This window comes from Oncorhynchus mykiss, chromosome 19 (assembly GCF_013265735.2).
Source record: "Oncorhynchus mykiss isolate Arlee chromosome 19, USDA_OmykA_1.1, whole genome shotgun sequence".
NCBI classification, from domain to species: Eukaryota; Metazoa; Chordata; class Actinopteri; order Salmoniformes; family Salmonidae; genus Oncorhynchus; species Oncorhynchus mykiss.
This window is the reverse complement of record NC_048583.1, coordinates 10,914,139-10,986,227: the sequence shown is the minus strand read 5'-3', so window position 1 is coordinate 10,986,227 and position 72,089 is coordinate 10,914,139. Positions and strand designations below refer to the sequence as shown.

The following is a 72,089-nucleotide window of genomic DNA, read 5'->3' as shown; positions in this document are numbered from 1 at the left end:
GTGTGTGTGTGTGTGTGTGTGTGTGTGTGTGTGTGTGTGTGTGTGTGTGTGTGTGTGTGTGTGTTTGTGTGTGTGTGTGTGTGTGGCGGCCCAATTATGCCGTACACCACTAAAACAGATCCTGTTTATAAGCACCACAACATCCTGTGCAATACCCAAGGAGCTCTGGGATTGGGGGGGGGGGGGGGGGCTACCCCCTTGTCGGCTGTGTGAACTGATGATACAGTGAGGTTGGGAGTGACAGCTTCCCGTCAACTAGGAAACCAGATAAAGACCATTACTCTGAATCCAAACTGTTGCCATCAGACACTGAACATAAGACAGCAACATCCATCAATTGTGGTGAATGTGACTCAACATCAGCACAAAAAGACATTAATAAGATAGGATGCTATGTACTTTACCACCCAAGAGCCAACACACAGTACCCATCACAACCAGCAGCCAATGACTCATGTGAAAGAACACAGCAGCGTATCAGCATCTGATCCTGTATTTAAACCTTGTTTCATTCCCTCCACTGCTCTGCAGCTTGACCACTTCCTCCCCCCCTTCCATCCACCCTCCCTGCCCAGTCCCTGTCCCCGTACTAAAGGTGGGGGTTGTCACGCATGTCACAGTGAGAAATGTAAGTGTCAACGGTACGGGAGAGAGCAGAGAGAGAGAGGGAGGTGGTAATTCTATCCTCACCTTTAGATGGAGGCCAGAGCACCTATTGACCCCGGGCCACACATTTTAGGGTGAACTCTGACCCCGTGACCACAGCGGTGGGTGTTAGGTGTGTGTGTGCGCCCCGACCCTTCCCACCTATTACACACAGTGTGGCCTGGCTGGGAGGGAGGGAGTAGAGGCATTACCTGGAGATTGTATCAGGGTCAACAGTAGGGGGGGTTCCTGATCCCCGGGGTGAAGCCACTCACCGAGGGCCAGGCGGCTGCCTCTCTCTGTGAAATGTTAACATGAAACAACTTGAGAGTCTGGATTCTGATAACGTCTAGGAGAGGAGAGCGCCTGCTGGTTGAAAAAATGTACCTCCACATAGAAATAGCCATAATAGGAAAATAAGAAAGGTGTTTGTAGGGACTAAAAATATGTGTCCTAATCACGTATGAAGGACACCATTTAAAGCTTTCTTTCCAATCAGAAAGTTGATCAGCTGTGGTATTCCATTAGCGGAGACAGTTCCCTCTGGTCAATTGGGGAAAGAATGTTCCCTTATCAAAGAACTGGTGATCTGGAAATGCCTTGCTGCTTTGTTGAGCGTTCGTCCACGTTATCTCTCCTATAATTGTGCATTGTAAAAGCCATATCTCGCTGGTCTCTGGGCGTACGTCCCAAATGGCGCCCTATTCCCTATCTAGTGCACTACTTTGGAACAGGGCTCTGTTCCAAAGTAGTGCACTATCTAGGGAATACGGCGCCATTTGGGATGCAGAATAGGTCTATTCCCAGTGGCCTGTCCACCATCTGGCCCTTACGAAGATCAGTCAAGAGGCCATGTGAACAAACCCCAGAGGATCAGCACAAGATAATGGATATTTAATGCGTTTTTGGCCAATTCTTTTAGCTAAATTCCCATCCCTCCCATCTCTGTCTCAAGCAACTGTCAAACTGACTGTCAGAGACGCTGCCAAATCTTCTGAAATGTGTTCCTTCCTCAAATTTGAAAAAAAAAGCAGTTAAAATACATGAAGGTAAAAAAGGATGAATTAAATTCTCGTAAGGATTACATGCTTTCATTTGTGGTGGAACGCTACAACATCTCTAAAATAGAATGAATGCAAACAGCCAAGGTAGTTCCCCAAGCTACCAAGTATAAACGGCTCATTGAATCAGAGGTTCTGGCATCTCTTTAGTCAAACACAGGTGTATGGAGGGCACAGCCAAGTCTTTGTGCAGACAAACAGAGCACCACTACAATTTCACTAGAAGCACCTGCTATAGGCTATTCTTCAATTTCAAAAAATTCTTAAATGAGTGTGTCAGTTGAATGACTGGATGCAGTATGTAGGTTTAGAGTATTTTATACTCCATAATATCAACCTAAATTCAACAAGACTCTTAATTGTGATACTGCTGTATTTGAATATAAAAACCCTGAAATATGACTTGGAACTATGAACAAAATTTTATTTGAGCATGACCACTACTACTACTACTACACAGGTCCTCTTCCTACCTCTTCCTACAGCTTTAACTCTCCAGCCTGTATCTCTAACAATCCATCCTTCTGTTACATTATGTGAACAGGTGGCTGGCAGCCTCCAATCCAGGAGCCAACACATCACCTGACATGACGCTCTCTGTCTCTTTGATTGCGCAACCCCAGGGAGCGTGTGTAACCCCGGCTCCTCCATCCCTGCATAGTTCAGACACAGACAGATAGACAAACACAGGTCTGACAGACAGACAGACAGACAGACAGACAGACAGACAGACAGACAGACAGACAGACAGAAAACAAACAGAGGCCTAACAGACAGAAAGACAGAGACCTAACAGACAGACAGACCCAGACAGACAGAACGACGGGCAGACATACAGAACCTGACAGACAGAACGACAGACAGAGATGCCTAACAGACAGAGAGACAGACAGAACCCAGACAGACAGAGAGAGACAGGCACACAGAGGTCTAACGGACAGACAGACAGACAGACAGACAGACAGGGGGCCGAGGGGTCACTCCTCTATTGGCTCCTGGTGGACAGATCTCTCTTTATGCTGCTGTTTATTATGCTCCCAAGTAATCCATGCCTTGTTCACTACAGCAGAGCCGTCATATGTCAACATCTTACTGGTGGTTCCCAGAGTTCCAAACAACAGATAGGGTGCAGTGAACCTACCGTGTAAACTTTATACAACACATTCAGCAGAACTGTAATTATTTACAAAAAAACGGCGCTTGGGGAAAAGAAATTGGATGCGGGGGGGCTCTTTTTTCCCCAAATGTTAGATGTAACAATATTTTGTTCACTTGGTTGTTGCACAGGGGTCCTTTTCGGATTATCTCATTAAAACGAATCATTTAAAATACACCATGTTAGGGTGCACTCCAAAGCCCTTTCGATGACAGAACTGAAAAGGAGCCCTTCTTTGTTGAGGTGGCAGACAATGGACTTATGGGATGTCCTCAAGGTTATATGTGTGTTTAGCTTTTCCCAGCGGGGCTAGCTATCTCACTGGTTTGTTTATGTCAATGTTCCACCTTCAGTGTTTAGTGTCTTAACGGTCTGATGGAAAGTTCTGGAAAATGTAGTTCACCGTTCCATAAGGAAAGGGGGGGGGTTGTTCGGGCGGAGGGGGTATTTTTGTGAGCACCCCTACAATGCCCCACCTGTGCCTCAGCCATGCCCCAGAGGACCACCCACTTAGGGAGAGAGAGGGCAGTGCAGAATCCCTATAACCTCTTTGGGTGGGCAATAAGGCCTTGAACTGCAGCAGAGTGTCACAGACAACTGAAAGACTCAGGGGGGAGCAGCACTCGTAGTACCATGAGAGAATGCTGCTGCTATTGCACCACAACAGCAGGACAAAAGCAAGACCTGCTGTGAACAAGGGAGTTCTATCAGAGAGAGAGAGAGAGAGAGAGAGAGAGAGAGAGAGAGAGTGTGTGTGTGTGTGTGTGTGTGTGTGTGTGTGTGTGTGTGTGTGTGTGATGGGATTCAATCTGTCTAAGACATTTTTTTATAGCTGTGTAGATAATTCCAATTTGTATATACAGCACGAGTCAAAAGTTTGGACAGACCTACTCATTCGAGGGCTTTTCTTTATTTTTACTATTTTCTACAAAAGTGTTAAACAAATCAAAATATATTTTATATTTGATATTCTTCAAAGTAGCCACCCTTTGCCTTGATGACAGCTTTGCACACTCTTGGCATTCTCTCAACCAGCTTCATGAGGTAGTCACCTGGAATGCATTTCAATTAACAGGTGTGCCTTGTTAAAAGTTTATATGTGGAATTTCTTTCCTTCTTAATGCATTTGAGCCAATCAGTTGTATTGTGACAAGGTAGGGGTGGTATACAGAAGATAGCCCTATTTGGTAAAAGATCTGGTCCATATTATGGCAAAAACTGCTCAAATAAGCAAAGACAAACGTTAGTCCATCACTACTTTAAGACATGATGGTCAGTCAATCCGGAAAATTTCAAAAACTTTGAAAGTTTCATCAAGTACAGTCGCAAAAACCATCAAGCGCTATGATGAAACTGGCTCTCATGAGGACCGCCACAGGAAAGGAAGACCCAGAGTTACCTCTGCTGCAGAGAATAAGTTCATTAGAGTTACCAGCCTCAGTTGCAGCCCAAATAAATCCTTCACAGAGTTCAAATAACTGACACATCTCAACCTCATCTGTTTAGAGGAGACTGCTTGAATCAGGCCTTCATGGTCAAACTGTTACAAAGAAACCACTACTTAAGGACACCAATAATAAAAAGAGACTTGCTTGGGCCAAGAAACAAGCAATGGACATTAGACCGGTGGAAATCTGTCCTTTGGTGATGATGAGTCCAGATTTGAGGCTTTTGGTTCCAACCGTCGTGTCTCTCTGAGACGCAGAGTAGTTGAATGGATGATCTCCACATGTGTGGTTCCACTGTGAAGCATGGAGGTGTGATGGTGCTTTGCTGTTGACACTGTCAGTGATTTATTTAGAATTCAAGGCACACTTAACCAAAATGGCTACTACAGCGCTCTGCAGCGATACGCCATCCCATCTGGTTTGCACTTCGTGGGACTATCATTTGTTTTTCAACAAGTCAATGACCCAACACACCTCCAGGCTGTGTAAGAGCTATTTGAAGAATAATGACAGAGTGCTGCATCAGATGACCTGGCCTCCACAATCACCTGACCTCAACCCAGTTGAGATGGTTTGGGATGAGTTGGACCGCAGAGTGAAGGAAAAACAGCCAACAAGTGCTCAGCATATGTGTGAACTGTTGGAAAAGCATTTCAGGTGAAGCTGGTTGAGAGAATGCCAAGAGCTGTCATCAAGGCAAAGGGTGGATACTTTGAAGAATCTGATATCTAAAATATATTTGGTTACTTTTAACTTTTATATTTGGTTACTTTTTTGGTTACTGCATGATTCCATATGTGTTATTTCATAGTTTTGATGTCTTCACTATTATTCTACAATGTAGAAAATAGTATAAATAAAGAAAAACCCTTGAATGAGTAGGTGTGTCCAAACTTTTGACTGGTACTATATATGCAGTAATAACTATTGAGACTGTGATTCATGTTGAAGTGAAGGGAGAGGGAGGAAATCCTGGTAAAGGCACATTTTGTATCCATTGCCAACTGTAGTTGTCACGTTCTGACCTTTATTTTCCTTTGTTTTGTCTTTATTTAGTATGGTCAGGGCGTGAGTTGGGGTGGGCAGTCTATGTTTTGTGTTTCTATGTTTAGGTTTCTGTTTCGGCCTAGTATGTTTCTCAATCAGAGGCAGGTGTCGTTAGTTGTTTCTGATTGAGAATCATACTTAGGTAGCCTGGGTTTCACTGTTGGTTTGTGGGTGTTTGTTTCCGTGTCTGCCGCCACACGGTACTGGTTTGGTTTGGTAAATTCACGTATTCGTTTATTGTTTTGTATTCTTAGTGTTCAGTTTATGTTTTTAAAATAAACGACATGAACAGTTACCACGCCGCATCTTGGTCCGATCCTTACTCCTCTTCGGACGAAGAGGAGGAAATCTGCCGTTACAGTAGTGGTAAACTGAAATACAACATGTAGCTTGCAAAACAATGCTGGGCCATAAAAACTCTGTTAGTGTTCCTTTCTAAGTTCAGTGGCTCATAGCTATGACCTCAGAGAAGTGATAAGAAGAGCTGACATAGGAAGGACAAGCACAGTCATCAGTGGGAGTTAAACTGGAGGTCAGCCGTCATTGGGGATCTGTGTTGTGTTTCTCTGGGGTTTTAGGGTTCGTTATGTGGACATGCAGGCGGGACTGAGTCTGTGTCCAAAATGGCACCCTATTCCCTACATAGTGCACTACTTCCAACCAGGGCCCATAGGGTGCCCTTTGGGACGTACAGCCTAAGACTGAAAGCCAGGCGTAGAAACACAATGGCCAGATCAGACTTCAGCTCCAGATTCCCTGTGATGTTCTACTGTCCACTCAATGCAGTGGCACAATAAACACTTGTCAGTGTTGCAATAACCAAACATTTCAAACAGTGCAACCTATGGCCATCAATCAACATATTTACTGCAATGTCCGTTGCTCCCCTAACTCTACCTCTAACTCTATGGGACAGGGCCCGGTCCTGCGTTGAGTGCATTCTGGGTCTGCGTGAAGAAGCCTTGCTTGGGGAAAAGGCTGCAGTTGTCTACGTGGAGAGGAGCAGGGACGTGTGTGTGTGCGTGATTAATGACCTGGGAGAGAGGTGAAGGCTTCCTCCCCGGTGGTCTCAGAGCCTGGAGCCACTGTGCAGCGACCATTACTACTACCAGTCCTATTGCTGCCTCTAGCTTTGACCCATGTCCCCGCGTCGTTGACACCAAACTGACCGCGTGGACGGTCCTCCCCGGCCCACCGCCAACGGCACCAGATAGACAGCTGCTCTTGTCAGCCATGACGATGGGAGGGTTCTTTGCACTCCTAGATAAAGTTTCTTTAGCATTTGTGTTAGCTGATATAAAAAACTAAAGCGACCATTTTATATTTTGGAATTGGATAGCGTTGTCACCTGATGCTGTTCGGCTCAGCCCCATCACTATGCTGGGATGCACGTGTTGGGAGGTGGAAAACACACAGAGGACGGAGGATAAAACAGGTTCAGGAAGACTAGCCATGTTCAAATAAACATAAGTGTGTGGGGCCTTGGAAAACAAACACGCATTCATTAGGGCTTCGTCTCTCCATCTCTCTCTCTCTCTGCCATGCAGGCATAGTGTGTGTTTGAGCAGCGATACACACACACACATATTGGACTAGCCGCCCCCCAATTAGACAATCAAACAGCTCCAGTGACCCTTGGCTCCCCCACCATGGGCTGCTCCCTTGTTTACCCCAGGACCTGAATAATGGATAGTATTGTTTGGCTGTGTTGTATAGGTTAAGGGATATATTCTGCAGATCCCAAACATGCCACACATGGCCCCTGGGTCAATAACACTCATATCAGTCCAAAGCCCCTAAATGGTAAAAGGGTCAGTGCAAGCAAGCCAGCGCCAATGTGTGTGTGTGTGTGTGTGTGTGTGTGTGTGTGTGTGTGTGTGTGTGTGTGTGTGTGTGTGTGTGTGTGTGTGTGTATGTACATGCAATAAAATGCAAATTATTTACTTAAAAATCATACAATGTGATTTTCTGGATTTTTGTTTTAGATTCCGTCTCTCACAGTTGAAGTGTAGCTATGATCAAAATGACATGCTTTGTAAGTAGGAAAACCTGCAAAATCGGCAGTGTATCAAATTCTCCCCACTGTATGTGTCTGCATATGCTGTGCCTGTATGAGTAAACCAACCATTGCCTGTACCAATAAGTCTATGGCCTGAACATAAGACTATGGCAGTGTTTGAACTTATGAAAACAGCCTTTTCCTGCAGTTCATATGCAGACAGAATGAACAGACACAACCAGTCAGACAGAGAGCGCAAAACAGACAATGTGTGATTCGGTTCACAGCGTCCCCTCATCAGTGACACCCCAGACACAGTGTCACGTTCTGACCTTTATTTCCTTTGTTTTCTCTTTATTTAGTATGGTCAGGGCGTGAGTTGGGGTGGGCAGTCTATGTTTGTTTTTCTATGTTTGGTTTCTGTTCTGGCCTAGTATGGTTCGCAATCAGAGGCAGGTGTCGTTAGTTGTCTCTGATTGAGAATCATACTTAGGTAGCCTGGGTTTCACTGTTGGTTTGTGGGTGTTTGTTTCCGTGTGGGTGTTTGTCGCCACACGGTACTGTTTCGGTTTTCATCACATCGTTTATTGTTTTGTATTTCAGTGTTCAGTTAGTTTTTAATAAATCGTCATGAACACTTACCACGCTGCATCTTGGTCCGATCCTTACTCCTCTTCAGACGAAGAGGAAATCTGCCGTTACACACAGGCAGAGAATGTGTCCCAAATGGCCCCCTATTCCCTATATGGTACACTACTTCTGACTAGGGTCCATAGTCCAAAGCTCTGGTCAAACGTAGTGCACTATATAGGGAATAGGGTGCCATTTGGCACGCTGTCAGACAGTCCCAGTGTTGATTACAGCACTCAGACATGGAAGACTTCACCTCTCCACACGACATGGCTCACAGAGCCTATAGAGGCAGCTGGAGAAGAGGACCACAGAGGCCATTTACCGAGCTCCTGATAAATCCAGATACATCTCAGTGACTAATTCACGTTGTCTCGTGGACTAAATTAACAGATCTTAAGATGATTTAGAAACAAGCACCTCTTTTTTGCTTTGCTTGTCCTTAGGGTGCTTTTTAGTCGTTCATTGTTATTCTTTAGTTTTTTATCCTTTTATGTTTGTTGTGTAGTAAATATTTGTGTTTTTATTTTCATTGTTTTATTAGTTTGTTTTCCTGTGAAGCACATTGCGTTGCATTCCATGTCTGAAATGTGCTGTATAAATAAAGCTTGATTTGATTTCGATTTGAAGTGTCAGTTTTTCAATGTAAGGCCCTCATGCATAACTATACAGTATTTATTTATTTTGTTTTTTATTTTTTTCACCTTTATTTAACCAGGTAGGCTAGTTGAGAACAAGTTCTCATTTGCAACTGCGACCTGGCCAAGATAAAGCATAGCAGTGTGAGCAGACAACACAGAGTTACACATGGAGTAAACAATTAACAAGTCAATAACACAGTAGAAAAAAAGAGTATGTAGACCAGGACTGCAGAACAAAGTGTAAACACAGTATATCCAGACACTTCAACTAGAGCTGATTTAAGGGTTAAATCTGCACACAGATCTCTAGTGTTTGGATGCTATTAGTGGGATTCAACTGCAACAGCACACTGTCCAATTCACCATACAAATATTTGGAATCTTTAAGTGGTGTTATTTGGCAGTCTCCTTCCGTCTCCCCCTCAAAACAGCATGGAAACTGCAGGTTGAGAAAGATAGTAAAGAATGAATGGAAAAAAATGTTTGAAATGCATCTGAGTGTTGCGCTATGGTTCGCAAATGATTTATGATCAATCGTTCTAGTTGTTGGCGGCTGGTGCCGGCGCATCTCACACGCATTGTTCAAGACGACCAGGTCAGCTTTCACTTGGATATCAAAATTCATAGACAGAGAGAACAGCAGAGAGATCACTCTGCTCCACGGGGGGCCAAGTCCACGTCCCCGTCCCAAATGGCACCGTATTCCCTACATAGTGCACTACTTTTGACCAGCGCCCTATGAGTAGTGCACTATGAAGGGAATAGGGTGCCATTTGGGATGCAGACCTCATGCACCACAGGAATATAAAGCCAAAAACCATACCACATGGCCCTGTGTCTTGGCTTGGAAAATCACAAGAACATCGAAAGATCAAAGACGTGTTTCAGAGGGATTATTGATTATTGATTCCTAGTGTACTATACATTGCACTACTTTTGAACAGAGCCCTAGCAAAAGTAGTGCACTATATAGGAAATAGGGTGCCTAGTCTATAGCACAGCTTTGTACAGCGGAATGGTTTTGGCAGCGGCTGTGGAGCTGCGTGACACTAAATGAACCACACTTCCCTATTGGCAGTGGCGCTCCCTCCTCTGCCAGTCGTGGAACAAGAACTTCAACCGTTTATAGATTACCACAGAGTTTTAGAAACATCCATGTCACACAAGATGTCGCCACAGCTTTTCATGCATTTTCATTCAACGATATTCAATTGCAGAGCATCGTATTTGTTCCTCATGATGTATGATGAGTTTAAGGAAATAATTCCAACACACTAAGTAACCATTGAGATTTCCCTTTAAAGAGCTGCTGTCTGTCTGTCTTTGTGCTTGCCTTGCAGCTAACCACCCTCTGTAGATCAAGCCCTGAACAGATAGAGTCTCGTCTTCTAACTCCACAACAAGAAGACAGTGTCCTGCTGACACTGCCGAGCCCAAGACGCTCTGTCAAAGACACAAGATGGATGACCAGTGGAAGGAAGCTCTTTATCAGAGTCTTTATACAGCTTAAGTCAATAAAGTATACTTAAAGTCTTTGGTGGTCCTCTGGTCTAGTGATATCAGCATCTGGAATGCAGCACAGTAGGGACCACAACCGAATACCCCACCACACTGTATCTTTGCAATTAGCTGAAGATAAACTTGGGTTGTGCACTGTCCTGGTTTATACTCTGTTCCCTAAAAATATTTACAAAGTGAGATTTCCCACACAAAGCAGAAAAAATGCAGCCTCTGTTTATAGTAATTGTCTCTGGCCCGAATTAATTTGTTGCCTGACTATGAATGGCCATGCTAGTAGTGAGGGGTTGATGGTGATGTGTGTGTGTGTGTGTGTGACATAGGATGGGACGGGGTGGAGGTCTGTGTGTCTGCTGCTCTGTGGAACAGTCTGTCTGTCCGTCCATCTCTCTGTCTGTGTGTGACGAGGGCTTGAGGAATGAGGGGGAGACGTGCGGTGACAGACAGGCAGGTGACCCCACTACTCTGGAGGAGATGGGACCCTGCTGAGAGAGGCCTGAGGCCTGCGACTCGACTGCTCAATCACCCTGACTCAACCCTTCAGTCAGTGGGGCTGACACAGAGGCCACAGCCCTGACACAACCATCACCCAGCGGTTAATGAGAACCTTACGGCCAGAGGAGAGACGGACGGACCTGACTAACACACAGATGTGTGTGACGTTGTAGCCATTAAGCAGTAGTTAGATGACATATGAAAAGTTAAAAGAACAGGTGAGGAAGAGCTAGCCTGATGACTCACAGTGAATTCTTCTGCTCTGTCATTCGCTACATACTTTAGTCTGAGACTACCATCATTGAAGTTGTTTGTGATGACGAGGGGCACGAGGGGTGTTGTACAAAATAAAGAAATCAGCGATTGGATCATCTCTAACCAATCAGAGTATCGAAGCCAATGATACATTTTCAAACTGCCGCTTTCCCCACGTGTGTTCTGGCTCTGGCCCAACCCATGGGGTTTCTGGACCAATCAGACGCATTCGGTAAAGTGTAGGGGATGTACTCAGATACAGACTCATTGCGGAGAAGAAACTAGCGTCCGTGGGTGTGGCGTAGCATCTTGCCGGAGCAAAACGTCTGGGAAGTCAGGCAAAGGAAAAGCTGCACCTGGACATAAATTACAAAGACATTTCAGATGTCACTATGTTTTGAATGATTGAACCAGCAAGATGAACCACAAGCAGTTGTGGCACACGCCCACACACACACACACACACACACACACACACACACACACACACACACACACACACACACACACACACACACACACACACACACACACACACACACACCACGCACACACACACACACGCCCACACGCGCACACACACACACTTGTATTAAACCATATGTTCAGACTCTTTGCTATCTGTTGCATCAAAGCTAAAGCCAGCCAAATACTTTCCATGGGTTGCAGTAGCCGCCAAAACACAAAATACTAGACTGCAGTTTGAATTACATTTAGGTAGGCAATATGAAAATGTATACCGTAACAACCGGGCCATGTTTCCTAGCAGACCTACCTGGGACTAACCGAAAGGGATTTGGAACAAAAACATCCTGACGTGAGAAGCTGGATGGCTGCATTATGATTATGACTCACTGCCGGTAATCAGATCCCAGACAAAAGGGGAGGTTTTCAATTTGGGTTTTGATATAAAAGAACAAGAGAGAGCCAGACTACGAGGAAATATTACTCTGAAATGAGACCTTGAAAACGATTCCCCGGGACAACACTCAGTTGGGTTCCCAAACCGTGACCTTTGTGTAACGGGGATGAAAAAGGAAACAATTCAAACCACCTAACTGTCTTCTTCTCTTCCTCCGGAGCGGCTGCTTCATTCCCTTTTCCGTTGTAAAACAACCCCGCACAAAGAGTCGACGTAAACCACGGTTTCACAATGGAACCTCAAGCTCCTGGGAAAACCACCACAGCACAGACGTCTGGCGAAAGGTTCAGGCTGAACTTCCACTGTACTATCAAACCAATCTCCCCTTGTACGGAGAGGACCACCTTGAGAGTAACAATTTCCATAATGGTGAATAAAAACGGTGTCCACTTCCCTTAATCTAAATAAGAGCTCCCATTTATTTATCTCTCCGAGGCTCATATCAACCTTTTTGTTTGAACTGTAAAAGTTTAATATAAGTGGAGATAAAGCAACACTTCAGACTAGTTGCCTCTGATGATAAGTCCGTGTTTATAGAGTATTAACAGAGAATTGACGCTGCCACATTTGCCGCCCCAACAAGAATTCAGAGCATAAACCAGACAGCGTAGTTAATAAGGAAAGGTACAAATTGCTTAGAGAAGGTACTGACATTGCTTAGATTTCTAACCTGTGTCAACAGAAATCTCACCCACCGTGTATATGAACAAGTATTTACACAAGTATTTGCTAACAATGCCATTTCAGAAGACCAGAACTGTTTGACTTTTCTCCTTTCCAGGAACAGCAACAAACCGGTCCAGGAACATTAAAACCATTAACGAATGTATGCCGTTTACTTTCAGGGCGTTCTCTTTGAAAATCTCCCAAGAGGTGTTCAGTCCAAAGCCAATGCTTTGTTAAGGACCAGTTAAAAAGTTACAAAACTCACCAAGAAAAAGCCAATACCTGAATAAGAGAGGAACACTCATTAGACTGAACCCTCTACCTGATAGAGAGAGGAACACTCATTAGACAGAACCCTCTACCTGATAGAGAGAGGAACACTCATTAGACTGAACCCTCTACCTGATAGAGAGAGGAACCCTCATTAGACTGAACCCTCTACCTGATAGAGAGAGGAACACTCATTAGACTGAACCCTCTACCTGATAGAGAGAGGAACACTCATTAGACTGAACCTTCTACCTGATAGAGAGAGGAACACTCATTAGACTGAACCCTCTACCTAATGAAGAGAGGAACTCTTGATAGACTCAACCCTCTACCTGATAGAGATAGGAACACTCATTAGACTGAACCCTCTACCTGATGGAGAAAGGAACACTCATTAGACTGAACCCTCTACCTGATAGAGAGAGGAACACTCATTAGACTGAACCGTCTACTTAATGAAGAGAGGAACTCTTGATCGACTGAACCCTCTACCTGATTGAGAGAGGAACTCTCATTAGACTGAACCATCTACCTAATGAAGAGAGGAACCCTTGATAGACTGAACCCTCTACCTGATAGAGAGAGGAACACTCATTAGACTGAACCCTCTACCTGATGGAGAGAGGAACACTCATTAGACTGAACCCTCTACCTGATAGAGAGAGGAACACTCATTCGACTGAACCCTCTACCTGATGGAGAGAGGAACACTCGATAGACTGAACCCTCTACCTGATAGAGAGAGGAACACTCATTAGACTGAACCGTCTACCTAATGAAGAGAGGAACTCTTGATCGACTGAACCCTCTACCTGATTGAGAGAGGAACTCTCATTAGACTGAACCATCTACCTAATGAAGAGAGGAACCCTTGATAGACTGAACCCTCTACCTGATAAAGAGAGGAACACTCATTAGACTGAACCCTCTACCTGATGGAGAGAGGAACACTCATTAGACTGAACCCTCTACCTGATAGAGAGAGGAACACTCATTAGACTGAACCCTCTACCTGATGGAGAGAGGAACACTCATTAGACTGAACCCTCTACCTGATAGAGAGAGGAACACTCATTAGACTGAACCCTCTACCTGATAGAGAGAGGAACCCTCGATAGACTGAACCCTCTACTTGATGGAGAGGAACACTCATTAGACTGAACACTACCTGATGGAAAGGCGAACACCCAATAGACTGAACCCTCTACCTGATATAAAGAGGAACACTCAATTGACTGAACCCTCTACCTGATGGAGAGAGGAACACTCATTAGACTGAACACTACCTGATGGAGATAGGAACACTCATTAGACTGAACACTACCTGATGGAGATAGGAACACTCAATAGACTGATACTTCTACCTGATGGAGAGCCTCAAAGGCCAAGCAGGAACAAATGGGCCGATTTAGAGCGGCGCGTGGGTACTGGAGAAGAGAAGAGAGGAGAGGAGAGGAGAGGAGAGGAGAGGAGAGGAGAGGAGAGGAGAGAGGGAGCATTGACACGAAGTCAAGGACCACCATCAACGCAGCTGCTAGCCTGCTGCCCACACCACACCACACTTACCACTCTTCCCCTCCCATTAATTTGCAGTGCACTGATGCTAAACTGTAATGAATCTGCAATTTGCACACATATGTGAAGGGGGGATGGGGAGAAGGAGGGAGGGATGGGGCATACATGGTTCTACTTTGAGGCTGTTGTTAACCTCTACTGGAAACATTTACAATTAATTGGACCAAGAAAAGACATCCATCTGTTGCATGAACCCTTCGCTAGCCTGTAGGGATGTGGCACTTCCTGGGATGGGGAGTTTGAACAAGAGAGACAAAAAGATACAAGGCATTATGCGAGGGACGTGTATTTCTTTCAAGTAACACTATGAAATCGGGAACTATTCTACCTGTGGTTACTCAGTTTCTCTAGAACTGTCGGGATCATAGTTAGAAGAGAAATGTAGGGCCTCCCGAGTGGCACAGTGGTCTAAGGTACTGCATCGACCGGCCCAGTCGGTTTGGCCCACCACGGGTCAGGTCAGACAACAGCCTATGGGGTCATTGTTTGTGAACTTCCCTGTTGGACAAAATCACTGATCAGCCCCTTCTACAGTAGGTTTGTTTTCCCGTAAGGAACACTGCAATTCAATGCTGCCACGGTTCATTTCCTTCTCTGAGGCCTCTCTGCTACAATATGTCCCTGACATAGTGGTGGTGGTGGGGGGCATCGAGTGTCATGTAAACAGTCTCAGGGCTACTTCATCTTCTCGACTTGCGCAACAACCTGGTGGTGTCTCGTGCCATGACCAGCGGGCTGCATGCGGAGCCCCTGGGTGGCTTCAGTTACTCACGGCCCTGTGTGTACTTTAGCTTAAGCATCCCCAGACTCATCAGGGCTAAGGACATTCTGCTGGGGTGGTACAGGACAGAGAGAGCAGGGTGGGAAGGACAGGGCAGGGGGGAGCTGGTGGGAAGGCAGTGTGGTCCCGGGTGTGATGGTTGAAGCACAGTGATTTAGAGGCTGTTGATTCCGGGCAGGCGGCCCAGGCTGCCGCCACTGACCCACGGTGGATGAGTCCCGCCGCCGCGTAAGTCACTCCACTTAAAACGTCCTCATGTGTTTAGATCCGTTCAAGTGGGAATCGTGAATCCCATCACACACACACACACGCACACACGCACACACACACACACACACACACACACACACACACACTGCTGTAAATGTTCTACGAGATCAGAGTTTTCTTTCTTTTTTCTCCCCCTCCAGCTAAAGCGTTCATAAACAGACGGGTGAAAGCCTCATTAATCTGTTGTCAGGAATATTAATGGCATTGTGAACACCTTCCACGCTCGGTGTGTCCCGAAGCTTAGCGCAGCCAAACACTGGGCCATTAGAGCAGGTGTGAGAGTCACACCGTGCTTCTGTGTGATGGAAGGTAGGTAACGGAGAGAGGAGATGAATGAAAGAGTTCCAAATGAGGCTTTCTCATTACCAGCCATACTGAGATGGAATGATAGAATAGGCAGTCAGCCTGGCATTTTAAAAGTCAACACTCACTTTTTTACTTCAAACTTACTTAACACTTACTTCACTAGACACCTCAACTTCAAAACACAAAGAACACAGCAAACCACCTGAGTTCACTCACTGGCACAAAAGACGTGTGGCACTATCCAACTACATATGTTTATGATAATGACGAACAGAGAGCAGCGAGATTCATCACAAGACGAATACAGCTGACACTCATACGTACAGCCACACAGAGAGAGGAGAAGGATTGTTCTAGTCATAGCATGTGTTGCTGCATCTGTTTCTCATTGTGCTTACAGTTCACACTGGGATTCAGTCTACGATGATGACTACAACACCCCTAACTGGTGGCCCCACACACACACACACACACACGCACGCACGCACGCACGCACGCACGCACACACACACACACACACACACACACACACGCACGCACGCACGCACGCACGCACACACACACACACACACACACACACACACACGCACGCACGCACGCACGCACGCACACACACACACACACACACACACAAGCACACGCACGCACACTTGCACGCACGCACGCACACACACACACACACTGCAGCCCCTGAGATGAACCCAGCTTGGGCTGGATGGGACCCACAGCTAAGAGTTAGCCACCAGAGAGGCTTTAGGAGTAGTAACGAGCTGTGAGGTGTGAGGCTAGCGGTGCCTGGAAGAGGGATGGGGAGTGAGTGAGGTGTGAGGCTAGCGGTGCCTGGAAGAGGGATGGGGAGTGAGTGAAAGCAGAGTCGTGTCTGTCATCAGGCCATGTTTCTCATTAGGGTGACCTACAGCAGGGCTGTGTTCAGTAGGGAAGTGGGTGGGGGGGTGGGGGGGGCAGTTTGAAGAGGAGGTAGGCTTTTACCTGAACGTGTCCAGATTAGGTACTGTTCACTTTTGAAACGGGGAGATTGTGGATACACAGACTTTAAAGAAATGTTTTGCAACTGTGTGCCCTACTGTCCACGACACAGGAACGAAAGCAATGGTATATCCCCTTGATGCAGAGGAAGAGGAGGAGGAGGAGGAAGAGGGGGGAGGAAGAGGAGGAGGAGGAAGAGGATGATGAAGAGGAAGAGGAGGAAGATGAAGAGGAAGAGGAGAGAAGGAAGAGGAGGAGGAGGAGGAGGAGGAGGAGGAGGGGGGGGACCATATCCGTAACCTGATGGGATGTTCTATTCCTACCTCCGTCCATCTGCGGATCACATGCTGAATGAAACAAAGCGGACGAGAATTTCCCAACTGACCCTGCTTTCTCATGGGTAAATTTTTTTTTATGAATGAATGTTGAACTTTAATCAAATGAATCTTTCCCATTTCATGTAAACATAAAAACACAAGCATACGAACTGCATTAGACTGGGGTTTTCTTGACTATGGTATTCCCAAGTTGTTCCCGCTTATGGTTTCACCTAAAAACTATAAGTTAAAACAGCTTTATTTTTTACATTTGATTTGATTGAACCTTTATTTAACCAGGAAGGGCTCATTGAGATTAGAAATCTATTTTTCAAGAGCGTCTTGGCCAAGATAGGCTGCACCAAGTCATAAAACAATTACAGACAGACAACATGAAAAACTATAGGTAATCTAGTAAAAAAAAACATAGAATTCACAAGAGTATAAAAAAATCATAAAACAGCAAATTAAAAACATTGACAGGTCAGGGAATCAGTCTCAAAAAACACCAATCGGGACAAGTTCTTCCAGTTTAAAAATATTTTGTAAGGCGTTCCAAGCCGATACCGCAGAGTACATAAAAGCCCTCTTACCAAATTCAGTTTGGACGTTTGGAGCAGTTAGCAGGATAAAGTCCTGCGAACGAAGAGAGTGCCCACCACATTTCTGAACAATAAAAATGCCCAAATAAAATGGTAGGGCGACAGGCCTTCAGATAGATATACTAAGATGTCAAAGGAATTATGGTGGGAGGCATCACAACAACAAAATAACAAGATAGTTGAACATGGCTGTTTGTATGTGTAGATCCAAGCCCTTTGCCACTCTGGGACACATTGTTAACTTATAGCTGTGGTCTGTCTTCCCCTCCCTACCCTGTGATTCTCTCTCTACTGCCTCTCTACACGTAGCCCCGGCGTCCCACAGCTGCATCCCACATGCGGCTGGATGTCATTCTGCTGTTCTCAGACCTGCTGTGGTGCTTCTTCTTCTTCTTCTTCTTCAACAACACACCAACCAGCCCCAAAAATGTTCAGTGGGGTAACACAAAGTAATGCTGCGAGGACAGCTTCAGAATGCAGGGAAGGAAAGACGGGGGTAATTCTTCAGTTCAAATCTGGCAGGCAGGGGCTCTGCTCGGGTCATAGCAACACAGAGTCATTTCCATAATTGCCCCACAGTCAAATCAGGCTGGATTCCTCTGGATCGCTCTAGATTCCTGTAGATAAGCAGCCTATTGGGCTCTGGTCAGTGCCGGCCTGTCTGCCGGACCCCCAAAGAAGAACAGGTGTGGTACTGGAAGTGATTTCCAGCTCCTCTGTGTGTTTCCACTGTTTTTGTTGTAGTAATTGCCACAGGACATTCCCCTTGCCTTTCGGATTGCTATCGTGTAATCTCTCTGAAGAGAGAGGAGAATGAAAGAGGATTTGTCCTGGGTTTGGCTTTGTCTTATCAGTGGTCTTCAGAAGAACAGCAATACCTTTAATTACAGACGTAAGGTAGGCAGCAAACGGCTGATGTTGGGGTAATACTGCCAAGTCTACCTACTTTAAATATGGACTGATAGATCAATGTATCAATCAGGTGGGACCTCACTTCCGAATTCCAAACTGCTTCACAGCTGGGGGCCAGTTGTGCCAGCCATCTTCCTTGGCCACCAAAATTAGGCTCAAATCACTTAATCTGATGGCAAACGTTATCACTACACATCCAAGTATATCTGACCAAATTATGAAAGACAAGCATCGTCATTTTGAATTCTGTAAAGTGAGTGTGGAAGAGGTGAAAAAATTATTGTTGTCTATCAACAATGACAAGCCACCGGGGTCTGACAACTTGGATGGAAAATTACTGAGGATAATAGCGGACGATATTGCCACTCCTATTTGCCATATTTTCAATTTAAGCCGACTGGAAAGTTTGTGGCCTCAGGCTTGGAGGGACGCAAAAGTCATACCGCTACCTAAGAATAGTAAACCCCCTTTTACTGGCTCAAATAGCCAACCAATCAGCCTGTTACCAACCCTTATTCAACTTTTGGAAAAAATTGTGTTTGACCAGATACAATGCTATTTTACAGTAAACAAATTGACAACAAACTTTCAGCATGCTTAAAGGGAAGGACATTCAACAAGCACAGCACTTACACAAATGACTGATGATTGGCTGAGAGAAATTGATGATAAAAAGATGTTGGGGGCTGTTTTGTTAGACTTTAGTGCAGCTTTTGACATTATTGATCATAGTTTGCTGCTGGAAAAATGTATGTGTTATGGTGTAACAGTATTGCTTCCGCCACTCTCCTCGCCTCTACCTGGGCTCGAAACCAGGGACCCTCTGCACACGTAGACAACTGCGACCCTCGAAACACCGTTACCCATCGCTCCACAAAAGCCACGACCCTTGTAGAGCAAGGGGAACAACTACTTCAAGGTCTCAGAGCGAGTGACGTCCCTGATTGAAACACTATTAGCGCGCACCTCGCTAACTAGCTAGCCATTTCACATCGGTTACAATGGCTTTACACCCCCTGCTATGTTGTGGATAAAGAGTTACCTGTCTAAAAGGACACAGAGGGTGTTCTTTTTTTTTTGCCCTTTTTTCTCCCCAATTTCATGGTATCCAATTGGTAGTACTGCATCGCCACAGGAGTCGCTAGTGTGCGATGAGACAAAGCTATCCCTGCCAGCCATACCCTCCCTAACCCGGACGATGCCATGCCAATTGTGCGCCACCCCATGGGCCTCCCGGTCGCGGCCGGCTGCGACAGAGCCTGGACTCGAACCCAGAATCTCTGGTGGCACAGGTACCACTGTGCCACCCGAGACAGAGGGCGTTCTTTAATGGAAGCCTCTCCAACATAATCCAGGTAGAATCAAGAATTCCCCAAGGCAGCTGTCTAGGCCCATTACTTTTTCAATCTTTACTAACGACATGCCACTGGCATTGAGTGAAGCCAGTGTGTCTATGTATGCAGATGACTCAACACTATACATGTCAGCTACTACAGCGACTGAAATGTCTGCAACACTTAACAAAGAGTTGCAGTTAGTTTCAGAGTGGGTGGCAAGAAATAAGTTAGTCCTAAATATTTATAAAACTAAAAGCATTATATTTGGGACAAATCATTCACTAAAGCCTAAACCTCAGCTAAATCTTGTAATAAATAATGTGAAAATTGAGTAAGTTGAGGTGACTAAACTGCTTGGAGTTACCCTGGATTGTAAACTGTCATGGTCAGAACATACTGACACAACAGTAGCTAAGATGGGGAGAAGTACGTCCATGATAAGGTGCTCCTCTACCTTCTTGACAGTACTGTCAACAAGGCAGATCCTACAGGCTCTAGTTTTGTCGCACCTGGACTAATGTTCAGTCGTGTGGTCAGGTGCCACAAAAAGGGACTTAGGAAAATTGCAATTGGTTCAGAACAGGGCAGCACGGCTGGCCCTTGGATATACACAGAGAGGTAATAATAATAATATGCATGTCAATCTCTCCTGGCTGAAAGTGGAGGAGAGACTGACTTCATCACTACTTATATTTTTGTGAGGTATAGACATGTTGAATGCACTGAGCTGTCTGTTTGAATTACTGGTGCACAGCTCGGACACCCATGCATACCCCACAAGACATGCCACAAGAGGTCTCTTCACAGTCCCAGAGTCCAGAACAGACTATGGGAGGCGCACAGTACTACATAGAGCCATGGCTACATTAAACTCTATTTCACATCAAGTAATTAATGCAAGCAGTAAAATTAGACTTAAAAAACAGATAAAAATACACCTTATGGAACAACGGGAAATGTGAAGCAACACAAACATAGGCACAGACATATGCATACACACACACACACACACGCACACACACACACACACACACACACACACACACACACACACACACACACGATAACATACTCACTATACACACATGTACAATTAGATCTTGCACTGTAGATATGTGGTAGTGGTGGAGTAGGGGCCTGAGGGCACACAGTGTGTTGTGAAATCTGGTAATGTATTGTCCGTTTTTTTTATTGTAGAAACTGCCTTACTTTTGCTGGACCCAGGAAGAGGGATCCATAATAAATACAAATACAAATAGTGTATGTTAATGTTTCAGAGAATTGGTGGGGGGATTGGTGTGTTTACTTTTACATTAAGATATGTAACCTAGTGTTGGCTAATGCTTGCCATTATGTAGATCACGTTCTCAAAATATATAATCAAGTGCTATAGATAGGAGATGCAGAATACACATGAAACGACATATGTAGAAGACTTTACAATCCTAGAAAGAATCACTTCTAGAATGTATTCTCAAGTGCACTTGACTTCTCAATCTCACATCTTCAATTCTTCTGTAGGCTATCACTGACGACAGCCCGTCCAGTGCTGACAGCCAGGTATTCATCGTTCCGTTCCACAGTAGCGTACAGCCAAGTGCGCGCACTCGTGCTGTCTTACGTCACTGTGCTCGCTCCTCTTCTCGCGCGCTGGTTAAAAAGAAGGAGGAAAGAGCAAGGGGAAACATGTGAGCGCTCTGAGGATCTAGTTGAGAGACAATTTTGTGCTTACTTTTTTGACCCAATGCACTGTGCTGAAACGGATTTTAAATCAGAAGGAAGGACACAAATTAAGCTTACTGCAATTCTCAGAGTTAGCTTATTCTTTGCTTTGTTTTCTTTACGAGAGAAAAATGTGTATTTCTGGGGTATGCCATCATAACCAGCACTACCATTAATTTATTTTAAATAACATTTTTTTTCTTTAGCAAATATTTAATTCTGATTACTTTATGCGTATACCTTTATTAAACTAAATTATTCTAATCGTTTACCTGTGATACAGCATATAGGTCTATATAAATATAGAGAATAGAGTATTTTGTAGGTTTGCACCGTTGCTTTCAACAGTGATTTCTCTTCACATCTTTTGGTTCCTACGTTTTTTCAATATGAGGCATTTGAAATTTGTACTCGTGTTGGCTATTGCAGTCAACGTTTGGGAATGTGGGGATTCGAAATTTGGCGAGAAGGGGGAAATAAGCCCGAGGAGAAGGAGATGTTACGACGGGAGCATGCCCAAGCGACTGAAGAAGAGGGAAAGAAAACTGTCAGTGGACAGCGATGCAAGCAGCGGGGAAGTTTGTCACAGGTTGTACCCTCGTGTGTCATGCTGCCCAACCAGGCGTGCTGCTTATCAGATAGTCCACCGGCGTGATGCCAGGGTATGTTGGGCTCGTTGCATTCTTTCATTGTGAGAGCTGTCTGTAGGCTAAAGCCAAACGCCCCGGGGAATGTATGTACTGCGTTGTGTGTCTTTTCGACTTGTTGTTGACAGTAGTAGAATTAACGATATATGAGGGAGGTGGGACTGTGAGGGGAAAATTCAACTGTAGCCTACTTACACATTCTGGCGTTGTCCTGCTACTCTACGCTGTTTTTTTGAGGTTTCTTTATCAGTCACATTAAATATGTAGAAAATCCACAAAACTGTAAAAACAAATTAACATGATTATCAGCCAACTATGTTGTTTAAAAGTGGGAAATGATATAAGCCTCCTGATTGTTGGTCTCGAGCGTGTCCAACGCGTTACAGTGTTACCATGGTTATGTTATAACCTTTTAAGTTCATCCCCGCGCTTCAAAATAACGCCACACGAGCGCAGTCCAAGGGAGTCAGCACCGTTGGCTATCGTTCAATTATACTAAGTTATTCTTTGCATCCCACACCGCGGTTATGCGCACGTGTGGCATGTTTGTCAGCGCACTTAGAATGTATTTTGCAACAATGTTGCATGTTTTTATGTTTTTCTTCTTTCCAATCAGTTCCTGCACAGCATGTGCGCGTTTACTGTACATAGCCTACGCTGATGTCCGTTATAGACACATTATTAATTATCGTCATGTTTAACTGCATGGATAAATCTTTAACACAGTCTTCATAGGCTACGTGGAGTTCACGGTATAATTCGCCGTATTCTCATGTAAACCGCTCCCAACGAATCGACATATGCGGCTGGGTGATATCTCACTTTGTGTTGTGTCAAAAAACATATTGCGTCATTTCATTTGCTCAAGTCATGCAAATAGGAGGAAAAACCCTGAACGGAACAAAAATAACTTCGACTTCTCCTCCCTACTACACTGCCCACACACAGAGCTCTTTTTGCTTATGGCAAAATACTAACAACAACACCATTGTGTTTGTTAGTTTCACTAATTGGTGAAGCTGGAGAACATCAGTCTCCCCATTCAGTCCCTCGACTCTGTCCAAGTGTTAAGGCTGCTGAGAGGGTATTATTTGTCCTTCACTCCCCCCTCTCACACCCACCCCTCACTAACTTACACCTATTCCCAAAGGGCAAGTGTTTTGTTTAAGATTTTTAACACCAGTCTTAGTGTTGCCTACAGCACAGCCGCTTTTCTCTATAGGGGCTATGTGTGGTGGTCCCCCCCCCCCCTCTCTCTCTCTCTCTCTCTCTCTCTCTCTCTCTCTCTCACCCCCTGTGATTCCTGATGGTGAGACCTTATGAGGCTTGTGCAGCCCACAGTGTCTAAGATTGAATGACAAGCAAATGTTTTCAAGTGTGACCTTTGTGCATTGATATGTTTGTTCCGGCAATTTCACTGACAAAAGCCATTGTGCCGATCCTATCAAAGAAATGAGTCCTCCTGTAACAGCTGCTCCTCTACAGTGAGCTACTTACATGTCTGGCTTTTTGATCACGTCTCTGTGAGTAGGACAACAACCACCATAAAGGAGCTTATGGAAATGCATTTTGCATTTGGGCTGTCCATGTGAACTGGCAATCTTGTGTTATTGATGTGTTACGACACATTTCCCCCCACATGCCAAGGTATGTCACACAGATGGATGTTGTGCGCGTGTGTGGGTCGGTTTGTTTACCTTCGGAGACTTGTGTCCCTTGCATTTCTGTTCCCCCAGTAATGCTATAATAGCGCTTGTACAGACCAGGATCGAGCCTACTGACTGAGAATTTCTCTTTCTCTGCTTTTGAGTAGCGAGTCGGTGGTGAAATTTTGCTGCTAAACACAACAAACAAAGGTCCTCTTGTTCTGGTTTGTGGTGATGGCAACATTGGAGCCCATCCCAGCAACATATGGGCACAGGGTATGGCAGAGAGCCCACAAATGCTCCTCTCCATGGAATGTGTGCCAGCCCATGGCACGCCGAATCAATGGGCAATTTAGAGCAGGAGGGCGGGCGGTTAGGCATGCCCACGGCGGTAGTACTCACATACATTTGGAGGGGTTAGTACTAGTATTAGTATAGTAACATATACTGTTACCACTTAGCAGACACTGTTATCCAAAATGACTTAGAATACAGTGAGTGGATACGTTTTAGTATCTGTATACTGCAGGGATTAAACCCACGTCCCTGCCGTTGTTGGCGTCAATCTCTTACCAACTGAGCCACACCTGACCACTACAGTTACAGAGCGAGAGTAAGTTAAAACACACAGACATGGACAACCAGGTTTTAGCCCAAGCTAAGCCTACCCTGCCTAATGCTGACCTGTCAACACTTCTAAAGGCTAACGGCTTTTAGCTGCTCTGCACTCTTTATTAGTATAGTATTAGTATGAGTATAATTATTAGTATGTTTATTAGTATATGTATTGCTTGTTTATAGCCGGGTTTATCAACCTCTGTGTGTGCTTCTGGCAAGTTCTAATCACCCGTGTTTTACAATGTCCCGGTAAGAGGAGTAGAACAAACATTCTTTGGCCATCTCTAGTCGTGGTCCTGAGGGGCTATAAAACAACCAAAGGGCCTGTGTTCAACCTGTGGTCAGAAAACGCTCTCGAACACGACCGCAGGGTGGCCGTATCCTTAAGAAACAGCTTTCTCTTCCAGACCTAGTCAGGTTATTGTTGAACTGAGAGAGAGAGAGACGGAGGTGTCCATATGTTGGACCCAGGCCTGTAGGCCTAATTGACTTGGACAGACTGCTAATTTGTTGATAACAGTGCAGGAATGATGTGCCTGTCTATCTCTAAATTGGTGTTTACACACGGTCGGACCTCACACAGTGCAAAGCACTACCAGCCTGCCTGCTGCCTAAGCAGCACACATGTCTGGATGCAGGACAGATTATGTTGTGTTTTATTACACCTAATTTGCTACGTAAATAATCCCTGCTAATTTCTGGGGTCTAAATCTCTTGTTTACTTTTGTTTAGCGACCTAAGTAACGCTTCAAACCCTCTAATTCGGCTCCATCCATTTTGGCCCCAGCCGCCCTGACATATGAAATGTAATTTGAACTTAACTGTTTGTGCACTTAGGTAAACAAGTTGTGAGGAAGATAATCTTTTTCTCAGAATGTGCCGTGTATTCTGGGTTTTAAAAGTGACATTAAAAGGTAATCAGGTCTAATTTTGATGTGGGCTTAGTTTCTCTGGAGAATATTTTTTCAGTGTACCATCAATAAAGCTGCAGCGGTGGATAATTGAAGTTAGGTTATATCATCTCCATGCTAATGTCTTACAATAATGTTTATTATAAACTGGGTGGTTCGAGCCTTGAATGCTGATTGGCTGAAAGCCATGGTATATCAGACCGTATACCACACGTATGACAAAATATGTATTTTTCCTGCTCTAATTAAGTTGGTAACCAGTTTATAATAGCAATAAGGCACCTCAGGAGTTTGTGGTATATGGCCAATATACCACGGCTAAGGGCTGTATCCAGGCACTCTGCGTTGGCTCGTGCATAAGAACAGCCCTTAGCCGTGGTAAATTGGCCATATACAAACCCCCCGATCTAATTATACAATATCATATATTTAATCAGTCATTGTTCCTTGTTGCGTGTGGTCCCTCCCCCTAGATCTTCTCTACCAATAACACGGAGTGCAGCCGTCTCCTGGAGGAGATCAAGTGTGCACATTGTTCGCCCAATGCCCAAGTGCTGTTCCACTCCCCCGAGTCGGACAAGGTCCCCCTCAGAGAACCCCACCTGCCACGCCTCTGCCAGGACTACTGCCGAGAGTTCTACTATACCTGCCGCGGACACATACCAGGTAACCATTCTACTACACCTACCACTAAGATATACCAGGTAACCATTCTACTACACCTACCACTAAGATATACCAGGTAACCATTCTACTACACCTACCACTAAGACATACCAGGTAACCATTCTACTACACCTTACCAGGTAACCATTCTACTACACCTACCACTAAGATATACAGGTAACCATTATACTACACCTACCACTGAGATATACCAGGTAACCATTCTACTCTACCTACCACTAAGATATACCAGGTAACCATTCTACTCTACCTACCACTAAGATATACAGGTAAACATTCTACTACACCTGCCACTAAGTTATACCAGGTAACCATTCTACAACACCTACCACTAAGATATACCAGGTAACCATTCTACTACACCTGCCACTAAGATATACCAGGTAACCAATCTACTACACCTACCACTAAGATATACCAGGTAACCATTCTATTACACCTACCACTAAGATATACCATTCAACTATTCTACACCTACCACTGAGATATACCAGGTAACCATGCTTCTCCACCTGCCACTAAGAAATACCAGGTAACCATTCTACTACACCTACCACTAAGATATACCATTCAACTATTCTACACCTACCACTGAGGTATACCAGGTAACCATTCTATTACACCTACCACTAAGATATACCATTCAACTATTCTACACCTACCACTGAGATATACCAGGTAACCATTCTATTACACCTACCACTAAGATATACCATTCAACTATTCTACACCTACCACTGAGATATACCAGGTAACCATGCTACTCCACCTGCCACTAAGATATAGAGGTAACCAAGAAGGATGATGATAGTGCCATCACTACCTCAGTCAGTGCTTGCACTGTATAGGTGGAGTGAGGCACACATATGAACACAAATCTCTCTCGCTCGCTCTCTCTCTCTCACACTCTCTCAATCTCACTCACTCTCTCCCTCCCTCAATCTCACTAACTCTTTCCCTCAATCTCACTCTCTCTCTCTCTCTTACTGACTTCCTGACACACTACATACAGCCTAATGTCTGAATAAGGCAATATTACATTTCTGAGCAGGTCTCCTCAAGGTCCCCAATTCAAAGTCAGCAAACAGTGTTGAACATATAGGTAGGTAGCTTGGTTTTACTTATGCAAGACGCAGTGGAGCGTGAGGACTCAAGAAGGAATATTTATTTATGTAGGCTTACCTCATCTGACCTCACCTCCACTTGGTGGTAGAGCCTGCCTGCCTCACGCCCCCATACACTGGGAGAGCTTCGTCTCAGTCTACCCACCCTGGCTGGCAGACATTGCCTGCTGCAGCCATCAGCCTAGCACTTTGTTAATTAGTCTGACTACACACTTTAGACCTGGCAATCAGGAGCTCTCTCTCTCTCTCTCTCTCTCTCTCTCTCTCTCTGTCTCTGTCTCCTTATCTCTCTCTCTCTCTCTCTCTTCTCTCTCTCTGTCTCTGTATCTCTCTCTCTCTCTCTCTCACTCTCTCTCTCTCTGTATCTCTCTCTCTCCCTCTAACTCTCTCTCACTCTCTCTCGCTCTCTCTCTCTCTCTGTCTCTGTATCTCTCTCTCTCTCTCCTTCTCTCTCTCTCTGTATCTCTCTCTTCTCTCTCTTCTCTCTCTCTCTCTCGCTCTCTCTCTCTCTGTATCTTTCTCTCTCCTTCTCACTCTCTCTCACTCTCTCTCGCTCTCTCTCTCTCTCTCTCTCTCTCTCTGTCTCTGTATCTCTCTCTCCCCCTCTCTCTCTCTCTCCCTCTCACTCTCTCTCTCACTCTCTCTTTCTCTCTCTCTCTCTCTCTCTGTCTCTCTCTCTGACCTCTCTCTCTCTCTCTCTCTCTCTCTCTCTCTCTGTCTCTCTCTCCGCCCTCTCTCTCTCTCTCTCTTTCTGTATCTCTCTCTCTCTCTCTCTCTCTCTCTCTCTCTCTCTGTATCTCTCCCTCTCTCTCTCTCTCTCTCTCTCTCTCTCTCTCTCTCTCCCCTCTCTCAGCCCTCAGACTGCAGGTTGTTGTTTTATTGCGCTAGCCGAGTTGTACAAATGTGTAAATACTTGTGGATTTCTTATACATTTCTGAGTGTGGCATGATTGTCAGTATTTTTAGTCCCACTTGGATTGGTTGTAGATGTGTTTTAAGGAACATTACTTTTCTTTTCTCACATTTACTCAAACTCTTCCTCAATCTATGGAATTTAGACCTAAATTGTGTACACACGCATGCGCACGCGCGCACACACACACACACACATATACACACACACACACGTACCCACACGCCCTAAACAAAGCCCCTACAATCTGCCAGAGAGCTGAAAATGATTGATTTTATGACCCTTTCCTTCCCTGGCCCCGTCCTTCTTTGGCAAGCCCTCCTGAGCTGCCCTGGCTGACGTCATCCCCCTGACGGTGCTGTGTGCTGTTTGGGGATGTGTAAGCTGTAAGCACCCTGGCTACGGTCTAGACATGATCGTCTCTGACACCTCGCGCCACCAAGGGAGCTCCTCACACAGCCTCAGACACACACAAACTACGGCCTGTTTAAAAAACGCCACTCACATCATCAGTTTGTTTTCCTTGGTGATAAATTCGATGGAACGTAAACACAATCAGAGCTGTCTCGCTGAACCTGGGCCTCGCCTCGCCTCTCGAACTGCTCCCCCGTACGTGTAGGCAAGGCAACGCCAGCCCTGGAGGGAGTCTCCTCCCAGTGTGGAATAAGCGAGGAGATGACATGGAGATGACTAGACATGCAGTTTCCCCCTGGTATTGTGAGATGATAGGAGACCTGCTTGATAGGCCGCCCTCCCTGAAAGCTCCCTGTCCTCAGAAGTAGGGCCTTTGAAGGGCTGTTACCTGCCTGCCGTGCCTCCCAGTGAAGTGCACATTCCTCAGAAGTAGGGCCTTTGAAGGGCTGTTACCTGCCTGCCGTGCCTCCCAGTGAAGTGCACATTCCGCAGAAGTAGAGCCTTTGAAGGGCTGTTACCTGCCTGCCGTGCCTCCCAGTGAAGTGCACATTCCTCAGAAGTAGGGCCTGTGAAGGGCTGTTACCTGCCTGCCGTGCCTCCCAGTGAAGTGCACATTCCTCAGAAGTAGGGCCTGTGAAGGGCTGTTACCTGCCTGCCGTGCCTCCCAGTGAAGTGCACATTCCTCAGAAGTAGGGCCTGTGAAGGGCTGTTACCTGCCTACCGTTCCTCCCAGTGAAGTGCACATTCCTCAGAAGTAGGGCCTTTGAAGGGCTGTTACCTGCCTGCCGTGCCTCCCAGTGAAGTGCACATTCCTCAGAAGTAGGGCCTGTGAAGGGCTGTTACCTGCCTGCCGTTCCTCCCAGTGAAGTGCACATTCCTTGTGATCAAACGGCCGCTGCTTGCCCTCAGCCAAATCTTCTTCCTATCTGTGTCGCCACGGCAGATTAAATCTGCTCGCGATTTGCTGAACAGAGAACAGTTTCAACCACACATGTGGTGACTCTACACCACCACCAGCACTATCAACATCAACCCCCCACCCCATGTACATATTACCTAAATTACCTCGACTAACCTGTACCCCCACACATTGACTCGGTACCGGTACCACCTGTATATAGCCTCGCTATTGTCTTTTTCTTAACTCTTATTTTTCTTAAAAACTGCATTGTTGGTTAAGGGCTTGTAAGTAAGCATTTCACTGTAAGGTCAACTCCTGTTGTATTCGGCAGAGAGAGAGAGGGATAGAGAGAGATGGACAGAGAGAGATGGTGAGAGAGAGGGAGAGAGAGAGATGGAGAGAGAGAGAGAGACAGCAGCCAGTGAGCTGACAGACAGCGGTGAAAGCTTAGAGTTAAACCCAGCGCTTCATACCAGGAGCTTGAGCCAGAGAAGGAGTCAGTCACCCCCCCCCCCCATCAATCCTTCCCTCCCTTACTCCCCCTCTACACAGATCAGCATATGTGGTGACGAATGACACATTTATTTTTCTACAAAGGTTGTGTATATGTAAAGCTGCTGAAGTGCATCAAGATGTCAAGTACTTTGGGTGGCCACCCAGGTTGTGTTGGAAGACAACCAGATGGAAGTAGAACTATAGCGCTAGCTCACTGCCTGGGATGTGGACAGAGGTTTTTTTTCCCTCTATCTCTCTCTTTCTCTCTCTCTCTCTCACTCTTTCTTTCTTTCTCTCTCTGCTTTCTTTCTCTCTCTCTCCCTCTCTCTCTCTCTCTCTCTCTCTCTCTCGCTCTCTCTCTCTCTTTTCCCCCCCAGGCCAGTACAATAAAACTGGTACATAGTGTGGAGGGAGAGAGAGGGAGAGAGAATGCAGTGCTCGGTGCCACATGTTTATGGAAGTAGTTAACCATAAATTGTCTAAAATTAGATGGCCCTCTAAGTACATATCATTCTGGATGCAGACAGGTTTTTCCCCCTATGGATTTAAGATTCCCTTTCTGGATTTGTGTCCTTATGGGGGGGGGGGGGGGGGGCGGGGGTTAAGTAACGTTTTTTTCTACAATTTGTTGGTTTTCTGTTCAACTGTAATATGCATTTGTAGTAATCACTATTGCCTCTTAAGAACATGTTTAATTAAATCCCAAATATAAAGCACTGGCAAACATGAGTTTTTTGGGCGCATGTACAGTATGTATCACTAAAGATGAAATTCAGAACCCTTCCAGAACTGTACTCTGCATCAACACATGCAAAGTGCTGACCAACAGTATTAAACCTGGACGGTAGCCTTTACTGTGTCTTTAAATGTCCTCCTGCTCCCGTGAAACTCCCTCTCCAGCTCCCCATTAGGCTGTGTACTTATCCCTCATTTCTCCATAAAGACATTTACGGCCTGAGTCTCACTTTAACCTAGAGGTCTCCCTCCCTCCCTCCCTCCCTCCCTCCCTCCCTCCCTCCCTCCCTCCCCTCTGCATCTGAGGTCCTGGGACCAGCATGGTTAAGATAACTGCAGGCACAAAGTAGGTGGGTGGCATAGGCCTGGGAGTGTTTGTGTGTGTGTGTGTGTGTGTTCTGAGTGTGTGTTTGATCTCCGTGTTGTATTTAGATGTTTAGTGGGATATCCTATCACCTCCAGTGGTAGTGTGGTCAGCCTTGTGGTCGGTGTGGGGGGGCCAGGATGGAGGGAGGGATGTGTGGGGGCCGAGAGCGAGATGAAAGAGGGGAGAGACAGTCCCGTTTGTGTTTTTATCACTGCTGTGTTTGCTCTCCTCCTCCGCCCCTCTGAGGGTTGTGTTAAGGGAAACGATATTGGCACGGTTGTTTTTAGGTCACGCGCAGGTTTTAAGATACGCTGCTTGCTTGCGTTCTTTTCACCCTGTTCGTGGTTTTGCCCTGCCAGCACAATAAGAAAGGGGAGGGGGGGGGGGGGGGGGGTTCCTAGAATCTTGGAATAATGTTGTGACTGTGGGTCTCTGAAGGTGGCCAATCAGGCGGGATTGGGGCTGCTGTGTCTAATGAGGATATATTCCCAGATGACTTTGTGCCCCAGACCCTGGTGTTGAACCAACTTTAGCTCTAGTACAACACTTCCCCAAAGCACAAGCAAGCAGTGGAACACAATCAATCAACATTTGGGAACATCATTTCTTGATTTGGGTTTTGAGGCAGACAGAATATTTCTATCCCTAAAAATGTGAAAAGTTAGTGTTTGGAAGACTGGGCTGTTAATTAAACGTGGTCAGTTTTGAATTAGAGTTTCTCACATTTCACATGCTGTGCCCATGTGCCTGCGCTGGGCTGAGGAGGGTGAAAGCATCTAGGCTGTGGCCCAAATAGGTACTGGTCAAAAGTAGTGCACTATATAGGGAATAGGGTGCCATTTGGCACTGGCCCCTAACAGTGCTTTAATTGTATGAGAATTTCAGCCTATGTTTTACTTAATATTCCAAATATCTGGAAAGCTATTAGGTATCCACAGCAGTCACCCACGTGAGGTAGAGCTGCGAGGCATAGCAACAGGGGTCAAACAGCCATAGCAACAGGGGTCAAAGGATAAAGGTAAAGATGGATGGGGCCTCAGTGGTGCATGCTGCAGAGTTGAAGACCTGAGGAGCAGTCTGAACAGCATATTCCTCACATTCTGCTCAGATCTAACCCAGTTGGCCTGTCTGGCCAAGCATTTCTTCACTTGTTCAGCCCAGGCCTAGCCAGGATTTGGTTTGGCTCATTCAGCACAACTCTCAAAAACAACTGTATGAAAACTTAAGGAACTAAAGCTGCGTAAACATGAATTAAGGGAGACTAACTAGGAGGGGATTTAGCTTCAGCTCGCTGGTAAGTTGGATGATGTTGCATCATGGTTTGAAGGAGGCGTGATGTCACTTGAATTGAATCGTCTTTCTCTGCCTGCGGGCCGTTGTCTGTGTCCATGGTGTTTTCAGAGCTGTTCCAAGCCGATGTGGATGAGTTCTGTCAATACTACGGACGGCGGGACGGAGGCCTGTGCTTCCCAGATTTCCACCGAAAGCAAACACGGGGACAGGACTCCAACTACTTGGGAGATGAGAAAGTCGAAGACATCAACAGGTTTGTAACGTTTCACTTTCAAAATCTCTTTAGGAAGAGTGCATTTAAAGTATGCTTTTTAAATATTGAGTTCACCATCCAAAAAGGACGCTTTCAGTGAGTTGAGGAAAGAGAGGCCATAGTGTGTATCGTGGCATCTCCACACTCTGAACCCAGTGTGTCACTTTGACTGGCCACCACCACCGGTCTCGCCCCAGGCGATATGTACTATGAACCAGGGTCATGGGAGACATGCCAAAGCCAAGCCCGGATGACCTTACCCGTCACCCATCTCTCCAGTCATCACCAAAGCCTGCCGTTTATTCAGGGTGCATTGGGCCAGGCTTTGGCCACACAATGGAAATGCTTACCCTGCAGGCCAGCCCTCCCTCACTGCTAGCTAGCAGTACGTCATAGACAAACTTTCCCCTTTTTTTTGTCTGCTCCGGTGGAGAGAGAACCTCTGAGCTCCCCGTCTCCGTCCCAAATGGCACCCTATTCCCTATGTAGTGCACTAGTCTTATGGGCCCTGGTGAAAAGTAGTACACCATATAGGGAATAGGGTGCCATTTGGGACACAGACCCGTTCTAGCCCCCCTGACGCGAGCTGAGAGCGCTGCTGCTGGACATGTGACCAACTGACCGTCCTGCTGTCTCGAGCCGGATCGGACCAGACCAGAGAAACTATGCTGATGCTGTCTGTCTATGATGTCTAGCTAAGTGCTGTCTGCATTCCTGGGGTTGATGGGGTTCTCCTCTAGTCGTTTCTAGTAATGACCCCTTGCTATGCTAAAGAGCACTGTAATTGTAATTGCACTGAACTCTAGGATGGATGGCCGGGATGGCCGAGGAGAGATATAGAGCTTCTGTTGGCAGCCGCTCATCTAAAGGGAGTCTTGTTGAGCTGACTCTCCCCTTCTCATCTTCCGCCTGGGGCCGGCCAAGAGATGATGAGCAAGGAGAGAGGGCCAGGTTTTAACCACCGATGTCATCTTACATCGTAAGTCTTAATCAGACCTCCCACTTCAAAACTGGCCTGAGGGAGAGAGAGAGAGAGGTAGAGCGAGAGCTAGAGAGAGCTAGGGAGCGAGAGAGGCAGGGGGAGAGATAGAGAGAGAGCCAGGGAGCGAGAGAGAGTGGCAGTGAGAGAGAGAGAGAGCCAGAGTGAGGGAGAGAGAGAGAGAGAGAGAGAGAGAGAGAGAGAGAGAGAGAGAGAGAGAGAGAGAGAGAGAGAGAGAGAGAGAGAGAGACAGGGAGCGAAAGAGAGAGATAGAAAAAGAGGGCGCACATCTGCTGTGTGTATGAACTTGACACATGCGTCACGATGACAGCATAGCACCAGACAGGAAACTGACGGGGTGAGATAACTGAACTTACACCCTTTTTCCTCCAATGAATATCCATCCTTCACTCAGACTCTCAATGGCAAATTATGCCCAGGGATTGGGAATGTCTTGAAACAAGTGTGTGAGGAGCGAGAATCAGCGTCACCGCCTTCATGTGTTAGCTAGCCGTCGCGATGTTGTATAATGGAGTTTGAATGTTCTGTTTCCCACATCAAATGTGAACTGTGGTTTAGCGCAACACTTGTTGCACAGCTGGAGACCCCTCATCCCCCATTTAAGCATTGCTCCACTAAATTCACCCGTGGAGTGACATATGTGTGTGTGTGTGTGTGTGCCCAATGCACATGAATCAAAGTCACTGCCTATGGAAGTGTCTAAACTCTTACTCAACCCTTCCCATCGTGTCATGCTATTGCTTCACTCGTACTTTGTAAATCACTGGTATTAACTTACTGTCAAAGTCAACTCAATCAGTGTATGTATATTGTGGGGGGTATATTCTGTCTTTCTCTCTCTCTCTCTCTCTCTCTCTCTCTCTCTCTCTCTCTGCTCGCTCTCTCTCGCTCTCTCGATCTGTCTCTCACGCTCTCTCGATCTGTCTCTCACGCTCACTCTCGCTCTTTCTCCTTCTCTCCATCTCCCTCCTTCCTTTCCTCTCTCAACGGGATTATCTGTCTGCGACCCTTGACCTTTCGTTCCTCCTCCTGCCGCCCAGGAAGCACAAGCACAACTGCTACTGTGCCCAGGTGGTGCTGAGTGGGCTGAGGCAGCCAGTAGCCGTGGTGCACTGTGGGGACGGATCCCAGCGCCTCTTTGTCCTGGAGAAGGAGGGCTTCGTCCGGGTGCTGACCCATAACATGGAGCTGCTGAAAGAGCCTTTTCTGGACATCCACAAGCTGGTGCAGACCGGACTCAAGGTCAGTGAGGAACACAACACGCATCCCTAATGACACCCTATTCTCTACATAGTGCACTACTTCTGTGTTGCAAACATTGAGGAGAGGGAGAGAGAGTGGAACACAGTCTTGGACACTCCTCAAACATTTCTACTTCTAAGACCTACCTCTCTCGTCTGATAACTCCGACCAGCCAAGACCCTTCCTTCCAGACTTAACCCCCCTGGAGTCTGCCCGCCAGTCTAACACTTCATTAAGCAATTAAAGAAAACCATCAGCTATATATTAATTTTCTCAACACAGCTAACTCACACATTGTTATCTTTCAGTAGCTTAGCACACACGTTGAGAACATTGCTAATGTGCTGCTAATTCGTATAAGGTGGATAAATGGCTTTTTAAGTGTTACTCTACTCTCCCCCACCAAGCTGTTTCCATACAGGTTAGCTCTGTACAATCCCACAAGATGAAAAACGATCAGACTAACACGTCACTGGCCAATACTTTATTTTGATAAATGGTGTCGTATGATATGATTTCACACAGCAATAGCCCCTCTCACAACAGTGGAAGACCAGCTGTATCTGTCTTTTAGTAGTCAAGCCTGTCTACACCATCTCTATTCTCTCTCTCTCTCTCTCTCTCTCTCTCTCTCTCTTTCTCTCTCTCTCTCTCTGTCTCTCTCTCTCTCTCTATTATCTCTCTCTATTCTCTCTCTCTCTCTATTCTCTCTCTCTCTCTCTCTCTATTCTCTATCTCTCTCTCTCCATTATCTCTCTATTCTCTCTCTCTCTCTCTCTCTCTCTATTCTCTCTCTCTCTCTCTCTATTCTCTCTCTATTCTCTCTCTCTCTCTCTCTCTATTCTCTCTCTATTCTCTCTCTCTCTCTCTCTATTCTCTCTCTCTCTCTCTCTCTCTCTCTCTATTCTCTCTCTCTCTATTCTCTCTCTCTCTATTCTCTCTCTCTCTCTATTCTCTCTCTCTCTCTCTCTCTATTCTCTCTCTATTCTCTCTCTCTCTCTCTCTCTATTCTCTCTCTCTCTCTATATATATATATTCTCTCTCAATTCTCTCTCTCTCTCTATTCTCTCTCTCTCTCTCTCTCTCTCTCTATTCTCTCTCTATTCTCTCTCTCTCTCTCTCTCTATTCTCTCTCTACTCTCTCTCTCTCTCTCTCTCAAGTGAGTGAGGTAGACAACATACAAAGTGAATATATAAAGTGAAAAACAACAAAAATTAACAGTAAACATTACACATACAGAGGTTTCAAAACAGTAAAGACATTACAAATGTCATATTATATATATATACAGTGTTTTAACAATGTACAAATGGTTAAAGGACACAAGTTAAAATAAATAAGCATAAATATGGGTTGTATTTACAATGGTGTGTGTTCTTCACTGGTTGCCCTTTTCTCGTGGCAACAGGTCACAAATCTTGCTGCTGTGATGGCACACTGTGGAATTTCACCCAGTAGATATGGGAGTTTTTCAAAATTGGATTTGTTTTCGAATTCTTTGTGGATCTGTGTAATCTGAGGGAAATATGTCTCTCTAATATGGTCATACATTGGGCAGGAGGTTAGGAAGTGCAGCTCAGTTTCCACCTCATTTTGTGGGCAGTGAGCACATAGCCTGTCTTCTCTTGAGAGCCATGTCTGCCTACGGCGGCCTTTCTCAATAGCAAGGCTATGCTCACTGAGTCTGTACATAGTCAAAGCTTTCCTTAATTTTGGGTCAGTCACAGTGATCAGGTATTCTGCCGCTGTGTACTCTCTGTTTAGGGCCAAATAGCATTCTAGTTTGCTCTGTTTTTTTGTTAATTCTTTCCAATGTGTCAAGTAATTATCTTTTTGTTTTCTCATGATTTGGTTGGGTCTAATTGTGCTGTTGTCCTGGGGCTCTGTAGGGTGTGTTTGTGTTTCTCTCTCTCTCTATCTAATTATCTCTCTATTCTCTCTCTCTCTCTCTCTCTCTCTCTATCTATTCTCTCTCTCTCTCTCTCTCTCTCTCTCTCTCTCTCTCTCTCTCTCTCTCTCTATTCTCTTGCTCTCTCTCTCTATCTATTCTCTCTCTATTCTCTCTCTCTCCCTCCCTCTCTCTTTCCCTCTCTCTTTCCCTCTCCACCCTCGGTTGCTAAAGAAACATCTGGTGTCTGTCGAGACCGTTCTAATAACGAGGGGTCTAAGGAGATGAACTGTGTTCACGGTGCACAAACACACACACACCAGAAGTACTCGTCACCCGTCCCTCTCCACTGCAGTTTCCTCGAGACAGGAAACCATTGGCATGTCTGGTACTTCTGAAAAGAATTAGCACCTATCTGACATTTACTCACTCAGTCTGGTCTGCTCTGACCTCCGATCATCATGGAAATCTAACTTCCAGAGAACAGGGGAGGAGAAGAGGAGAGAGGGCCTGGAGCTGGGGCTCGGGTTGGCTGGCCTCCCCCCTCAAAGATATGTTATACTGCCGTGTGGTTCGGAACCTTCTCCGAGAGAAGAGGGAGAAGAGAGAAGCGGAGCAGCACACCCACGAGAGCGAATCAAGAAGAAATTCAATCATCACCGCCCGCCCGCCCGCTCCTCCGTAGCTTTGTGTTGGCAGAGCCTCTGGGCAACAGTTGAATAGGAAGTCGTCTTTTTCTTTATCGACGTCGTCTTGGAAGCCGGGGAGAGGATTGGTGTAGTGGAGCAGTATTCCATGTAGGCATCATTTCAACCTCAGTAGTGTGCACCATAGACATGCAGCGTCAGGTCCAGTGCCAGTAGTTGGAAACATCATCTTTATAGCTGTGTAGGATTGTTAAGCTTTTGAAATGGCCTATAATTTACCATGTCATTTCAGGTTCAGTTTCAATTTCTCACCTGCTAGGACCTGTTAATGCTATCGTAGCTCTTACCAGCTCTTACCACACAACTTTACATGGAGACATCCACTTCTGCCACTGACGGTTAGCTATGTGTCACAGACAGGTTTGGGGTCAATTCCATTTCAATTCTAGACAATTCAGGAAGTGCAATGACATTCTCTTCAACGCTTTTCAATGAAGAACATTTGGAAATGGAATTGGAATTTGTTTTTTCTTTTCTGAATTGACTGGAATTGAAATGGAATTGACTCCAGCCCTGCTCACAGACAGTTACATCTAGAGCTGTCTCAGAGAAGGAGTACTGATCTGGGATCATCTTTCCCCCTGTCCATGTAATCAAGGTCATTGTGTGAGTTAAAAGGCAACTCTTAATACATATGGCCCCTGATGATGTTTATCCGTATCCAAGGCGATAGCTGTAGTTTTTGAATTTGAGAGTGAACTGATAGTGTCCAGAGATAGGGAAATGGGGAAGAGGAGGAGGAGGGGGCACACTTTTTGGACAGGAATTTTATCTATCACGCATGCCTCCCACCGTTCCTTTAGAAAGAGGACAGTGGAGATTACAGGGAGTGAAGCGGACCCCAGCGAATGGACATGCAAACAGGCCCACAGGGAACCCAGGATGACCCTCCTGCTGTCTTATCATCATTAAACCTAACTGCTAGCGGATAAAACAATCATTATGACAATTAGAGAGTGGCTTGAGACCCGGCAGGCTGGCCGGTAGGCCCCCCTGAGTCCTATTCTGTGATGTTGGCTATTGGCTGCTACAAGACTCTGGCCGCACGGGGCCCCCAGCATCAGGGGACCAGGGGGGATACTAGGGGGGGCATCCAGAGGGGGCTACCAGGGGGGGCTGAGGTGTTTACTCACTGCATCAACAGGACATAGTTCTCTCTATACATATAGAACACCCAGGAGCCTCAGGGGAAGTGGGAGATGAGAAGGGTGGGCTGGAGTGAGCCTCACTGAGAGGGGAAGATAAGGGTTTATCATTGCCCTGACTCCCCTAGCTGCCACATGCTTTGATTGTAATGTTCTGTGGTTCCTTCTGTGGTTCCTTCTGCCGACCCCCCCCGTGACAATTAAGATGACCCGCTCAGACACAATGCTGCCGAAGGGAGGGAGCAAGGGAGGCTCTCCTTCTCTCTTCATTGCACCGTGGGTGTTCCCTGACACCCAATCTCCCCTTCCCCTCCTGTCATTACTTGATTGTGTGTAACGCACTTGCTGGCGTCCTCTTCCCGGTAGGAAGCCTGCTAATTCCGACATTCCCTAACACCCCTTCTCCCACACACAGAGTCCTCTCTCAAACTTGCCCTGTTTGACATTGTTTCTGTCCATCTGTCCCGGAGGCGTCACAGTCACCATCCTCCAAGCCCATTGGATCAGATACTCTCATCTCTAACAACTGATTGACTGATTGTTTCCCAGCTGCTTTGTGATTAAACGGAGACTTGCACCACCACCGCCAGGCTGTGGCTCAGATGTGGTGAAGGCGGCTTGGCGGGCACGGTGCGAAACCGTGTGGCACAGTCCTGAACAGGGCGCTGTTATCTTTCCGACTCGTCACTACCAACTGTACCACACGGCGTGTTCAGCACGTCTCAGCTCAGTACTAACACCTGATAGTGTCATGCTGACTATAAAGCCATCACGGCGCGTTAACTGAGGTGCTCAGACAGTTAACTTGTTTTGGGTTTTCTGTTTCGAGCGGGAACCACTTCCAGATGCTGTTGAAGGAGAGAGAATGCAGCCCAACATCCATACTTAGTCTCCCTGTATCCAGCGGTGGCTGACAATACGCTGGCTTTGATTTCATTCATGGTGACACATTGCCTATGTGCAAATAGAGCGACGCCGTTGTTGGTTGCTTACATCAGCCAGCTGCAAAGGCAATGGGGCGAAAGCGGTTTGGAATGAAGACATCTGCTTTGAGCAGTGTGGGTTCGCCTAACACTCTTATTGAAGTGTGTTAGCCTGTGTGACAGGGCTAGGGGCGCGGACGCGCAATAAAATATATTCACTGTGAGACAAATATCTCATGCTGTGTTCTTGTGCTCTGTCACACTGCATCTACAGCTGTTGGGCTAACTCAGCCAGAGACAGTAGAGGTTCCTCTCAGACTGTCAGGCTAATTCAACCAGAGAGAGCAGAGGTTCCTCTCAGACTGTCAGGCTAACTCAGCCAGAGAGAGTAGAGGTTCCTCTCAGACTGTCAGACTAACTCAGCCAGAGAGAGTAGAGGTTCCTCTCAGACTGTCAGGCTAATTCAGCCAGTGAGAGTAGAGGTTCCTCTCAGACTGTCAGGCTAACTCAGCCAGAGAGAGTAGAGGTTCCTCTCAGACTGTCAGGCTAATTCAGCCAGAGACAGTAGAGGTTCCTCTCAGACTGTCAGGCTAACTCAACCAGAGACAGTAGAGGTTCCTCTCAGACTGTCAGGCTAACTCAGCCAGAGAGAGTAGAGGTTCCTCTCAGACTGTCAGGCTAATTCAGCCAGAGAGAGTAGAGGTTCCTCTCAGACTGTCAGGCTAACTCGCCAGAGAGAGTAGAGGTTCGTCTCAGACTTTCAGGCTAACTCAGCCAGAGAGAGTAGAGATTCCTCTCAGACTGTCAGGCTAACTCAGCCAGAGAGAGTAGAGGTTCCTCAGACTGTCAGGCTAACTCAGCCAGAGAGAGTAGAGGTTCCTCTCAGACTGTCAGGCTAACTCAGCCAGAGAGAGTAGAGGTTCCTCTCAGACTGTCAGGCTAACTCAGCCAAAGAGAGTAGAGGTTCTCTCAGACTGTCAGGCTAACTCGCCAGAGAGAGTAGAGGTTCGTCTCAGACTGTCAGGCTAATTCAACCAGAGAGAGCAGAGGTTCCTCTCAGACTGTCAGGCTAACTCAGCCAGAGAGAGTAGAGGTTCCTCTCAGACTGTCAGACTAACTCAGCCAGAGAGAGTAGAGGTTCCTCTCAGACTGTCAGGCTAATTCAGCCAGTGAGAGTAGAGGTTCCTCTCAGACTGTCAGGCTAACTCAGCCAGAGAGAGTAGAGGTTCCTCTCAGACTGTCAGGCTAATTCAGCCAGAGACAGTAGAGGTTCCTCTCAGACTGTCAGGCTAACTCAACCAGAGACAGTAGAGGTTCCTCTCAGACTGTCAGGCTAACTCAGCCAGAGAGAGTAGAGGTTCCTCTCAGACTGTCAGGCTAATTCAGCCAGAGAGAGTAGAGGTTCCTCTCAGACTGTCAGGCTAACTCGCCAGAGAGAGTAGAGGTTCGTCTCAGACTTTCAGGCTAACTCAGCCAGAGAGAGTAGAGATTCCTCTCAGACTGTCAGGCTAACTCAGCCAGAGAGAGTAGAGGTTCCTCAGACTGTCAGGCTAACTCAGCCAGAGAGAGTAGAGGTTCCTCTCAGACTGTCAGGCTAACTCAGCCAGAGAGAGTAGAGGTTCCTCTCAGACTGTCAGGCTAACTCAGCCAAAGAGAGTAGAGGTTCTCTCAGACTGTCAGGCTAACTCGCCAGAGAGAGTAGAGGTTCGTCTCAGACTGTCAGGCTAACTCAGCCAGAGTGAGTAGAGGTTCCTCTCAGACTGTCAGGCTAACTCAGCCAGAGAGAGTAGAGGTTCCTCTCAGACTGTCAGGCTAACTCCGCCAGAGAGAGTAGAGGTTCCTCTCAGACTGTCAGGCTAACTCAGCCAGAGAGAGTAGAGGTTCCTCTCAGACTGTCAGGCTAACTCAGCCAGAGAGAGTAGAGATTCCTCTCAGACTGTCAGGCTAACTCAGCCAGAGAGAGTAGAGGTTCCTCTCAGACTGTCAGGCTAACTCAGCCAGAGAGAGTAGAGGTTCCTCTCAGACTGTCAGGCTAACTCAGCCAAAGAGAGTAGAGGTTCCTCTCAGTCTGTCAGGCTAACTCAGCCAGAGAGAGTATAGGTTCCTCTCAGACTGTCAGGCTAACTCAACCAGAGAGAACAGAGGTTCCTCTCAGACTGTCAGGCTAACTCAACCAGAGAGAGTAGAGGTTCCTCTCAGACTGTCGGAGATAAGTGCCCTGCGGATGATAAATTAGCTCTTACTCCTACTGTTGACTCCCTCTGAGAACTGAAGCGCTGATACTGAAGGAGGGGGGGCAGCAATGTTAATCTTACTGTTATCCTATTTATGTAATGGGAAGAGGAACATACGCTGGATTACGTCAAGAGAAAGTTCAGTGAAAGTCGTAGTTTATCAAGATGGAGTCGTAGACCCAAAACATTACTCTGTTGGCCGACATGTCGTGTGATACAGGAAATTGCCTGGCTGCCTCCTCCATTATAAAAGTGGTTTTGCATCCAATCTGATTGGGCTGGGTGGTTTGGTCTCTTTAGTTTTTTCTCCCCTCTCCCTTCGTTATGAGACTGAGTGATCTCTGGTCTAAGCTCCGACCTTGTCATAGGATTAATGTGTGTTAACAGGTGGAGGGGGGGGGGGGGGGGGGGGGGGGGTGGGGTGGGGGGGGGTTGACTTGGCTCCCTGGTTTCATTGTGCTGGAGTAACCAGGGGGAGGTGGGGGGCTGAATGAGTGTGAACATTTCAGATTGCCTTTGAGGTAAAAGGGACTGCATTGTTTTTCTCCAATCAGCTCTCCTCGTAGTGGAATGTATTTTTGTGAGGATTGCCAGAGCCAATGAGGATCAAAAGGCGCTGGGCTAACAATGCAGGGAGCCAAACCATGCATCATGGAACAGAAAGGCAGCTGCCTGGCGGGATTGGAAACGGTAGCCACTCACTATGCTCCGCTCCCTGCTCCGGCTCCCGTTCCACAGCTCTATGGAATGCTGCTGATGTTCTGGTGAGAACTCCAACTCTGCCTCGCCTGGCTCTTGACACCAAAAACAACGGCCAAAAACGGAAGAACAATGTCCGGCCTACGCTGTGAATCTGGAGGCAGGTGTTGGTGGAGCATCAACAGACAGACAGACAGACAGACAGACAGACAGACAGACACAGCCCCTTGAGATTCCACCAGAGCCCACTACCACACTGGGAGGAAGAATGATGGTGGTCGTAAAAAAGGAAGGAGAAGGAGAAGAACAGTTTAAGGAGAAAAGGAGGGAAGCTTGTTTTCAAGTCAAGGCGTTGAAGTGATTTGTGGAGGGCCTGACAGAGGTGTCACAATGACATCATCGATGGCCATTGTCCCCCCCTGCTACTAGGCTTTGTTCTCCCATGACCAGAAAAGGGGGTGGTCAGAGGACCTGTAGGAGGCTAGTGGGAGGAGCTATAGGAGGTGGGCTCATTGTAATGGCTGGAATGGAATTAATGGAACAGTATCAAACAGATCAAACATATAGAAACCCCGTTTGACTCCGTTCCATTGATTCCATTCCAGCCATTACAATGAGCACGTCCTCCTATAGCTCCTCCCACCAGCCTCCACTGCAGTACACCCAGTACCTCTCCTCTAAATAACTCCGCACAGTAGAGCAGGAAGATAGTGAAACCTCACTTTGTTTATATTTTAACTGGAACTAATACTCAACACACAAACACTTCAAATGAGTTCTTTTGTCTATCACTTGGAGCAGAGCTGCCTACTTACATTGTCAACAGTATGTCTGCTGTAGCTTTGGCAGTAATTTGATAGCGATGCATCTGCCAAGGTATTTTTTCTCTTCTCCTAATCAGGAGTTAAGATTGAATTGGGGTGTGTCCCAAATGGCATCCTATTCCCTAGCGGGTTTGGGCCAAAAGTAGTGCGCTATGTAGGGAATAGGGTGCCATTTGGAACTCAGGCCTAGTTTCCAAGTGTTTGTTTCTTATGACCTGGTGTTAGCGCTGCTGCCGTCCGTATGCCTTCTGGTTATGACGAGCAGTCATTAGCGAGAGAGCTAATATTTCAGCCCATTTACCGCCTCTGTGTTTTAGTGGTCTTTTAGCTGAAGATCAAACAGCTCCTTCCTTTTGGAATTCTTGTGTTGACCCGCTCCTTCTCAGTGTTTATGGGGGGAATTCGGGTCACTGCATCCCAAATCTGACATATGGGTCAATCATTTTAAGGTGAGGGACGGGAATGGTTGTCTGTGGCAAACTAGAATCATGTCCCACTCATTACTGTCAATGTGCAGTTTATTGGACTCACTACCAACCCCACATAAATCCTGTTATTTTGAGCAACACCGGAATTTACATTGAGTAGTTCTCATAAATTCTCGTCGAGAGGAACTCTTATTTATTCGTCAACGTTCGCATTTTTTATCTTAACGGTGGTATTGAAAGGACCCCGGTGTCTGATCACTGTAGGCCTAGCTCGTACAGAACAGGGCTGACGACACGGACATCACATTCCATTGGAATGTTTGACTGGGTTCTGCCCTTCGCCGTCCAAACAGTTTCTGGGGGATCCAGTACACTTTAACCAATTTATGATCTGTGTTGCTTGGCCTGTGACCCGGGACTACACCTCTGCTAATGCCTCCACACTGTAGGCCTAACACAAAGGCCAGACCTCCTCGCTCTCTTTGCCTAAATTCCTTTTTAAATATTTTGAGAGGGAATTCCAAGAGGTTGACGCAGGCAGATCGGCATTGATTCTGGCTGATGTTGATGCTGCTGGTTTGCCTCCTTCAGTGAGGTAGCCATTCTAGGGGGTTTTGAGGTCGATTTTTGCATCCACGCCAGCCAGCATCAATGCTTCTGTTATTGAGGGAGGAATGGGGGTTGAGCTGTTTTGGAGAGGGGGGGACAACAACATATGGCCAAAAATGTAAGGGGGCACGTTTTAAACATCGTTAACACCTAAGCCTGGCATTCTGTTCATTCTTTTGTTAAGAGAGGGAGAGAGAGAAACACAAAGACCTGATTGCATTGCCTAGGGACTGAAATGCTATAGCTGCTTATTACAGCTAACTATGATGGGAGGACCACCAGAGTTGTGACTGATGTAGCTGCCTCCGGGGTGAGACAAAGGTTTACGTATTACACAAGCAATTTAGATGGTTTCTAAACATGTTGCCAAGACACTGGGTGCAGGGAGCCCTGTCCTTGTTTAGGTTCTCTTTCTCTTCCCCCCTCCATCTCTGTCCTCAAATTTTGCATGGTGCGGCGGGAGGGGGGGGGGGGGCTGAAGGACTCTGCACTTTTGTGTTCTCTATGAACTACGAGTGAGCTAATAAATTCTTTCAGCCACTCAGCATAGCATTCACGGATATCCCCCAAAGATTACACACACAAATCACCGGACAATGGAGGCCGCCGGGATGGCCTGGGCGTCGCAGGGGCCCGAGGACAAGCTGGAGAGAGAGAGAGAGAGGGCTGGGCTGGGCTGGGGTGGGGTGGGCTGGAGGAGGATCGAGGGGGAGCACTGGCTGGAGTCAAATGTTTTATAATGGTTTGTAATGCAGTAGTCAATGAGGGCGGTAGTGGAGGTACGGTATGTGGGGAGGACAGAAGAGGGGGATTCGGTTGGGAGGGGTGGGCACTGGGTATCTACAGAGACCAAGATGGAAGGAGACGAGAGAGAAAGAAATATAGTGAGAAAAGTAGAGAGAAATTGACAATGTGAAGGGTGATTGGCTGTGGTTTATAGGTTGGCTTTGACTTTAGTTACTACAGCACAAGCAGCAGAAAGAAAGAAAGAAAGAAAGAAAGAAAGAAAGAAAGAAAGAAAGAAAGAAAGAAAGAAAGAAAAAGTAGGGACATAATTAACTTGTTGGTCCTTTATATTTGTCCTCTGACTGCAGGCAGGAGATGAAAGGGGTCTGCTAGGTCTCACATTCCACCCCAATTACAAGAAGAACGGCAAGCTGTACGTCTCCTACACCACCAACCAGGAGCGCTGGGCCATCGGACCGCACGACCACATTCTGCGCGTGGTCGAGTACACCGTCTCCAGGTAACTAGTGGAGAAACCCATGCCAAACATTTACCATTTACGGTTCAACCACTGATAGTACAGAAACGTCCTGCGTGTGGTCGAGTACACCGTCTCCAGGTAAAATCTGTGAAATTACATTGAACCAAAGTTGAATAAACGTTGAATTGACATCTATGTCCTGTGGGCACCGTCTCCAGGTAAAATAGGAGAAACCAAACCAACCACCCCCTAGATACATTCATTGACCACACATGGTTCAACCAATGACGATGCAGAAACAAGCAAAGCCTAAATAAGATGGATTTCAGTGTCGATATTCCTGAGATAAATGTTTGCAGGTATAAAGTAGGGCTGGGAATTTCCAGGGACCTCACAATACGATATTATCATGATACTTAGGTGCCGATATGATATTTATTGCGATTCGCACTGTAATTTCATTGCAATGTTATTCGAAGTTTCAAACCTATTGCTCACCATATGTCTGCTGCAGAGAGACAAGAGAGAGAGAGCCATGAGAACACGAGTCTTGATCAGTCAGGAAAATAAAAGTGCTGAAAACATCTTGGCTCCCTATTTAAAAAGAAGATGGAGAACAAGCTATGAGGGGAAAATCCTGGAGTTTTGGAGCAGGTACAGCCAACTAGAACACAAATAACATTGTGATACTGTCAAAACAATACCATACATCGTCAAAAATAATATCCCGATATGTAACAACTATTTTGTTCACCATCACTAGTATACGGTACAGTTGATGAACAGGAAATGTTTATTTTCTAGTGAGTTTTGAATGGAGCCTGTGCCGGCTAGCTGCCAAGTCAAGTCCTGCACAGTGAAACGTGTTTTCTGACGTTGACAGCTTTTGCTTTTATTGAAAACTGAAAATGGCCGCTAATGACAACTGTAGATGTTTGTGGCTCTGCAGGTGATATACCAGAGCTCCGTTGCACAACAATCCGTGATTAACAAAACAAACTTCTCGTAACTATACTAGTTAAAGTATTACGTTTTTATTATTATAATCACTGTATGGCTCGGTTTAAAGACTTCATTTTTCAAACTGTTATAATCTTGGCGGTGCTGGCGTTTTGAGGAGGAGCCATGGCGTTGGTATTTGTATGTCACTCAGTGTGAAATAGTCCATCTCTTCCTGGCAGAGTAACGACCCTGAAGGAAAATAATAAGAACCTCTCTGTCTAAATACCCTGCCCAAAATAACACATCATTAAACATTTTGTGGCTGTTAACATGAAGCCAAATCTTTTCTCTGGACTTGGAAAGACATCACTTTATGGGTTTGAGTTACAGCTTTGAGTTGAGATTCACCCCAACATCGTAATAACGTCCTAACTCTGAGCTTTAATGAAGCGTCAAATCTAAAACCCAATGTCTCCAGACAACAAGCTCATTAAACACTCTTCTCGTTGGCGTGTTGTCGGTGAGTTAGCTTGTTTTTACATGTCAGAATTTTCTCCTGCAGTGGTATCATCTTACTCACGTACATAATTGCTCTTTTTCCCATCCAGGCATTACATGAGCACCTCTCTGTTTAATCAGGACATCCTTTAAATATACGTCTCAAACGTTCTTTACCTTTTGTCTCAATATGTGTAGTAGGCCCCAATAGTGTCAACATATGTTTAGGGCTCATTTTGGTTAATGCATGGGTGTGTTAGGACTTGGTTGGAGAAAAAGCATGCACACACTATGACCCCTAAGACTGTCCACCCTTGGTATGGAATGTATTGAAGCATCACGCAAGCCTCTGACAATACACTCTAGGTTCCTCATAGAGATATAAAACAATACACTCTAGGTTCCTCTCATAGAGATGTAAAACAATACACTCTAGGTTCCTCTCATAGAGTTTTAAAACAATACCCTCTAGGTTCCTCTCATAGAGATATGAAACAATACACTCTAGGTTCCTCATAGAGATATAAAACAATACACTCTAGGTTCCTCTCATAGAGATATAAAACAATACACTCTAGGTTTCTCATAGAGATATAAAACAATACACTCTAGGTTCCTCATAGAGATATGAAACAATACACTCTAGGTTCCTCTCATAGAGATATAAAACAATACACTCTAGGTTCCTCTCATAGAGATATGAAACAATACACTCTAGGTTCCTCTCATAGAGATATGAAACAATACACTCTAGGTTCCTCATAGAGATATGAAACAATACACTCTAGGTTAATCATAGAGATATGAAACAATACACTCTAGGTTCCTCATAGAGATATGAAACAATACACTCTAGGTTCCTCATAGAGATATAAAACAATACACTCTAGGTTCCTCATAGAGATATAAAACAATACACTCTAGGTTCCTCTCATAGAGATGTAAAACAATACACTCTAGGTTCCTCTCATAGAGTTTTAAAACAATACCCTCTAGGTTCCTCTCATAGAGATATGAGACAATACACTCTAGGTTCCTCATAGAGATATAAAACAATACACTCTAGGTTCCTCTCATAGAGATATAAAACAATACACTCTAGGTTTCTCATAGAGATATAAAACAATACCCTCCAGGTTCCTCTCATAGAGATATAAAACAATACCCTCTAGGTTCCTCTCATAGAGATATAAAACAATACCCTCTAGGTTCCTCATAGAGATATAAAACAATACACTCTAGGTTTCTCTCATAGAGATATGAAACAATACACTCTAGGTTCCTCTCATAGAGATATAAAACAATACACTCTAGGTTCCTCATAGAGATATGAAACAATACACTCTAGGTTCCTCATAGAGATATGAAACAATACACTCTAGGTTCCTCATAGAGATATAAAACAATACACTCTAGGTCCCTCTCATAGAGATATAAAACAATACACTCTAGGTTCCTCTCATAGAGATATGAAACAATACACTCTAGGTTCCTCTCATAGAGATATGAAACAATACACTCTAGGTGTAACAGCTCTCGTTGGTAGAAGGAGACCAAGGCGCAGCGTGGTAGGCGTACATCGTATCTATTGATGACACCAAACAAAATAACAAAGTCAAAAAACGAAAGCACACAGCTCTGTCAAGCTACAGAAACTAAACAGAAAACAAGATCCCACAACCTAATGGTGGGGAGGTATGAAGATATGAGAAACAATGCATTTGATCGAACACTTTTCAATTTAATTTTGTTGATCAGGAAAAACCCAAATGTGGTGGACAGTAGGACCATGCGGATGCTGATAGAAGTGGCAGAGCTGCACAGGAAGCACCTGGGAGGACAGCTGCTGTTTGGCCCTGACGGCCTGCTGCACATCGTCCTGGGAGATGGCATGATCACCCTGGACGACATGGAGGAGATGGACGGCCTTAGGTGAGACCCAGTGGTCAGGGGGTCAAAGGTCAAGGGCAATATGTAGGCTATTTGGGGATTAGTCTGTGGGGATCATTCTGTCAGAATCTTTAGTATGGGTATCTTTCTATTGCCATCTTTCTATGGGTATCTTTCTATGGGAATCTTTCTATGGGAATCTTTCTATGGGCATCTTTCTATTCTCATCTTTCTATGGGTATCTTTCTATGGCCTTCTTTCTATGGGCATCTTTCTATGGCCATCTTTCTATGGGTATCTTTCTATGGCCATCTTTCTATGGGTATCTGTCTATGGGAGTCTTTCTATGGACATCTTTCTATGGACACCTTTCTATGGGTATCTGTCTATTCTCATCTTTCTATGGGTATCTTTCTATGGCAATCTTTTTTGGGGTATCTTTCAATGGCCATCTTTCTATGGGTATCTTTCTATGGCCTTCTTTCTATGGGCATCTTTCTATAGCCATCTTTCTATGGGCATCTTTCTATAGCCATCTTTCTATGGGTATCTTTCTATGGCCATCTTTCTATGTGTATCTTGTATCTTTCTATGGCCTTCTTTCTATGGGCATCTTTCTATGGCCATCTTTCTATTCTCATATTTCTATGGCCATCTTTCTATTCTCATTTTTCTATGGGTATCTTTCTATGGCAATCTTTTTATGGGTATCTTTCAATGGCCATCTTTCTATGGGTATCTTTCTATGGCCTTCTTTCTATGGGCATCTTTCTATGGCCATCTTTCTATGGTTATCTGCCTATGGGAGTCTTTCTATGGACATCTTTCTATGGGTATCTGTCTATGGGAGTCTTTCTATGGACATCTTTCTATGGGTATCTGTCTATGGGATATCTTTCTATGGCCATCTTTCTGCTGGTATTTTTTAGGCCACTGTAGGCCATTTCCCAAAAACTTAAAGGACAGTAAGTCTTCTAACATTTGGCAAGATGAAGCAATATGGCAGCAGTAAACCAAGACAGTAGCTACAGTTTTTCCACCTCCAACAGTTTCCTCCCAACTAACCAGTTGTCCTTTCTTGTGTGTGCTGTCTGCAGTGATTTCACAGGGTCTGTGTTGAGGGTGGACGTGGACACAGACTGCTGCACGGCTCCCTACTCCATACCCAGGAACAACCCCTACTTCAACAGCACCAACCAGCCACCAGAAATATTTGCCCACGGACTGCATGACCCAGGCAGGTGAGTGAAATGCTCCATGGCCATACCTAATACCTGTACCTACCCAGAGAATCCCACCAATACTTCACATACCTGATACCTGTACCCACCCAGAAAATCCCACCAATACTTCACTATGGTGTGTGTGTGTATCTTCTCATATATTAATATTAGTATATAGTATGTCGTATTTAATTGTGAGCGACAGTTAATTGTGAGTGACAGTTAATTCTGAGTGACAGTTCATTATGAGTGACTGTTGCACCTATTCCTTTCTAGTGTGTATCTTCTCAACTATGGACATGATCAGATCACTCCGTGTGTTACTGCCTCGGTTGTTCTGTGTCTTGACATGGTAAAAGGTTGATCATAGATTGACTGTACTAGGCTATGAGTTTCATTAGAACGTGTTCATCAATCTTACTGACTTGTAGCTGGGTGTGTGAGATATGCAGCTATTGATTTACAGTATCCCCGTTGCATGCCACTGTTTTATCATGTGGCACAACCACCCCAAGGTGACACTCAGGGAGTAACGCATCATCGCAGATGGACAGTGTCATGGCGTTCCAATGTTTTTCCCACTTATCCGTTCATTCCTGTCTTTCCCCAGGTGTGCCGTGGACCGGCATCATACGGATAACAACGGGAGTCTCTTGATCCTGTGCACGGACGCCAGCGGTAGGAACGCGTCTGCAGGGAGAATACTGGCGATCACTAAGGGGAAAGACTACGGTGAGTTCCTTCTTCTAATGGTTTTCCCTAACAACACTGAGGATGTGTCCCAAATGGCACCCTATTCCCTATATAGTGCACTACTTCTGAACAGAGTGCATGAGCCCTGGTTAAAAGGAGTGCACTTTATAGTGGACAGGCTGCCATTTGGGACCTTTAGGAGCCTGAGAGTGCCCTTTAGGAGTCTGTCTGGAATACATCAATGGGATATTAATGTTGCTTGTTATGAAAATAGCTCTGTCTGCCTTACAGTCTCATTCCATGTCCTCTCTCACCTTGGGAAAGTGTGGAAGAATATGATGGAATTCCTCACAAATGACCTTTTTGGATAACCTTTCATTTTACTCTGTGTTCTGCACGAGAACAACGATGTCTGTTTTTTTGGAACACAACTGGATTCTTTCCTGTTGTGAGAATGAGGTATTTGGTCAGCCTCCAACTTGTTCAGTACACAGTGTGTCTGAGTAAAAAATATTTTAAAAAGTATCAGAAGTTATTGTGATCCACAAACGATTTGTCCTCGCATATCGTTGCCAGGGGAATGCGAGTTTGTGTCCATGACTAGGATTTATAGTTGTCAGCCACGATGAATATCTTGATGATGGGTTAGTATAGTTGAAAGCACACTAAACAGAGCCATGAGGATCTGGGGTTCATATTCTCCTTGGTGCACGTCAAAAGAGCATAATCGACACCAGAACACTCTTTCTAACACAATGAAGAAATGAGTGCTGATGTTTGGTTTGAATCATGTAGAGCTGTTTGTTTGGTTCTAATAACCACACAATGAGTGCTATTTCAGCCACCCGCAAAACAACCCCCCCTAACCCCCTCCCTCCCAGCCCCTCAGCCTAGTTTAAAGCTCCCACCCATTCCATTGGCCACCTCTCACCCAGGACGATCACTGGTTGGGCCAAATTAACCCAGACCCCGGCCCCGATTATACTATTGCCATGATGGAGGTGGAGTTCATTACCTGATTACTGATATCTGATTACACCCTAATAGGGGCGAGAACTCCTCACATCATAATGTCCATTATTCCCATGTAATGACTACATAACGATTTACATTCATGTTGTCCCAAAAATACACTAAAACTCCATCATCAACCTTCTGCGCTATTTAGTACAACCATCACTTAATACGTTCAGTTTCAATGTTAATGAGGAGGTATCGTGGTGGTTAAAGCCCTACATTACATTTAATCCAGTTTAGCAAAGTTGTTTTTAACAAGGCAAGGCCTCAGTCACAGTAATTGAAACCACCCTCCACTACGTACTAATGGACTCGTGACAGATGGCAGTAAACATGGATATCCTTTTCTCTTCCTACACCAACAGGGAAAACAGGACTCATTAGAGTGGGCATAAATCACACCCAGGTCTCAGGGAGTCACAGTCATTAGGCTAGGGTCCGACCATGGCAGCTCCAGGTCTCAGGGAGTCACAGTCATTAGGCTAGGGTCCGACCATGGCAGCTCCAGGTCTCAGGGGGTCACAGTCATTAGGCTAGGGTCTGACCATGGCAGCTCCAGGTCTCAGGGAGTCACAGTCATTAGGCTAGGGTCCGACCATGGCAGCTCCAGGTCTCAGGGAGTCACAGTCATTAGACTAGGGTCTGACCATGGCAGCTCCAGGTCTCAGGGAGTCACAGTCATTAGACTAGGGTCTGACCATGGCAGCTCCAGGTCTCAGGGAGTCACAGTCATTCGACTAGGGTCTGACCATGGCAGCTCCAGGTCTCAGGGGGTCACAGTCATTAGGCTAGGGTCCGACCATGGCAGCTCCAGGTGTCAGGGAGTCACAGTCATTAGGCTGGGGTCTGACCATGGCAGCTCCAGGTCTCAGGGGGTCACAGTCATTAGGCTAGGGTCTGACCATGGCAGCTCCAGGTCTCAGGGAGTCACAGTCATTAGGCTGGGGTCCGACCATGGCAGCTCCAGGTGCAGAGTGAAGGATTGGTGCCATGTTTGCCACCACAGAGAATACTATTGTACACTCTTAGAAAAAAAGGTGCTATCTAGAACCAAAAATGATTTTTCATCTGTCCTCATAGGCGCACCCTTTGTAGAACGCCAAGATGGGCTTCTACCTTGAATCGAAAAGGGTTATCCTAAGGGAACAGCCACAGAACCAATTTGGAACTTTTTTTTCTAAGAGTGTAGGGAATAAACAGAGTGAAAATCCCTGCGTCGCCCATATTATATGAGTGTAATATCTAAGATGTAGCTAGTCATATTTTGGTCAAGCTGTCAAATGACAGCTATCTTAGGCTGAAAATAATACCTTTTGACAAATGCTATATATGTTCCAAGAAGTAATTTTTTTGGAGGGATACACAAATTGACTTAAAATACCACAATAATTCTGAATTAGTTTTTTGGAGCTTGTAGAGATCTACAAGTGTCATATGGCACTATATACTGTGTATAGTGCACTACTTTTGACCAGAACTCTATGGGCCTTGGTTAAAAGAATAGTGCACTTTAAAGACAATAGGGTGCCATTTGGGGCACAGCCTCTGTAATTACACTGATCTGAGTTCTGTGTATCTGTGTTTATGTAGAGAACGAGGCATCCATCTTAATGATACTGATCTGAGGCCTGTGTATCTGTGTGTTTCTGTAGAGAACGAGGCGTCCATCTTAATGATACTGATCTGAGGCCTGTGTATCTGTGTGTTTCTGTAGCGAACGAGGCGTCCATCTTAATGATACTGATCTGAGGCCTGTGTATCTGTGTGTTTCTGTAGAGAACGAGGCGTCCATCTTTGACCTGGCGACCAGTGGAGGAGCAGCACCTGTGGGAGGGTTCATCTACAGAGGCTGTCAGTCCAGAAGGCTCTACGGGAGCTATGTGTTCGGAGACAAGAACGGGTAAGCTTATAAGTTCTAAATATTATAACAGGGTTTTTATTTATCGTCAAATGATCTAGATTAAATGTGTAGCTAGTTTGAATCAAACATTGTTTTCTCATTTGGAACGTTCTCGAACGATTCTAGTGTTCATTGACTTTGAATTGAACAAACACAAACAGCTGTGTTCAGTAACCCAACTTTGCTATGGTGAACGTAACTCTGAGGTAAACACTATGCCAATTGACGTCCATCCCCTGATTCTGTCCATGGTCACCGTGCCAACATAAACCCAGTGTTCCATCCACGTTGGGGGGAAAACATTACTATCACATTACTGACACTACTACTGCTCAGGCTCATTCACTGTAAATGGAGACGTGATTTCCTGCCCCGGTTGGTTGGTCCGTTTGGCTACGGCCTCGTGTTGTTCACACGTCTCATTGGTTGATAATTAATCTTCCTCTCTCGCTGAAGTCAAACCTCGCCTCTTGAATAAACAAAGGAAATAAAGACGCTGAAGGAAGTACGCTATTGAGACATCATGGCAATGTGTTTGGAAAAATGACTCGCAGCTACTTAGTCTCATTACAGTTTTTGAAGGGCACGTTGTTGTGAAAGGGCGAGGAGGATTTTGGCATCATGTTTATTTGGAAACCAAAAGACTTCATGCACACTAAGGCACTGAAACACAAGACTGTTGTGCTGTGACCTAGAAGGAAACAATGTGCCGTTTTTGCTGACCCCTGACCTGTGCTTAATGCTAGTATTACTGTAACAGTGTGCTGATGTTGTGCTGTGCTTTTGTGTGTGTGCGTTTCAGGAACCTGCGGATCCTCCAGAAGGGCTCAGGGGCAGCGAGGGACCAGTGGCAGGAGAAAGCTCTGTGTCTGGGGACCAGCAGCTCCTGTGGCTCCGCTCTGGTGGGACATATCCTGGGCTTCGGAGAGGACCAACTAGGTCAGTAGAACCAGCACAAAAGTTGTTTCCCAAATGGCACCCTATTCCCAATATAGTGCAGTACTTTTTGACCAGAGCACTATGAAAGTAGCGCACTAAATAGGGAATAGGGTGCCATTTACCCAACTCTCTAGTCTAAAGGCTGGCCCCTACATGTATAGCCACATTATTATATGTCAATTTCTGTGTGTTTCTGGGTGTCTCTCTACATCTGAGCTGATGTTATGAGTGACAGCTTTTGTCAACAAAGGGTCTGGATGCAGAAGATAGATTGCAGAGTGTCAAGCCATCCTGAAATCCGTGTTTACACCCAATGACAGATGTCAAAACTGTGGAAAACTCTAGTTCAGAATCATTGGGGCATTGTATATGGAACAATGGTACATGTATTTACATAGTACATCCCTGGGGTGCGATGTCAATGTTCAACATGTTTCCACTCGGTTGGGTTTAGAAACAAGACTGCTCCAATTGAGTTTCTGAGATTAGGAAGTGAGGGGAAAAACTTCCTCGGAGTCTCAAATTCAAGCCGTTATTCGAGTGATATTCATGATATTGGACCAGAAAACCAACAGAGGTCACACACGCTGTGTGAGGGGAACTAATACCTCCATCCCTTCCCTCCGTGTCACCTTTCCTCCATGGCACGTTCCAGCAGCAGGATATTAAAGTCTCCCTGCTTCCTGAAGGATTATATGGTAATTTCCATACGATAGCATCAGGCCTCAAAGAGCCTACTGATATGGCATGTAGTTGGCCACCTGGTGATGAATGTTTCTGGTCTGTGTTATTGTTTACCAGCCTACCAGTCATACCATCTTAGGTGAGGTTAGGTTTGCTACATCAACAAACCCACTGAACCCAATTCATTGTATCCCCATTTGACAAAAGGACTCACTGTGAGCTCATGTTTTGCAGAAAACTAATTATCCATATTGGCATACAACGGGCACACAGGGTTAACCATGGGACTTGCCAGTATCTTGGCGTGGTGTTAGTTGAAGATTTTTGCTTTTGTTCATGATTTGTAAATGGTGTGTGGGTAGGCGAATGGTGGAGGGCTGTGCTGAGCTGGGCTGGCTTCCCACAACAGGGCCCCATTGACACATGTTTACAATTTGTCCTCTTATGGAGCCGTGTTGTGGGCTTGCTCCTCATTAAATGACTCGCCTGGTTCCAGTCAGGAGTATTCAGTTGTCCCGTGATACTCACTCTCTCACAAGTCCCATGGCAAGTGCAGCGCTGCAGGGACCCTGAGCAGGGCCTCTTCTCTTATTTTCTCTCTGTTTCTCTCTCAATTTCAATATAATTTTAAGGGGTCTATTGGCATGGGAAACAAACAGTTGAATTTGGAAGTTTGCATACACTTATGTTGGAGTCATTAAAACTTGTTTTTCAACCACTCCACAAATTTCTTGTTAACAAACTATAGTTTTGGAAAGTCGGTTAGGACATCTACGTTGTGCATGACACAAGTCATTTTTCCAACAATTGTTTACAGACAGATTATTTCACTTGTAATTCACTGTATCACAATTCCAGTGGGTCAGAAGTTTACATACACTAAGTTGACTCTGCCTATCAACAGCTTGGAAAATTTCAGAAAATGATGTCATGGCTTTAGAAGCTTCTGATAGGCTAATTGGCATAATTTGAGTCAATTGTAGGTGTACCTGTGGATATATTTCAAGGCCTACCTTCAAACTCAGTGCCTCTTTTGCTTGCCATCATGGGAAAATCAAAAGAAATCAGCCAAGACCTTGTAGACCTCCACAAGTCTGGTTCATCCTTGGGAGCAATTTCTAAATGCCTGAAGGTACCACGTTCATCTATACAAACAATAGTACGCAAGTATAAACACCATGGGACCACGTAGCCGTCATACCGCTCAGGAAGGAGACGCGTTCGGTCTCCTAGAGATGAATGTACTTTGGTGCGAAAATTGCAAGTCAATCCCAGAACAACACCAAAGGACCTTGTGAAGATGCTGGAGGAAACGGGTACACAAGTATCTATATCCACAGTGAAACAAGTCCTATATTGACATAACCGTAAAGGCCGCTCAGCAAGGAAGAAGCCACTGCTCCAAAACCTGCATAAAAAAGCCAGACTGCGGTTTGCAACTGCACATGGGAACAAAGATCGTACTTTTTGGAGAAATGTCCTCTGGTCTGATGAAACAAAAATATAACTTTTTGGCCATAATGACCAACGTTATGTTTGCAAGCCGAAGAACACCATCCAAACTGTGAAGCACGGGGGTAGTAGCATCATGTTATGGGGGTGCTTTGCTGCAGGAGGGACTGGTGCACTTCACAAAATACAGTGCCTTGCGAAAGTATTCGGCCCCCTTGAACTTTGCGACCTTTTGCCATATTTCAGGCTTCAAACATAAAGATATAAAACTGTATTTTTTTGTGAAGAATCAACAACAAGTGGGACACAATCATGAAGTGGAACGAAATTTATTGGATATTTCAAACTTTTTTAACAAATCAAAAACTGAAAAATTGGGCGTGCAAAATTATTCAGCCCCTTTACTTTCAGTGCAGGAAACTCTCTCCAGAAGTTCAGTGAGGATCTCTGAATGATCCAATGTTGACCTAAATGACTAATGATGATAAATACAATCCACCTGTGTGTAATCAAGTCTCCGTATAAATGCACCTGCACTGTGATAGTCTCAGAGGTCCGTTAAAAGCGCAGACAGCATCATGAAGAACAAGGAACACACCAGGCAGGTCCGAGATACTGTTGTGAAGAAGTTTAAAGCCGGATTTGGATACAAAAAGATTTCCCAAGCTTTAAACATCCCAAGGAGCACTGTGCAAGCGATAATATTGAAATGGAAGGAGTATCAGACCACTGCAAATCTACCAAGACCTGGCCGTCCCTCTAAACTTTCAGCTCATACAAGGAGAAGACTGATCAGAGATGCAGCCAAGAGGCCCATGATCACTCTGGATGAATTGCAGAGATCTACAGCTGAGGTGGGAGACTCTGTCCATAGGACAACAATCAGTCGTATATTGCACAAATCTGGCCTTTATGGAAGAGTGGCAAGAAGAAAGCCATTTCTTAAAGATATCCATAAAAAGTGTTGTTTAAAGTTTGCCACAAGCCACCTGGGAGACACACCAAACATGTGGAAGAAGGTGCAGATGAAACCAAAATTGAACTTTTTGGCAACAATGCAAAACGTTATGTTTGGCGTAAAAGCAACACAGCTCATCACCCTGAACACACCATGCCCACTGTCAAACATGGTGCTGGCAGCATCATGGTTTGGGCCTGCTTTTCTTCAGCAGGAACAGGGAAGATGGTTAAAATTGATGGGAATATGGATGGAGCCAAATACAGGACCATTCTGGAAGAAAACCTGATGGAGTCTGCAAAAGACCTGAGACTGGGACGGAGATTTGTCTTCCAACAAGACAATGATCCAAAACATAAAGCAAAATCTACAATGGAATGGTTCAAAAATAAACATATCCAGGTGTTAGAATGGCCAAGTCAAAGTCCAGACCTGAATCCAATCGAGAATCTGTGGAAAGAACTGAAAACTGCTGTTCACAAATGCTCTCCATCCAACCTCACTGAGCTCGAGCTGTTTTGCAAGGAGGAATGGGAAAAATGTTCAGTCTCTCGATGTGCAAAACTGATAGAGACATACCCCAAGCGACTTACAGCTGTAATCGCAGCAAAAGGTGGCGCTACAAAGTATTAACTTAAGGGGGCTGAATAATTTTGCACGCCCAATTTTTCAGTTTTTGATTTGTTAAAAAAGTTTGAAATATCCAATAAATGTCGCTCCACTTCATGATTGTGTCCCACTTGTTGTTGATTCTTCACAAAAAAATACAGTTTTATATCTTTATGTTTGAAGCCTGAAATGTGGCAAAAGGTCGCAAAGTTCAAGGGGGCCGAATACTTTCGCAAGGCACTGTAGATGGCATCATGAGGGATGAAAATTATGGGGAAATATTGAAGCAACATCTCAAGACATCGGTCAGGAAGTTAAAGCTTGGTCGCAAATGGGTCTTCCAAATGGACAATGACCCCAAGCATACTTCTAAAGTTGTGACATAATGGCTTAAGGACAACAAAGTCAAGGTATTGGAGTGGCCATCAGAAAGCCCTGATCTCAATCCTATAGACAATTTGTGGGAAGAAATTAAAAAGCGTGTGTGAGCAAGGATGCCTACAAACCTGACTCAGTTACACCAGCTCTGTCAGGAGGAATGGGCCAAAATTCACCCAACCTATTACGGGAAGCTTGTAGGCTACCCGAAACGTTTGACCCAAGTTAAACAATTTAAAGGCAATGCTACCAAATACGAATTGAGTGTACGTAAACTTCTGACCCACTGGGAATGTGATGAAAGAAATAAAAGCTGAAGTATATGGTTCTCTCTACTATTATTCTGACATTTCACATTCTTAAAATAAAGTGGTGATCCTAACTGACCTAAGACAGGGAATTTTTACTAGGATTAAATGTCAGGAATTATGAAAACGGATTTAAATGTATTTGGCTAAGGTGTATGTAAACTTCCGACTTCAACTGTATGTTAACATTTCCAAAGCAAGTGAACTAGATAATAAACAAAAGTGAAATAAACGATACAAATTAACAGTTAATATTACACTCACAAAAGTTCCAAAAAGAAAGACGTTACAAATATCAAATTATGTGCAAATAGATAAAATAAATAAGCATATGGGTTGTATTTACAATGCTGGTCTTCACAGGATGCACTTTTCTTGTGGCAACAGGGCTTCTTAACTGGTTGTCCTTCTTCTCTCTCTCTCTCTCTCTCTCTCTCTCTCTCTCTCTCTCTCTCTCGCTTCGTCTTTTCTCTTATTTGCTCTCTCTAGATAGGGCTGATGCCTGGACTACATTTCCCATTTAACCCCTGTTCTCCTCACCCCCAGGTGAAGTGTACATCCTGGCCACCAGTAAAATCATGGCTCAGTCACACAGTGGGAAGCTCTACAAGCTAGTGGACCCTAAAAGGTAAAGAACACAACTTTCTTTGTGTGCGTGTGTGCATGTGGCCTGCCCATATACCTACACATAGCAGATATAGTGGCAGTGCAGGATCACAACTTCACAGAGAGAGGGGGTTCACACCTCCCTCCACCCCTTGTTTTCTACACCTCTTCAATACATCACACACACACACACACACACACACACACACACACACACACACACACCAGGGCTCTTATCCGGCCGGTTCCCCGGCCAACACAAATCTCAGAGTGGTAATTGGAGAGTAAGCATACCGTTTCTAACACCAGCACTACCAACAGGCCCTGTTAGAGAGTGAGGGAAGATAGGAGAGACGAAAGAGAGAGAGGATAGTGAGGAGAGGGAGGAGAGAGAGAGAGAGCGAGGAGAGAGAGAGAGAGAGCGAGGAGAGAGCACACGTGGCTCGCTGGGTATTTTCGTAGCGTTTGACAGGGCTGCTTATACACTCCTGGAGAGAACGGAGGGCACCTGTCGATGAGTGGTAATGTTTTCCTCATAGTCGTAGGGAGGGATTTGTTACATGTGACTGGAATATCTGGTGGTTTGGGTTTTGATGAAGGGATGCTGTGTCCCAACAATGTGCCCCGCTGCGTCCCAACAATCCAGGTCGCACACAGCTGATAATGTGCTGGAGTTTCTGGTGATAAATATTACTAGAGGAGATGGTTGCCTGTTAATCGTTGTTGTATGCTTTCTAAACATTTTACCCTGTGTTTTACTCTATTCAATATTTTCGATAATCATGAATCTTTAACAAATGATGTTTGCGTCAAGCCTAGTACATGTGAAAAACCCAGCACACCAGGAGGTACGTATACGGGGTGTATGAGGTCCCCCTCCACCGCAGCCAACATCTGAGACATGAATGTCATTGATATATAGTCTGAATCATGAGAAATTACATTGAACACAACCAGATCCTCTCACTTTCTAATTCAAACCAATCGCTCCTCAAGCTGTGTCTTTCCACCCTCAGCCACCCAGAAATCATCCAGTCCCCCTTTTCAGCACGACGGAATGGAGAACTAGAGATCCTCATGTAGGTTTAGGTCCTTCAGCTTAAGTGAAGTTGTCAGGGAGGCATGTGGAGCATCTAAAAACACTGGGCTTACAGTGGGAGTTAAGTCCAGGAAGGAGACAGAATAATGTTTTCTTAAGTCCATTTCACTTTATTGGAGTGTGTGTGTGTGTGTGTGTGTGTGTGTGTGTGTGTGTGTGTGTGTGTGTGTGTGTGCTTGCGTGTGTGTGTGTGTGTGCTTGCATGTATGTGTGCTTGCCTGTGTGGGACAATAGAAACAGATCCCTGGCTAATTATTGCGAAGGTGTTGACAGTACCAACCAAGTCACAGTTAATTACGCCACAGATGTTTCTACGGGCCCCTTGCTGCTCCGCTCAACATTTTATTTATGGTTTTTGGCTCGACACATTTTTCCCAAACAACAATTCTTTCCACCCATATTTTGTTTAGTCTGTACAGTGGCCTGTGTGGTGCTGGGAGTCCGGCTTCTACGCGCGCACACACACACACTCACTCACTTCGCTATTAGTATCTCGTTACAGGGAGGAGGGGGCGGGATGGAGGCAGCTAACGTTTCTGACCTTGCTGCGTTATCACGTCTGATGGGCCACCCGTCCTCCTCTACCCATTCTGGGGTACCTGGCGCCCCCTCACCCTCCTCCTTTACAGAAGACTTGTATTTCTGAGAGGCGAGCCTGTGGTGGTCCGGGGGTCCCACAACATCCACCATCCACCCACATGGTGTTTTCATTACATGTATGTTTGGGGAAGAGGAGGGGGCTTTAGGAGGTAGGAGGCTGGGGAGGGGAGTGAAAGAGGAGTATCACCTAAACCCCCCTGCAATGTTTTGGGGTAAACACACGTCCCGGCAGCGCGCTGACTTCATTTGTAGGTATTTGTTTGTCAGTCGGGTATTGTCCAATAATAAATAGGCCACCATGCGTCTCAGTAACATCATTATACGTTGTCTCTGTCCCATGTGGACACTGTCGTGGAAATTCTGTACTGAGAGAGATTTCATTTCTAAATATACAACACAGAGGCAGAGTAGGATCATGTGGCATTGTTTACTGGCTCTACTGTGGAAGGAGACAGAGCTGTTTAAAAATCCCTTGCCCGGGATTCAAACCTAGTCCATATGCATCACACACACACACACACACGATATGCCGTCTTCCCCAAGGCTTCAACGGGTTTCAGCTCTGTTTTAAATGTTTTCCTTTTCCCCTCTTTCTATAATTAGATCAGTATAATGTCTGATTGAGACATGCAATGCTTCATTGAATATGTCTTATCTCAATTGCCCTGCCACACGCAGTCAGAGGTCCCCATGGGAGAGAGAGAGACTTTTATTTATTTCTGGTGCTAACATCCATTTAGAAGCAGAGGAGGAGGAGGGCTTTATTCCTTGAGAGAGAAGAGACACAAACAAACACCGCCTCTGGGTATTGGGTGGGTTGGTTATGTGGGGGAGGATGTCACTGGCCACATTGTAAAGCTGTACAGTATGTAACTGCCAGGTTGTTTATCGCGTATAAGAATGGAAGGGACAGAGCCACGTTTTATTCAAAACCAAATTCTATCCAGTCCTCACGATTCCATCTGGAACCTGAATGGGGGGAGAGACAGTTGAAACAGTAAGAACTCCTGCTGATAACGGTGATAAAACAAGTTGTCTTTCCATCTAAACAGGCTTTTATCCAAAGAGGGAGGAAATGGTTCTCCTGTGTCATAAAATACTTTTCACACAATTTAGGGTTTAATTGAGTCAGGTGCAGTCCTCTGGTTGAATTGTGTTGAGTAAAGAGGTTGAGAAGACCCAGTGGACATAGAATAGGGCTCTCCTTTATGAAGTCACTATGGAAGTCACAAATTACAGGACGCACTGGGGAGAAGGAGCAGGGAGGTGTGTGTGCGTGCGTGCGTGCATGCGTGTTCAGTGTGTGTGGTACGGTAGCTCCCAGCTCCCGATATGCTGGCTAAAAAAAGCCAGCTCTTTTATTCAGATGTCCCTCCTAAATCTTGCTGCTGCACTACTGTGGTCCTGCCCTTGACAAAGCTGCTCCACTGAATGGCCCTGGCTCCTACAATACACAGTACATTTCTGACACAATTAAAACAAGGGATGAAACCACAAAGAAGCCCCCAAACAATGGAGCCGGATGACAAAACAGCCAAAGGACTCACACTGGGCCGTTTGATTTAGCCATTGTTGGGAGGCACAATGTACACCACTCCAGGGCTTTTTTTTCACATACACCTCATGCCAATCAAGCAAGCCCCAGCACATAGCCCCAACACATTCCTTCCCAAAAACCCTCCCCACCAAATCCCAGGCTACCAGCCACCCATCACTATCAAAGCTTTAAGTGAAATAAATCTGATAGTCGTTAGAGTATCCCTCACTAATAGCATCCCCTATATCAATCAGCTGTATGATTTGATCTGGGGTGACTTTTGAGGCGGTGAGATGTTATAAAGAGGGCTGTGTTGTGAGTAAGAGGGAGCTGATCAGGGATCAGGCTCAGCATATGGTCCCTGGCGGATGTCTCCTGTTCTGGAAAAAAGGGGGAGGTGGGAAGGGAGGCAGCTGAGCCAAGCAGAGTTCCATACATCCCTCCACCCCACCACCACCCCGCCTCCCTCCAGCCACTAGGACTACACTTTGAAAAAAAGAAGCTATCTAGAACCTAAAAGGGTTCTTCGGCTGTCCACATTTGAGAACCGTTTGAAGAACGCTGTATGGTTCCAGGTAGAACACAGAGGGTTCTAAATGGTTCTAAAAAGGTTCTACATGTAACCAAAAAGGGTTCTCCTATGGGGACAGCCCAAGAAGCCCTTTGGAACCCTTTTTTCTAAGAGTGTTGGGAACCAGCCAATAATGTATACAAACCCTAGATGGCTGATGATATGTATTGGCCATTGAGAGGTTTTTGAAGCCACCGGTCGGCCATATTGGCACTCCCCCCAGTAGGAGCAGTCCTTCATAGGAATTCATGGAATTCTACAGTATTTCAATTAAATGTTTTAAGGTCAAAATTACATGTATTGAAATATTTTTTTGTTGTAGCGGGGACAGTAACATTAGTAATAAAAAATATATATACTTTAAAGAAAATGTTTTTATATATTTTTTTATTTTTATGTTTAGCTCACATAATATAATTTAAGATTATGCATTAAGGTGTCTGTAATACAATGAATGTGGCAAAACGAATGTAGACATTAATAAATGCATGTCTAAAGCTCCCCCAAAAAATTACAATGTGAGGGAGTGCCAAGATGGAGGCTCAGGGGGCTTCAAAACAGCACCCCCTATCAGTCATCTAGTGTATATATAAATCACTGGGACCAGCCTGGCCCAGCCCCGTGGCCACTCAAACTAATAAGCGGCCCTCCTTTAATTTATCAGTCTTCATCAGTCTGTGTTTTATGCAAGTGTCCTCGCCGAGTTTATACATTCCCACAGTGCCTGTTGACCCAGCTGCCTTTGTCAAGTGGCGCTCAGGCAGGTGTTGTTTTCACCCGGGACCATGGCCACCCATGGTACTAATACAAACTGATGAGGGGCAATAGCCGTGGCTGACCCCTGCCCGCCTGACACTATTAACAGTGTTGTACCCCAATCCTCCAGGGACTAGCTGTCCCCCTTTTCTCTCTCTCTCACCCTGGTCTCTTTCTCTCAACTCCATCACTCTCCCACCCTCTCTCTTTCTGTCCCTCCTTCTCTCTGTTTTAACTACGTGCAGCCTGTCACAACAAAGGCCCAGAGTGTGGATGAGAAAAGGCACAGGGTTGGGTGGGTTCTGAGGGGAGCGGAGCATGGGAATCGCCCCCCACCCCTCTAGAGACCCCCTTTAGGCTCTGGTACTGCCCCGGGACTGCCATCAGTCAATGTGGCTGTCAGAACAACACTCTCCCAACCACGGTGTCTTGACACCCCACTCACATACCCCCAGAACCCTGACCAGGACCCCCTAACTCACTCACACACACAACACAGGCCAGGAGCCCCTCCTTTGAGCACTAACCAACCACAGTCAGTAAGTCAGTTCATTCACAACCAGACCCCAATATCACATTCAGTTGTGGCTCCTGTCTGTCCATTGGTCATTAGATCTCTATAGCATTATTTCTCTATAGCATTATCTCTCTACAGCATTAGAGGTCTCCCCAGCATTATCTCTCTACAGCATTAGAGGTCTCCCCAGCATTATCTCTCTACAGCATTAGAGCTCTCCCCAGCTTTATCTCTCTACAGCATTAGAGGTCTCCCCAGCATTATCTCTCTACAGCATTAGAGGTCTCCCCAGCATTATCTCTCTACAGCATTAGAGGTCTCCCCAGCATTATCTCTCTACAGCCTTAGAGCTCTCCCCAGCTTTAGCTCTCTACAGCATTAGAGCTCTCCCCAGCTTTAGCTCTCTACAGCATTATCTATTTAGAGCATTATATTCTGTCCAGGATTATCTCGCTATAGCATTAAATGTCTCTACAGCATTATCGTGCTTCTACACCTGCATTGCTTGCTGTTTGGGGTTTTAGGCTGGGTTTCTGTACAGCACTTTGAGATATCAGCTGATGTACGAAGGGCTATATAAATAAATTTGATTTGATATCTCTCAGCGTTATTTATCTACAGCATTAGGTCTCTACAGCACCCAGAGAGTTCAGCAGGCAGAGAGTCCAGCAGGCAGAGAGTCCAGCAGGCACACACACACACTCGCATCATTATCATCAAAACAGACTCTACACGCATGCACTGACCACTCTGTAGGCCCTCCACCAGGCTCACTGTTTTACATACCACTACCACTGTGTGTGTGTGTGTGTGTGTGTGTGTGTGTGTGTGTGTGTGTGTGTGTGTGTGTGTGTGTGTGTGTGTGTGTGTGTGTGTGTGTGTGTGTCTGATGGATATGTCAATACACTGCCTGGCTGAGGCTTGTCTTGCCTCATTAGTCGATGCTGTTTGGCCCCATCCACACACACAGGAACACACACAAGCTAACAGGCAATTCACATTTTAATTCCATCACGTAGAACGCTGCTATATTATTTCCAGGTTTTTGAGCCCAGGCTGGAGCGTGATATGAAATGATCATACTCTAAGCCTCCTTTGGGCCAGTGCGTGTGTTCAATGTTTGTCTTGTTATGAGATGATCACAATATGTCTGTTTAGTATGCTGCCTGTTGGCAGTGTGGTTGGATATGTTTGCGGGTGTGTGCTACATCTGTGTGTGTTTGTGGATGGTGTTTATGAGTCTCCTGTCATGCTGAATTACAGCAGCAAATGGCTGTTCTCGGTGGCCTGTTCCCGGTGGCCTAGACACACCACACACACACACACACACACACACACACACACACACACACACACACACACACACACACACACACACACACACACACACACACACAGACACACACAGTGGTAGTGGTATGGAAAACAGAGAGCCTCATGTCCTCAGTGGAAATAAAACCCTGGTCCAGTCATTCAGTCAGTCCACCATTCTCCCAGCCTCCCAACCTCTGATGCTCCAAATGAATTATTATACTCAAAAACTCATTTAACAACATTCCAGAAACAGAATATTCCAGAAAGAACCCTGTCACACACAGAGTCTCTCCGTACTCAAACATTCGTTATCCCTCCATGACTCCTTTCCATCACATCAATGTTCTGTAAAGGCACATTCTGGTGGAGCCGTTTCCTCTTCCCTGTTGTGCATGGTTAAGTGTTCTGCTGCTATGGCACCACTGCTGCTGCCTCTAGTGTGTGTGTGTGTGTGTGTGTGTGTGTGTGTGTGTGTGTGTGTGTGTGTGTGTGTGTGTGTGTGTGTGTGTGTGTGTGTGTGTGTGTGTGTGTGTGTGTGTGTGTGTGTGTGTGTGTGTGTGTGTGTGTGTGTGTGAAAGAAAGAAAGGCCACATATCCGTATGTAATGCCAGTGCTCAGTGTGCTTGAGCCTTTAGAGTGTGTGACCGTTGCCCTCCCTGTGTGGCCCCTGCAGGCCCGCGGCCCCTAAGGAGTGTCAGAGACAGGTGGAGGCCCCGGAGCTGCTGGGAACGGCCTGCTCACGGCAGTGTAAGAACGGACACTGCACCCCCACCGGGAAGTGTTGCTGCAGCACCGGCTGGGAGGGACCCTTCTGCAGAGTGGGTGAGTCAGAGAAAAGTGCTGTCTGAAGTGTTCAACCATAACCTAGAATATTAGTAGAGCATTACATAATAACCCTCTGCAGAGTAGCTGAGACCTACTGTATAACAAGAGTTACACAATAATGTGAAGAATTCTACTGTATATCTTGAGTAATGTTGATATTTATCAAATGGACTAGTTTGGATCCATAGTGGACCCACATAAAGGGTTTATTAATGTTTTGTTATCGCTTGTCAAGATCGTCAATATCTCTCTCTCTCTCTCTCTCTCTCTCTCTCTCTCTCTCTCTCTCTCTCTCTCTCTCTCTCTCTCTCTCTCTCTCTCTCTCTCTCTCTCTCTCTCTCTCTCTCTCTCTCTCTCTCTCTCTCTCTCTCTCACAGCTAAATGCGAGCCGGCCTGCCGTAATGGAGGCGTGTGTGTTGAGCCCCACAGCTGCCTGTGTAAGAGCGGCTACTCGGGCGCCCAGTGTGAGAAGGGCGAGCGGGGCATGCCTAGCGACCAGGAGAAGGACGGCATCCTGGACCACATCATAGACATGACCTCGTACCTGCTGAACCTCACTAGCTACATGGTATAGGGGCATGGGGAGGGGGTCCACTCCCACCGCAACCCCCCCCCCCGGCCCCCTTGCTCAACCACCGGAGAAGCCCAAGCAGAGCCTCCCTCCTCCGTGATTCACCCCTGAGACACACCCCCCTGTCTGAACGTACCCTGTCCCCGTCAACACCCAGACTCTGGTCATCTTCCTGCCCATAAGCTCCGGTAGGCTACGTACACCAGGCATCCGGGCCAAGCATCCCTCCAGAGACCATCACACAGACAGACACAGCAACGTGATGGTTGAATGCATGGCAATCGTCGTCTACGGTCTAATGGTTGGACCTCCACCGTGGCTACATAAGCTCTTTTATACTCTTCTTCTCCAGGAGAAAGTTCTTCTCCTCTCTCTCCCACTCTGGAACCCCCATGCAGATGACTTGATATTAGCACTGCACCCCTGCTGAGAACAGAGGGAGACCCCCTCGCGGTTCTCTCCACACAACAACAAAAAAACAGCGGCCATTTTGACTGAAGACTTACAGAGAAGGGGAGTCGGCTGAGCTGAAACACAGCGAGGCGGGCGGAGGCGTGGTGACTTAAGTTATCCCCCAGGACTGGAGAGTGGACAGCCTAATACTGGGGGTTAGCTTTGGGTCTACCTTTACCAACACAACACAGTCTATATACAGCCTTTAAATGAACATGCCAATCTCTTCAGCATCAGCAATGCAATAATACTGACACTGACTGAAGAGTTTCTGATAATCTTACTGTGCCGTGTATAGAGCCCCATACAGAGTCCTGTACTATCTTGTCTAAAGGCACTAATATGAACGACCAATAGACCAATGTCACAGTAATAATAATGATTATTGTTATTTTGACCCACTGTTTTCTCCGGGTGATGTTTTGTGGGCACATCTTCATAGAAAAAGCTACGTTATGATACTTCATGATACAGCGGTATAGATTTGTTGTTCATCGCTCACTTGACATGCTGCCAATGTACAGAATGGATCCATAGCTGAAGAATGAGTGTCTTTGGACTCAACAGGTATCTATAGAGTTTATATGGCTGTGTCCCAAATGGCACCCTATTCCCCGTAGAGTGCACTACTTTTGACCAGAGCCCTATGGGCCCACGTCAAAAATAGTGAGCATCATACGGAACAAGGGTGCCATTAGGGACAGAGTCTATGACATTGTTAGGATAGAGCTCGTAGCTTTGCTCTCCCAATGTCAACGCCAGTTTGATACATTTGAAATGGAGTCATCAACTCCACGCACTGTAATGTCATGTTTTTTGTGTTTCACAATCAAAAGGGCAGACGATTATGTTGGGACTATAGTACGGTGTCATACAGCAGTGACGTTGTCACACACTAACACAGTGGCACGCAGCAGGTCAAATGAACACACACACACACACACACACACTAACACAGTGGCATGCAGCAGCTCAAATGAACACACACACACTAACACACACTAACACAGTGGCACGCAGCAGGTCAAATGAACACACACACACACACACACACACTAACACAGTGGCATGCAGCAGCTCAAATGAACACACACACACTAACACAGTGGCACGCAGCAGGTCAAATCTCTCACACTGAACACACACACACACACTAACACAGTGGCACGCAGCAGGTCAAATGAACACACACACACACACACGCTAACACAGTGGCACGCAGCAGGTCAAATGAACACACACACACACACACACACTAACACAGTGGCACGCAGCAGGTCAAATCTCTCACACTGAACACACACACACACACACACACACACACTAACACAGTGGCACGCAGCAGGTCAAATGAACACACACACACACACTAACACAGTGGCACGCAGCAGGTCAAATGAACACACACACACACACTAACACAGTGGCACGCAGCAGGTCAAATCTCTCACACTGAACACACACACACACACTAACACAGTGGCACGCAGCAGGTCAAATGAACACACACTAACACAGTGGCACGCAGCAGGTCAAATCTCTCACACTGAACACACACACACCAACACAGTGGCACGCAGCAGCTCAAATCTCTCACACTGAACACACACACACACACTAACACAGTGGCACGCAGCAGCTCAAATCTCACTCTTAATCTCTCACACTGAACACACACACACACACTCGCTACACAACTTCAGTGGTCGTTCTACAGGGACAGAAGCTGATGGATATTTCATACATAAAGAGCTGAACTAAGTACTACTTAGCCTTGCTAAATAATATAGCGTTACTATTGTTTCGATAGAGGAGGGTTTATTTTTTTAACTGTGATAATGTATGGGAGAGGACGGTGTTTGTAGAAAGTGGTTTTGCATTAAGCTTAAAAAAAATCATATTTTTTTGGTAATTTTTTGCTAACACACACAAACACAATGTATGCAGTGTTTTTCCACTGTATAAAAACACACAGTGACACGTGCAGTACAGATCAGCACCGTGTGTTAAAGGCCACGCGTGTCTACACCTGAATGGAAGAGTTTGTAACCGACCACTGAGACACAACACAAGGCTCTCTCTGTGTTTCCTTCCCGTAGTACGCCTCTGTCTGTGGCGTTCAACTGCAGCATAACGGTCGTTGTTTGGTCTTTGTTTTAGGCCACCAACACAGTCGGATGAGAAGAGTTCCTCCAGGTAGATCAGATGAAAGTTGGTTTCACACCAGATGCTCTACTCTACATACTGTGAGACGTTCAGATAAGACAGATGGAATGATAAAATGTGTCAAGTATGAACCCAGACTTCTTTGATCCACTTTGTGGTGAACTGTGATCCCTTAACAAATGAACAGCATAAAGAAGACTTTGCTCATCTCAAAGCCAGGGATCTAAACCGTCTTCGGCGAGCCAAACGACAATTAAAAAAAGACGAATTATGTTGGAGCCCATCGATGTGTTGTCTTTCATCTGAAGACTGTATAAAACACATCGCGTAACGCCACTAATCTACAGGTTGATCAGGATTGGTTCATTTGATATAGTGCCATTGCAAATTCCTTGATACCGTATTAATCTTGAGTCTCCTGACAGTAGTTCAGCAAAGATCAAAGCCACCTCTTACATCTTGTGCCAATGTTGTCTTTTTTAAGTGCCTGCCCCCCACACAATTGGAATGTCTTTATTTCTATGATCATATTTTGTTTTGAGTTCTCGTTCTAAGCATGGTTAGAAGTGTTCAGGGTTTTCCAATTCCTCTTACTCTCTCTCTCTCTCTCTCTCTCTCTCTCTCTCTCTCTCTCTGTTTTGTTTTCTCCTCTGTATCTTCAATGACAGCAGCTGTTGAACCTCTGTCTCGCCAGTGTTCTCTCTGGTCTATAATGCGTCAAATGGAACTCATGCTGTAAAGTCGATACTATAATTTTAGCACTTAATGTGAAACTTGCATTTTAGCTGCTGAGACGGCGTGGTGTGAATAAAATAGAGTAACCGTTTTCATTATTTAAGTAGTTATGCAAACAAAGTTATTTAAGTTCTCTACAATTGTTTTTGCCGCTGTATGTGAGGATTTTGATTTTGATCATGTATTGTAAATAAAACCTAGGGCTATCTTTGTTTCTTTTCAGAAATATCCATATGTCTATTAAAGTTTATAGCATGTCTGAAAACCTCGTCACAGTGTCTGTTTGATGATGACGTTTAGGATGACGATGTAGCATAGAGCAGATTGTTTCTTCTTGAATAACAACCCGTAGAAAATAGTCATAGAATCTATTCATTCTATTTCTATGTGACTAACAATCCTTGATTCAGCAGGAAAGGAAACGATAGGTTGTTGCAGGATGATTACAAATGGAGACAGATTGAGGCCTTCTGCCAGGGTGTGGAACAGTGACCTCACCTTAAATGTATCCTCGTAATGTTAGATCTGAGCACGCAGAGGTTGTCTACAGGAGCTAGTATATTTGGCCTTAGATGTCTAGATTTCTGAGATTGACATGTCGAGCCGGACAGTCTTTTACTGTTCTATGAGTGTAAATCAATAGCGTAACATCCTTCCACTATTAGTATTAACAGTATAAGCAAGTGATGTTTGCTTAGTAAAATAACACTATCCATTGACATAGGTTACCCCCTCTGTCTGTCTGCCTGCCTGTCTGTCTGTCTGTCTGTCTGTCTGTCTGTCTGTCTGTCTGTCTGTTGTGGCCCAGTGCTGGGAAGTGCTTCATTTCATGTACGTCACTGAGCATTTCACTATTATTCTACACCTGTTGTTTACGAAGCATGTGACAAATAAAATTAGATTTTACTCACCAAATGTCCACCGTCACAGAAGGTTTTTTCTCTAGCTAAGTAAAGTGTACAGAGGGATGTTGTCAGCGATTAGGTGAATGGATAAGCGGAGTCAGGCGCAGGACACAGGTATGAGTAATAATACGAATTTACTCAAAGTGTAAGCAATGTTCCAACAAGGACAAATACAAATATCCAGAGCACAAAGAACGAACCCACAATGACAATGACAATCACTCACAAAACAGAAAGGGAAGCCGGAGGGTTAAATAAAGAACATTGATTATGGAATGGAAACCAGGTGTGTATAATGAAGGCAAAACAAAACTAAAATGAAACATGGATCGGTGGTGACTAGAAAGCCGGTGACGTCGACCGCCGAACGCCGCCTGAACAAGGAGAGGGACCAACTTCGGCGGAAGTCGTGACAGTACTCCCCCCTTGAGCCGCGCGCCGACACCGGCCTCGGGGACGACCCGGAAGACG

At 45.6% G+C, this 72,089-nt stretch overlaps 1 protein-coding gene across 1 annotated transcript; it reads left to right on the top strand.

Moving 5' to 3' along the window:
* The first annotated feature begins 21,509 nt into the window (after nt 1–21,509).
* Nucleotides 21,510–68,799, top strand: LOC110498648 (hedgehog-interacting protein). The gene is made up of 13 exons (XM_036954278.1): nt 21,510–22,224; nt 25,858–26,050; nt 32,421–32,565; nt 34,606–34,807; nt 45,360–45,511; nt 48,671–48,844; nt 49,900–50,043; nt 50,636–50,757; nt 53,512–53,635; nt 54,438–54,574; nt 59,510–59,591; nt 66,637–66,785; nt 67,166–68,799. The coding sequence occupies exons 1-13, from the start codon at nt 21,952–21,954 to the stop codon at nt 67,360–67,362; spliced, it is 2,094 nt and encodes a 697-aa protein (XP_036810173.1). The 5' UTR covers nt 21,510–21,951; the 3' UTR covers nt 67,363–68,799.
* Nucleotides 68,800–72,089: the final 3,290 nt, after the last annotated feature.

Excerpts from the sequence above, each read along its gene's own strand:
- LOC110498648 (XM_036954278.1), top strand. The coding sequence starts at position 21,952 with ATGAGGCATTTGAAATTTGTACTCGTGTTGGCTATTGCAGTCAACGTT. Across the intron at positions 50,758-53,511 it reads CACTAAGGGGAAAGACTACG|AGAACGAGGCGTCCATCTTT; the intron begins GTGAGTTCCTTC and ends GTGTTTCTGTAG. Across the intron at positions 54,575-59,509 it reads CTTCGGAGAGGACCAACTAG|GTGAAGTGTACATCCTGGCC; the intron begins GTCAGTAGAACC and ends CCTCACCCCCAG.